General features: G+C 41.1%; 1 protein-coding gene across 3 annotated transcripts; it reads right to left on the bottom strand.

Annotated features, from left to right (window-relative positions):
* Window positions 1-30,423: 30,423 nt before the first annotated feature.
* prdm5 (PR domain containing 5) lies at window positions 30,424-70,537 on the bottom strand. 3 transcript variants are annotated; one of them, XM_040129784.1, is made up of 16 exons: window positions 70,249-70,536; window positions 69,414-69,497; window positions 68,637-68,759; window positions 66,926-67,094; window positions 66,590-66,767; window positions 65,603-65,695; window positions 65,362-65,483; window positions 64,559-64,638; window positions 62,168-62,252; window positions 61,919-62,076; window positions 61,326-61,419; window positions 58,291-58,451; window positions 54,930-55,023; window positions 46,817-46,902; window positions 41,620-41,724; window positions 38,016-39,690 (listed from the first exon to the last, which is right to left on the bottom strand). In XM_040129784.1, exons 1-16 carry the CDS (start codon window positions 70,345-70,347, stop codon window positions 39,526-39,528), a joined length of 1,896 nt encoding a protein of 631 aa, XP_039985718.1. In that variant the 5' UTR covers window positions 70,348-70,536; the 3' UTR covers window positions 38,016-39,525. The 3 variants fall into 3 exon arrangements, with proteins under 3 accessions (XP_039985720.1, XP_039985718.1, XP_039985719.1); XM_040129785.1 differs by lacking the exon at window positions 70,249-70,536 and adding an exon at window positions 69,800-69,963; XM_040129786.1 differs by lacking the exons at window positions 38,016-39,690; window positions 41,620-41,724 and adding an exon at window positions 30,424-30,505 and having other exon boundaries at window positions 70,249-70,537.
* Between the last annotated feature and the right edge of the window lie 1,552 nt (window positions 70,538-72,089).

Raw genomic sequence — 72,089 nt, 5'->3', positions numbered from 1 at the left:
CTCTTACTTTGCATGTGTGTTATAAACAGGCTCAGTTTCATCTACTCACATCTGATGCAGCTGGCTGGAATCAAATAATGGAAAACATATATAAGCCTATGTGCATGCAGGACTGCAACCAGTTCTGTGACATTTATATAGTGTTTTGGGGGATGCGTGTTTGATGGACAATGCCAATCACCCCCCCCCCCCTCCCAGTTTTCTTCCCCATTTCATTATAGGGGACAATAATACTCTGTCAGGCAACCACAAACAACTGGTGCATATAAAATAACAGCAGTTTATTGATTACAAATACATATGGCTGTGGATTGTGTGCACATTACCACAAATTTGAAACTTTTTTCTATATTTACTCTATGATTGTCAGTTTCCATTGGAAGTCTTTCTCCTCATTTTTATTATTCGTTTTATATGTCCATTTTTTTCAAATTATCTGTGACACAGTGTGGCTTATAAACTTGGCTGCGTAGCACAACTGGAATTCTTCGATGACCTCTGCTTGGGCTTTACCCAACGCAGTGGAACCCTGGAACGAAGTTCAAGCTGCAGGTCTGGCACAAAGTGGAAATAAAGGGGTTAATATGATTAAGTTAGTGTCTGAATAGAGACTTCCCTGTTAGAACTCGGAAAGGAGGAGGATTAGATTTGTCATATGCACAGAGGAGCCCTGACTGTGGTTGTGCACACTTCACTGCTCAGGAGGAATCCGTGAAGCGAGTGTCCGTGCTGTTTGGGATGTTCATTGGACAAAGTAATATGAGGGAAGTGTCAGCTGGAGAGGTACTGGGCTCAGTTCCCAGAAATAATGCACTTGTGCAAATTATATCACCAGAATGCTTGTATAAGCGAAAGTAGGCACCAAAGGCAGAAGATGTAATATAATCTGTGTTGGTGTAGTTAGATCCCGGTGTGTGAGGGTCATTAAGTATGCATGTTAACAGAGAATGAGAATGCCATCGCTTTCTCTCTCTCCCTCTCTCTTCCACTGTAGGCCTACTATCATTCCAGTGGCAGTGGAGGGCAATCTTATTAGGTCAGCTGAAAGTGGAAAATTAGCACAATTCCCCCAGGCTGGGATTTATCCCACATCTCTTCCAATTAGCTTCCTGAGCTTCTGGAGATAATTGCAGTGTACAGTGCAGAGACAGGAGCTCCTACAACCTCACTGCGACTGCTGTTACTGTTTCTGCATTCCCGTCTCCATTCCCCAGACAGAGAAAAGGAGAAAGAAAGAAAAAAAAAAAAAAAAAGGGAACTGAGAGAGTAACTATAGGATCAACATCCCATCTCCCCTGGTTAATCCAGATTGGAGGCAGCCCCATCCCTTGAGCCTGGTTCCATTAAGTACTTACATACGCTACCAAGAGTTTGGAGTTGGGAGAAGTTTTGCATGTGTTGTCATTTATAGCGCTATCATCTTTAATAACGGGGAGGGATTAGCACCATTGCCTTTTGATCCTATAATCCGCACTCCTCAAAATCCCAAACTTTATCGGCTTCCCTCTCTGCTGGACCCGCTGATCTGCTGGGAAAGACAGAAATTGACCTCAAATGAAGCGCTGTCCTGTGAAATCTCGACAGGTGACAGCAGTAATTCATAGCACAGAGGAGAACAGTTGGCCTAATGTGGACACGGGAGATGAGCCTGTTGGCTCATATGAGGCTGTTGTCAAGGGAGATTAAAGGACTTCATAAATATGCCCTTCCATTTTGCTGTGCCGTATATCACTGGGCTGCATTAATCAGCACTGCCCATCCATAGCACCATAATTGCATCTGAAGATGAAAGCCGAGAAACTTCATCTTTCCACCTGTACCATACATCGCATCACGGATTTGTCACATGTGATTCATGTCAAATATGGAAACAACACAACATATTTCCTCCTCCCAGCATCCATATATGCAGAAAGATAACAAATAACATTTAATAACTTTACTTACTCATTGGTGTTAGCACATGGAGGAAAATGAGCTTTGGTTGAAACAATATATTGTAGTTAGGAACCACTTTTGCTAAATGAGATTATGTCACATTTGTTATTTGTTGTAGAGCTAAGACTGAAAGTTTTTTCTATTGTTGCTTACAGTGCTTAAAGCAGTTGATACAATAAAATTTATAAAGGAACAGATAACAATTAATGGAGGAACTCACTATATCCATAGTCAGGGGCAGTGTTACAACTGGCTCCCCGTGCTCTCTTCATTAACATGACATGGACTCCCTCCCTTTGCCTCCTCAGGATTGATGTTCCACTTTCATTTATGGCCCTCCTCCCTCCATCACCATGCTTTACATAGAGAGGGAGTAGGTTCATTTCAGCGTATGAGAGCAGCGGCTCGCGATCGCACACTGGAACTAATTAACGAGCTAGGCCTCGGTTTATGTTAAGCAATGTTTGAGAGCGGAGAACGACAGGAACTTAATTACATGGCGCTGGAAAGACAAGAATAGCTGCTAAAGGTTTCAGCGGAAGAGCGTGCGGGGTCGCAGAGGCTCGTCGCTTTGTGAGGCTCACGCTCTCATGTGCTGTCACTGAGTGGATATTAAAGTTGTGTGTCACATTGTTTCTCTCTAAGATTTGAGAGTATCGTATTTCTTGTGGGACATGTGCAGGGTGAAGTACATACGTACAGTAGATTTATCCCCCTCTTTTTTCATCTGCGTTCCGAGGCTGCATGACAAAAGAGGTTCACCATTACAGAGCGGTTGACTCTTGGCTTAGAAAGAACTTGAGGCTTGAATTAGGAAACCTTTGCTGAATTATTGCCAGAAGACCTGAGACATTTGTGTGTACGTGAATATGTGTGTATCTGCCTGTTGGACTGACTTTTCGTGTGCTGACTGTCCTCTCGCACACCCGTCCACTGGGTGTATTTAAGTATGTTTCACGCGCTTGTATCTGGTCTTACTTTGGGTCTATCCAACACTGATAAAGCAACTATGCAATGTAAATGTGTGGGATGTGTAATGTTGGGCAGTAATGCATTATTTTGCTAATCCCAGTACCTATCTGTGAGCGTTTGATGGAGGGTTAATAGCAGTCTGGTCTCTCTGTGTTCATCTTAAGACGGGTACGGTAAGTGTTAGCCTGGCACAGTGGTGGAAGGTGTGGGGAGATGGTTAGTCTGTACAAAAAGAGGAGAAATGTGACTCCTAGTGACTTCGAAGTCATCTTTTTACATGTTATATCTTCGTAGCTGGCTAAATCACCAGGGATTTATTCAGAGTTGAGGGGTGTGTGAAAAGCTTCATGGCTGTCACTGTTAGGCAAGCACTTATGTAGCGCTACCGTATTCGCAGTCACGTGGGGGGTGGGCTTTGTTGGAGTGTGTGTAAACCACTTGTAAGAGTAACATAAGTAGTGTCATGAGTAATGTACCTAATTACTATTGAGAAATTATTGATGCCATTACTTTCGATGAGTTATATGTATTGAGTAAGTGATAACACTTTTTCAAGAACCTTGCCCGTAAACCCCACGGGCTAATGTTAAGCTAGCTGTTGGTGATCAGTAAACACTTACTAACTTAGGCTGGCTGCTTGTTAAACCATAATGTCTTGTTTTCTATTTCTACATGTGTTAAACACAGAAGATGTGATGTGTGGGTATTGAGGTTTTGGAGCTGGTTAAAGGTTCCTTTGATGGAACTATGCTGAGTTATCAAAGTAAAGTTAGGAATAATGTAACAACTTTTACTTTTACTGTTAAAAATAAAGTAAATAGTAAAGTAATGTAATTACTGTGCGTGCGTGTATGTGCGTGTGTGTGTGTGTGTGTGTGTGTGTGTGTGTGTTTGTGTGTGTGCGCTCATGTGTGTTTGGTGCTCCCGGAGCAAGCAGCAGGACCCCCCTTGTGTTACGAGGAATGTCTGTTAACTTAAGACAGAAGAGGTGGACAGGAAGTGAGGACGCGGTGAAGCTTCTAGAAAACATAGCTGCCATAAAATAAAGCGGGCTCTTGAAATACTTCACTGATAGATTTACAGACTTTGGCTGGAGACAAGAGGTTTGGTTTATTTGAGCTTCGCCACAATATATGCAAGTAGAATAATGTTAACTATCGAAAACCACTGTTGATTCATTAAAAAAAAAAAAAAAAAAACACAAACATGAAAGAGATGAGGGTGCAAGAGAGTGAGTGAGACTTTCAGGCCTGTAAAGGAGGCAACAATTAACTGAGGGTCATGTGATGAACTGTGAGCTTGGCTTATACCCCTTTCTTTTATCTTCTTAAAATTTAGCCGCAAACCCCAAATCCTCCACCTTTGAGCTGTATATTAGAAATGTATGGGACTCTGTGCACCTTTGATTCTATGCGTTACTTCTGTTGAAGTAATAAACTGCAACTATTCTTATAAATTCATTGTAAAAGAGCTTCCAGATTTGCTGCTGAACACCTACAGTAAGTGTTTTCTGTTTCCTGAGAATCCTGGAATGCACAGTGTGTTTATAAGCTAAGCTATTATAACTGATTTACAATATGTAAGAGGGAGAAGAAATATTTTGTCAATATTGTCGGTCTTTCAAGCCAAACATAAGGAAAGTAAGACTTACTTTGAGCATAAAACTGCATCATTCTCAGAACACACTGGAGCCTGAGAGTGGATGCTGACAGTTTAATCTACTCATGGAAACATTTTTGTAACTTTAACCCAGTGAATCCAATGCAAAAAAAACATATACTCAGTTTAATTTTGAAGATGTTTATATGGGTGATATACTATACAGTAAAACAGTATGCCATTACTACGGTTTATGTTTAGCAATAAAAGCTAGATCTGTTCGTGGCGAATGTGCAATCAGTTTATGCGAAGGAATGTGGAAAACTCCAGTTGGTCACATGGTCTTGTTAGCCCAAAACAGTTAAGTAGTTTGTTATTTATGATGTTGGATTCCAAGGTTTCACCTGCCATCTGGGTTCAGCTGGAACCCTCAGACCGGACTGGCTAACCTCTGGCCGTGTGTGACAGACAGAAAGGCAAGAACGGCCTCGCCGGTGACGACAGCTTGGTTTCGTGTGAATGCAGGCGGAGGGCATGACTTGGGCGTGCGAGTACCGAAACGAAGAAAAAAAAAAACGTAGCTGAGCTTGTACGAAAAGAGCACTGGGTTTTAGCTTTGGGAAGGGTGGTCAGCTTTTCCTCCTACTTTCCCTCACAATAACCATTCTGGAGAAGTTGCTGCCAAAGCCACAGCTCTTATAGAGGAAACCGTGACCAGCTGTGACGCAGCTGCCTACACTTGACACTCCAGCATAATTGAAGCATTGCATTCAACGTGGTGTCCTGACCTGGACATTCAAGCCTTGATACTCTCTATTCATCTGTGGCCAACATGTTCTCAGCTTGATCATAGTCCCTATCTACTATCTGACACCATTTTGCCTCGGTGTTGCGTCACCATCATGAAACAGTGCGAAGCATTGTTTGGCATTATGTGGTCCATGCCCACTTACAGCTGTCAACAGAAAACCACATGGAATTCCCCGATGCTTTGGAACATGTCGCGTCTGAAAATGGAAAGCTTACAGACATGACTTTTACTCTTCTGCTGGCTACTGTGCGGGTTTGTTGTTGTGTCCTTAATAGTTTGCGGCCCCTCAGTCTACACTGCACAGGATGTGATGCGTATTTTTGTCAACTACTGGTCAGTGACCAACCTAATTACATACTAATCAATCAAGTTTAATGAGTCTGTGCCTTAGCCGGGTGTGGCCCACTCCACCCCTAATCCACTGCATCTGTTTAAGGGTAATTCCACAATCCCACTTATTTAACTTCACACGCCAAACTGTCTTTTGGTATACATCTTTCCCATACAACTTTTCTATCCTACAAGTCCTGTGTTTTGGCAGGGAGCAAATTGAGGGTTTTGATAAGCTTTTGATGGCGGGACAAATCCTGGGGAAACTTAGGAACACAGAACAGGACTACATAATGTATTACTACTGCACTACATTCAGAATCTTTTTTAATTGAGCTTTCGTTCCTCGACTACAAAGCCTAGAGAATGACACATTCTTGCCCAGAGCACATTTAAAAAGTGGATCTCTCCTGTGAACCAGAGGTCCATCCTTCGGTGAAACGCTTCATGAAAAAATATGATATTTTTTATATATTTTTAAGATGTACGTGAAGCATAGCAAGGTATATATCTGAGAATGCAATGAATGCATTAACCTCATAAAACATCTCAGTTTGGGGTCATAAAGAAAGACAAGAAGAAGAACAGAGAGGGGGTTACCTTAATTTCCAGTCATATATCCCCGATCTTTTCCTACATCCTACAAATCTCCATGAGACAACTTCTGCGAAGTTCTCTGTTTCTCTCCCTTTTCTTTCAGCTCCACAGTGCTGGTGTGGTTCTTTCATGACATTTCTGTAATTAAAGCCAAATGGCAGATCCCTCGATTAGCCCCGCATCTGCTTGCATTTAATGCCACACAATCCGAGTGTCGTGTACAGGCGCTCACTGTCACAGCTACCAACGTTATTTGTCACAACAGAGATAAAAGAAACATTTATGGCCAGTAAAGAGAATGCTCATGTTGTTTTACAGGGTTAAGACTTATCTAAAAAAGAAAGAAAGACATATAACATTTCAAAAATAGTGGTCATTAAAGATAATTCTTTCATACCCGCAGAAACCACCTTTCAAATGAATTTCTACAGTGTGACGCTGGTGGAGCCACAAAGTGAAGTGTTAGATTCTAAGACATCCCTATTGGGAACTTTAGAAATGAAACCCTGTCAGACACATACGCACGTATGAGAGCTTAACATTTCCAAAGCTGACACTTGTGGAAAAAATATAGCCCAAGTGTTACCTGATATTCTGCACCCCTGTGTCATAGGTTCCTCCAGATGGGCTTTTTCCCCCCAAAACCTTGTGACCTTTAGACACGCAGCAATGGTGTGTGATCTCGTGAACACCCCCAAAAGTCAGAGCACAAGCTTGTTTTTGTTTTTGGACCCGTTTCCTTGTGTTTTGACTGGGTTGCATGTGCCCCAACTATGGAGTGAGCTCATACTTTTATATAAATGAACTCATGAGTGAAGCTTATTAATGCATAGAAAGCGCCGAGTAACTCAGTTGCACAGGAAGAAATGCTCCACTTCTATACCATGATTGTCTTTTCTCTACTGCTTTTACATCTGCAGAATCACATCTGGTAGTGTGAAACAGCATATGTTCAGCATCGAGGCGGTTGCATAATATCGTAAGAATATTTTTTGCTCTGTTTCTCTCCTTATTTTTTTTTTTCTAAAATCTCCTGGCCTTGTTACATCTAAGAAATACTAGAATACAGGGGTTATAGGATAAAAAAGCACATCACAGGAGGCTGTCTCTCAGAATGAAATACATTTGTTTTCATAAAAAGAGCCGTAATAAAAACTTTTTCCAGCCCCTTAAAACTGTCTCGTGTTTTCAAGACTGTGGGCAGTTATATTCCACTGGGCAAAATTATTTAATTTTTTGGACTCAAGTCTTGATTTTTAATGCCATGAGTGAGATTAAGCCAAGCTGATCGCATTTCTGAAGATCTCGTTTTTTCCCCTGTATTTTGGCCTTTAAATTAAAAAATATGCACTGAAATTAATGTAGTTTTTCACAGGTCTGTTTAAACTGATAATTTCCAAAAGTGAAAACACGTTTTGGTTGTCACCCCATTGTACTGGACATGTAGGGAAACTCGCTGACTTCAAGGCCAGGCCTGCCCTGTATCCTGGAGACAAGAGGCCTAAACACTTCAGCTTGAATTTAGTGCAATCGTTAAACTATTCTGAAGTAATTATGAGCCATTAAATGAAGAGTGGGATTGCCCTGTCGCCGGTGGAGCAAAAAGTCACTCCACATGAAGGTGATTTCAGGAGACACAAGGGCCTGTGTGCCCTGGCTGCAGGCCGACGGGGTTTCCAAGCGGGCGGACCTCACACACACAGTGGAACTGTGAGGGCTAATGACATGAATGTTCACCAAGGCTGCTTAACATTCAAGTATGGGTACATGTAAAAGTGGGTAAGTATACACACATCGACATGATCACACACACACACACACACACACACACACACACACACACACACACACACACACACACACACACACACACACACACACACACACACACACACACACACACACACACACACATAGCTAACCCATCTCTTAGAGGAGCAGTATATCAACTCATCAGAATTTGCGAAGCATGATGACTTAGTTCAGTGTCACATTAAGGGAACTTGCTCATCCTTCAGTCTGAACGAGAGCATTAGGCAGCAGCCCAAACACACAATGCGGGGCTTTTATACTCATCTTGCATTTTAACACTCACACACTCTGAGATTTTATATTACATAGTTTATAATTACTGGTAAGAAAACCTCAGAATAAGAAAACGAGGTTTAGATTTCAAGGAGCGCAAAGATCAACAACTCATAAAAGGAAAAAGGGACAGATGCAAAACAAGACCCAGCCAGAAAAGTTAAAAATACAATTTTATGTTTTTCATGTTAGTGGAGAAATATGACTTGGTGAGGGATCAGTCAGAAGGTTAAAATTACATGATTACAATACAGAGTAAAAACCATGATAATCACAAGAACAGCTACAGCGAGGGCTGGGAAAGAGAAAGCCACCGGGGTAGATGCACTCACAACACCACCACACATCATTCCCATGGTCCTGCTCTTTACCACACACACATTTGCTACATAGAAAAATGCTGTTAGGTGTCAGAGTAAAGCATGCTAGTGAAAAGTAGAGAAGAGCTATAACCAGCATCCCTTCAGTATGACCACATCCTTGTTCATGAAAGCATGATTCCTAAAAAGGGATCCAGTTTGATCTACAGAGAATTATCACCCGGATCTGCAATTCCCCCCAGATCTACGGAGTTTTAAGGTGTTTGTTCAGTTCGGTGTTTTGGTTTTCTGGCCTGCAATGGTATTGTTTTGGTTTTTGTTCATTCTCACTGCTTTCATATAGTCAGCGTTGGCCACAGCAGGCAGTGGAGCATTTAACAGCTAAAATGCCAGATGGGTGGGTAAAGACAAAAAACAAGCTAAAAGAAGAGTGAATATTTGACTTACATTTGTGAGGTGGCCAGAAAAGCCAGTTCATAAATAGGCAAAAGCTCATAATGTCAGATGTGTTTTCATAGCTTATTTCCACTGTTCCCAAGTGGGCAGCTTTAAGGTAAGGTCCTGTTGGTTCATCAAGACATAATCTTACAGAAGGAATGTCACACACATACACACAATGCTGACTGACTGATTGTCAGCATGTTTTAATTCATATTGTTCATTTGAAGTGCAGACTTAAGCCAAGACAGAAAGTAAAAATTCATAACTTGATCCCATCTCATGGCTCATGTAGAGCAGCGGCAGCCCAGGCCTCTCAATTAAAAACGTCAGAGTCGCTCAACCTCAGTGACATCTTATCTGATTTCCCCCTTGCCCCCTGTGTCAGACACTTAGAGGGCTAAGCACTTCACTCATTTGGCTTCATCACTCAGAAATGTCCTATGCTTCTCCCTGTGGAAACAGGGGTCTGCAGTCGGAGCCACTAGTGCGATCAGCATGTCCTGGTGCTGACACGATACTGACCGCAGAGAAGCCGGTCCAGACTACTGGACAGATGTGTTTCATTTGGCTTTATCTGTTGACACATCCTGTCTGCGTTGCATGCGAGGACAGCATTACACAGTGGCACCGAGGGCAGAGGCAGAGACACCAGACTGAAACCTGAACTCAGTGGGGAACGTTTTCCTCTGCAGAGGCGTCTCATACTACAGTTAGCTAACATCACTCCACTCAGTCTGCATGAAGACACAGAAAAAAAAAGTGGCAATTTTGACCCTCCTGCTAGGCCTGTGTTTACTGACCAAGGCATGGTTTTGGTGATTTGCAGCTCAAAAGATAAGCATCTAGGCGTCTACATTAACAGTGAGCTAAATTTTGTGGAAAAGTGAAATTTTAAGCAATATTAACAGCATGACATGGCAATGTCAGTCTGACGGTCAGTGAGTCGTTGCACAGACATTCATGGCCCAATACCATAAATCCTGATGACTTTGGTGATCCCCTGACTTTTTATCCAGTGCCACCATTAGGTTAACATTAGTGGTTTAAAGTTAATTGTCTCAAATGCTATTGGAGGAATTGCTGTGAAATATGGTACCAACATTTATGTTACCCAGATGATGAATCCTAAAGACTGTGGTGACCTCTTCACTTTCCATATAGTGCCATTATTAGGTCATTTTTTTGTCTAATTCTTTGGATTGTGACCAAATGCCTGCAATACTAATGACATTCACATCAGCCTCAGCTGTACTTTGTTTTAGTGCTCATTAGCAAACATTAGCACGCTACCACACTAAACTAAAAGGGTGAACATGAAAAACACTAGTGATGCTAAACAATTACAATTAGCTTATCGTCAGCTTGTTTAGCATCATCACCAGGTGGGTTTCCATGTACCTGTTTTTATGTGCATTTTCAATTTGCACATAAAAAACTTGAGTGGAAGTGCCAAAAATTCTTAAAAAATCTTGAAATATCGCAAAAAAATGCTTGGCTGCAGTGGTGGTGTATCTATAAAAGCAAAGTTAAAAGAAAGTTCAGTGGAAAAAGACTTAGCGAATAAATCATGATGTACATAAAAAATGCGATGTGAATATTCCTCAAATTTTAATACATGAAACAAACATGAATATAATCTTTCCCTCATGTTTTCCAGCATTTCAAGGTTTGAATGTTGCTCTTTTAATCATGTCATCTTGCCCTAATTTTCAGTGGTAAAATGGCTTCTGGAAAACTGGTGCCACTAGCAACTCCTAACATTTGCATAACAATAGTGGATAGAAATGCACATTAATTAGAATTTTCTTTTGCTTATTTTCCTCTAAATTTGGTTAAAATATGCAATACATGTAGATGGAAACCCAGTTATTTTGAGTATGTTAGCATGCTGATGTTAGCATTTAGCCATGAGAGCCATGCTAGCTTGGCTGTAGATTCCTGTTTCGGCTTCAAGGTTATATACTATGTTTCAACAACCGTTCAATAACTAATTTGAGGGTGTAGTTAGGACCTGCTTCACCTTAAGACAGCAGCTATAAAATGTAACCTATACTGTATGTCTAACAAAGTATTGCTTTTGACTTTTCAACCAAAATCACTGTTTCACCATAGCTGTCTAGATGTTTTTTACCCTGAAAAGCTGTAGAATCAATGATAATTGGGAGCAATAGTGTAAAATGTTTGGTTAGAAATCAACTGTCATTATTCATATTTAAATGCAGTAGTTTAGGAGGAAATATCTAAAAACAGTAGTATCTTCTCCCACAGCAAAAATATTGTTTTCATGTTCTTTAATTAACTTCCTTAATTTACATTCTTTTTAAACTCTGCATGATCCTTTGCTCCTCACTGCTTTGTTTTCTACAGAGAAAGGGGCTACCTCGCATATGTATGGAGGTCTTGGCCGAACAAGAGCTGACCTACAGTGCTCTGATGTGGTGTAGGGAAGTGACCCGCCCTCCCACACGCATGCCTCCCCTGCTGGTCACTCATGAATATGGCTCTAATTGAATTCACTGGAGACAAACGAGTGTTAATTGGGAGGATAACGATGACCGCAGCCAACTATTCAGAAGCCAGTCTTCATAAAGGGGGAGGCCTCCTGCCCACCGCAGGCCTGCTCTTCCCAGCAGGAGGGGGTCTGTGGGGGGCTGAGGGGAGGTCGTGGGGGTGGTGGGCTACAGTCCTTTGTGCTGCTTTTCTTTAGGAGGAAGCAATAAAGCAATAAAAAGCCTTGGTAGTTGAGTCCCCTGTGCTCTGACTCCCCCTACGCTCCAGTGTGAAAGAGGGGGCCCTGTGACAGATCAAACCCACTAACAATTAAGCATGTGTGTGTGTGTGTTCGTGTGTGTGTAGTAGTGTTTGCTTTACTTCCGACTGTGCTGAGATTCTTAACATTATCGCATCCCCAGAGCAATACTTCAATATTAAGTAATTTTATAATGCAAATGCAAAGCAGAAATGGCATAAACATTACTCAACATAACAATATTAAATATCATGGATCATCACCATCCAAACACACACACACACGCACACACACACACATGCACAAACACAAACATGAATGTCTGACTGATGACGTCAGCTTTCATTTTATACAGTATTGGAACTGGCCTCCAGGACCCTTGCCATCTGCTTTGGATATTACTGCCATTTCTTTTATTGCAGTCATGCAGTAGTCTGTCAATATTTAAAAAGTATGAAGGCAAATGTCTTTACACCTGCTTGGCCTTTTCATATTTCATATTGCTTTGTTATAAATTCTTCATGAGGTAATATGATCAGAAACACTTAGACACTAAAAAATGTGGAAATAAGTCCTGGCAGCTCTGTTTAATTCCTTTTTAGTATTTATTACTTTGAAAAAGGAAGTCTTTCAGAGACAAACATCTGAAAAGGTCAAGAGTCAAAAAACAGGCAAAATTAAAAAAAAAAAAAAAAAATCACTATCTCAACACCAAGAAAGATTTATTCAAAATACAAAACCATGATGTTTTGGTCTGTCGACATTCAAACTTTTAAGAATGAAACCTTGCAAGTCATTTCATCTGTTTCCACTTTTGTTTGCCTGCTCTCATCTGTTGGCAGCTAGTATTCTACAGTAGATTAACATAAATAACATTACACTAAAATGTGTGACACAAAAAGAACGCAAACAGATTCAGGCAAATGACAAAATGGAGTTTCAAATCCTGCACAAACAGTACTTCTTGCAGAGCACGAGCAGCTCAAGCAAGCTAACATGTCAACTCCTTGTGGTGGAGAGCGTATTCATCGACTTCAACAAAAGCACTGGCTACGGCTATTGGTACTGTAGCCAACTCTGCTGTTATAACGCTATAACAGCAACGCTGATCAAGATGAATGGCTCAACTATTGGTCAAAGAAGTAAGTGATGCATTTTCACTCTGAACACCAGAAAGTTCCTCACATTTGATGGGACAACCAGCTGATAATAGACATGAAGGTTCTGCAGACACTCAGCTCAAGAGACAATTTGACATACAGCAAGTACATCTGACCATGACACCTTCTGGGGCCTTTTATAAATAAAACTATTATTTACTACTACTACTACTGGACAGATTGGTAGAAATCCTAATGGCTTTGGTGATCCCCTGATGTTTCGTCTAGTGCCACCATGAGGCTGACATTTGTAGTTTTGAGTGACAGCTATTGGATCGATTGCCATGAAATTTGGTATAGACATTTATGTCCCCCTCAGGATAAGTTGTAATAACTATGTCGATCCCTGTATTCTTTTTATCTCGTCCTATCAACAGGTCAGAATTTTTATTTTTGCTACTTTGGCGCTTAACCAGTACCTGCAAAACTAATGGCATTTCCATCATCTTCAACTTTACTTTGTGTTTGATGCTAAGTAGCAAATGCTAGCATGCTAACAGCAAAACTAAGAAGGTGAGCATAGTCAACTTTACCTGCTAAACATCAACAGGTTAGCATCGTCACTGTGAGCATGTTAGCGTGCTGATGTGCGCACTTAGCTCCAAGCATAACAGCCTAATAGAGCCGCTAGCATTGCTGTAGTCTTTATTCTTGTTTTAATACATTTATATTGTGAACATTAGAAATAGTATCTTTTATTCTTTGTATAAGTTCTAAATGTCATAGCTAATGATTTGCTGATCCTGGTCAATAAAAATACTAAAATGTTATGTTTTCCACTTCAAGCTCTGACTGTGATAAAACTCAATACAAGTTGTAATGTTAATGTGCTTTGCCTGTTTTCTGTTACTCATGGCAGTAGCATTTTTTGAAGCTGAGGCTTATGTCCAAGTGCACTTGGCTTGAGGTATGGCCATTTGGATCGTCTGCTTCCAGTTGGCTCACTGAAAATAAGTTCTCATCCTTTTCCTCTCCTATGGGAGCACAGCAGCACTCAATCACCACCCCCAGCATGACCCTGGACTGTGGCATGAGTTCAAAGCTACACTCGGCCTCCGTATCACCCAGAAGAATCCATCCAATCACCTCTGTGTCCCACTGCCTCCCTCACTGGCATCTGTCTTCTTTCCATATATCACAGGTGAACATTGGCCATAAAGGGGATTACTCCGCGGGGAGACTGTGCATCCATTTCCACCATTAAACCGGATTCAGGTGCTGCCTCATCTGCTCTCCATAGGCATCCAATGAGTAATGGATACCCCCGTGCCTCACGCTGCCCTTTCTTATCTACTGTACAGCCTGGAGATGCTCACTGACTCACAAAGACAAAAAGACACAGGCACACACTCACTTACTCAAACAGGAGTACTTAGTCTCTTTTAGTTCTCATCTGGAGGCTTTCTGGAGTTTTATACAGGAGAACAATGTTCAAAAGAGGAATTTTGGATCATGACCCTTTACATGACAGATTGGCCTCTGCATTGTAGCATGTCCTTCATACCCTGTCCTCCAGGGACTCACAGAGACTTAATCTGCACTCCAGAAATTTGCCATAAAGGCTTTGTGTTTTGTCACTGCTTCATTTTACTGATTTCTGTTAAGTTTCTTCTTGTTGAGTTAGAATTGTGGCTTATTGCCATTGGTGTCTGTGTGTTGAGTGCCTGTGAGCTCTCAGACACACATTGGATAGGCAATAACGCTTCAGTGGTCTCACAGTGCTAAAAGCCCATGTCACAGGGCTGTGTCTAAACACAGGAATGATTTTCACGACCGAGAGGATGACTTCCACTTTAGTGATGGAAGGAGAGATGAGGGAACTGCTGAGTTGGTGTATAACTAACAGTGAACAGAGAGACAATGGGAAAAGATACAGAAAAGAGCATATTAAACAGTCTTCTCCCAAGCGAAGCCGACTCTGAAAACGGATTATAGTGAAAAAGCTGTGGAGTTAACAGTATTTATGAGGTATTTTCAGTGAAATAATTAAACTAATTAGCATTAAACGCAATTGCCTTCTAAACTAAGCTTTAAATGTTAATTACACTCTTCAAAACATAATCCTAAGAGTCCATTTCTTCTTTCTCTCTCCAGATCATTCAGTCTGTTTTTTCTCTCTTAAATGACTTTCAAATGGGAGTATGTGTTGTCATGTGTATTCCATATCATCATTTTCCCAAGATCTGCATAAAAAAAAGCTATTACTTTGAAGAGTGTTTCCAAAATGGGATGTTAACCATTTCAAAACTAGCACTTAATCCAACATTTACAAGCCCCCCCCTCCCCCAAAAAACATTTCTGTTCCAACATTTTTGAGACCTATCCAAACTGACCGTCCAGTCTGCCTCACTGGTCCAGACTGAAATATCTCAGCAACTATTGATTGCCATAAAATCTTTAACAGATTTTCATGTTCCCCAAAGAATGAAACGTATGGACTTTTGTGATCCTCTGACCTTTCCTCTAACGCCACCAGTAGGTCAAATTTATCAATCATTCTGTGAAAAATTACAACACCTATACGATGTTTGTATAGACTAAGCCCTCTAGATTAAGACCCTTTCTGATGGTAATTTAACATATTTAACACAATAATTCTGAATAAGCACCCTGGTCACTTTTACGTAAAAGTCATAACTGAAGTCATACTGGATCTGACCTACTAACATTTGCATATCAATTTGAACACTGTACAAGTCAGAATGAATTGTTGTTAGATTAACGTAAAGGCTGCAGCAGTACAAGGTTAAAAACTTTATAAAACAGGCAGCAGAATTCACTGTCTAATAACTTAGATGATCAAATTCATGTATTGATAGATTAGCGTGATCAATGACCATCATAAGTGTGTGTGGCTCTGAATTCGACAACCAATTAAGTTTTAAAATCCATGAATTCAGAGAAAAACACGCACTATTTAACTCACTCTCTCTCTCTTCCTCTCTCTTTTGCCTGGCTGTTTCCGTGAGTGCCCTGTCATGTCTGAATGAAACTGTGAAGAATAAGAATGCGAAAGAAAACTACGTCGAAATAACAAAATGCCATCACTTTAACAGATAGATGAAGCCAGCTAAGTCAGATATTCCATGTCTGAAAAGGGCTTTAGTCTTGTTTAATGCTGGAGTATGGTGATTTGCTGTACCAGAAAGAGACATTGTGAACTGCGGTTGTCTTTCATGTGCTTGTAAAAGCAGTTAGATGTTGCAAATCATCACACTGATCGGGCAGTGATAACAGTGTAGGCATGGAAAATGCTATTGGCAATGACATAATTGCCAAAACCTTTGCAAAGACTATAACTTGGTAAAAATGTAATCTACGAAAGGTCTCTCCTCAGTGGGAGAGAACTTGTCATCACTTCACTCCATCCAAACTGTCTAAAACACTTTGAGCACAATTCTCCTGTGTTCAGTCACTGTTGCTGAGAGCTTGATTTCAAGAAATGGAGTTGAAGTAATCCAAAACTCAGGTGAAGTGAAAGACACTTAACGTGATGGCTGGGATGAAATGCAGTCATGAAAGGTTGCCTGTTACATGCATCTGGCTGTCGCATGATGTCATGTCTGTGAGGTTCAACATGGCTGTGGTCCCGGCATGGAAAAAGCCGGGACTTACTGGATATCCTGCCAGCACTGAATCAAGTGCCTTACAACTAAACGTATTCCCACAAAGCATATATAGTGCACAGTGGCATTCTGTGGTGCCCGAAGTTGAAGTGAACTTGTTTGTGTGTGTGGTGACATTGGTTGAAGTGGGGAAACTTTGATGGCAGAGATCTGAGCCCAGGTATAGGGCAGTGAAATAAAACCCTCCCCTGGTGGAGTCCTGCATGGGCCCTGTGTTTGACGTGAAATGTTCAAGAAGTGTTAAATCATTCCTGCAAACTCAATCTATTCCCCCTATCGTCACGGTGGTTCAGTCACGTTTGATCCTGCCACCTCAGAGTCGTACTCTTTGAACGGCTGCTGTTTTTTTCCCCTGTACACTTCTGTATCAGAAGTAAACAGCCGTAACAATTTTACATCTCCTTGTTCTTGGGCACAAAATCTTTGATGACTGAAGTAAGTAGCACCAGAGATTGTCTCTCGGGCATTCTGATTATTCATCAAAGCCCTCCAGCATAACCATAACCTTGCTTGAACAATACACAAGCAGAGTTGAGGCAAAGCGTCCCGTGCGTATTCCATATTAAAGCCTGTCTGAACACCTGAAATAGCAGGCGGCACGCAGAAATGGGAAATTCCCATCTCGTCAGAAAGGAATGGCAATGTGTCCTGAGGGTTGCTGGGTGCACCTCCTAGTGTGTAATTGCTGGATTGAAATAAATAGTTCATTATACTGCTCAGACCCCACACACTGTATCAGTGTCACCACAGAGATGATAAAATGAGACATTTATTGTGAATGACAAATGAAGGAGGTATTTGTAAAATAATTGGTAAACAGACCACACTCATATAGTCTTATCCACCACTCAAAGTGCTTTACACTTGTGCCACATTCACCCATTCACACAGCGCTCTTTTCTATATTTACAGTGCTTTCCACACCCAACCACCCACCCACACAAACACACACACACACACACACACACACACACACACACACACACACACACACACACACACACACACACACACACACACAGATGATACATTTGGGGTTCAGTGTCTTGCCCAAGGACACTTTGATATGCAGACTGGAGGAGCCGGGGATCGAACCACCAACTGTCCAGTTAATGACAACCCGCTCCTGAGCCACAGCCGCCCCGATAAATAACTGCTTACTGTGAAGGCAAGTGGATCTGACTGTATTATATATTCATGAGCGAGCCTTACATTTGTTACTAAGGAGCAGCACTGGTGTCCTGCCGAGTTACAGCGTGTACAAATAATAAAAACTAAATGCACAGTAATTAGATTTTTAACATTTATTTAATTTGTTTTCCTACCATCTACACGGCAGTAAATCAAGTTTGAAATGCTGTGTAATTAAAAATGAGACCCAAAACATTACACCACCAAATAACAAAGTTCAGCTGAAATAAAAACTTTGTTTCTGCCAAGAAATTTGTATATATGCCCCGGAGTTTGTATAGACTCAAAGTTGGATTTATCAAAAAGATTAAAATTATAATTTTATTTATCTGTTTTATTTATCTGTCACCACGTCTGGACAGCTAAAACTCGCTAGACCTCCCCCTTTCTGAAATACATCGAACACAACACTGAGTGTCCAGAAGCTTGCGATGACTCAGCAGTTGTTGAAATAACATATGCGATAAGCGATTTCACTGTTGGCATCACTACTAACATCAGCAAGCTAGGCTAGATAGCTTCCACTTCATGAGCGGAATGCAAATTTAACAGCGTGTGATGGGTGAGGCTGTGTTGATGTGTCTAAATATGAGAAAAGAGAGAAGGGGGAAAAAGGCCAGGCAAAAGGAAGCAGGGAGAAAACTAATACGGTAAGAGGAAAAAATAAGGGAACATTTATGGAAGAAAAAAGAAAGTTACATTTGTGTTTGGAGTAAGATAGTTTGTCGACAATATTAATAATGAATTAATATTACCTCCGGACAAGTTGCCTTTTTTTCTGCATGTTTTACGTGATAAAAGGAGAGAGTAACATAATGTCTCACTCAACAAAGGCACAGTGAAATAACGATATAACAGAAATGCTGCCAAAATCAAATCAAGGTTTTGTTATTAGTACGGCTTATTTACTTCATAAATGCAATACCGTCAAGAGTGAATGGTGACAGGGTGCTTTTTCAGGATGGAGGACAACAAGCCCACCTGTCTTTAACAGCCGCAGAGGCTGTAAGCAGAGGCGTGAGCAGTGCTATGGACACAAACTAGACAAATTAACTTGAAATAGGTACACAGTGTTCTTGCCTTTGACTTTAAGAGCACGTGGAAGTTTAGTTTGCGACGACAGAAGCTGTGTTTGTGTATCTTACTCTGACTGAAGGCCAGACAGCAGGGACACGGGGCACCTTATGACATGTATGAGAGGTGACTGGATGACAGATGCTAACGGCGGGACCTTGTGTAAACACACCCATTGAAGACAGGGTCAATCAACACCCCAGATTAGAGCTCAGGCTATTAGTCAAGTCAGAGATCCTTCATCTCTCCTTCAACAGAACTTCAGCAGAACAGCGCACTAATTGAAGCGCCGGCGGACTGAATTGACCCGCGCACAACAAAGCAATAACTCTGAATTATGACTAGATTATCAGAGACACTGGTGATGTAAAGTTGGAATAACTTTGAGGTAAAAGTTTTAACTGGAAAGGACTCAGCAGAGGGGAGGGCCAAAGGGTAGCCATAGTTTGGGCTGACATGGGCACTAAAGGAAACATCATAGAGTCACCTTAATCAACAGGCCATAACCAAATTTCATGCCAGTCAGGCCATTTTTTTTTTTATATTTGTGGTCACAGTCAAAGAACTTGACAGTCAAACAGATTTATGGATGGACTGGATGATATACTACATGTCCATGCAGATACTAAGGGTCTACTGTTACGCTAGTGGCTCTGTGAGGCTGTGACGTTGCAGTCACGTAATGTTGGCAGAATGGGAACATGAAAATCTCCCATTACTACGACTTGGGAGTGTGTACACATTTTCCCAAGATGCCTTCCACCACTCATCATTTAGCAAAATTAACTAAATTAACTATTTTTTTGCAAATGAAGCTGAATTAGGAGAAATAGCTAAAATTAGCTACTTTTCACTATTTTTATGGTGTTAGGTATTTGTAGCAGGTGTAGCAGGGAAAGCATGTAAGAACAAACCGTGTATAGCTCCTTTTAAATTAGCCGAATCAACAGTATTAATGTTAATATTTGATTATATTTAGATGTAAGTGCCAGTGGGGACGGCTTGCAGCCATTTTTGTCAAAGGTTTGTTGACACTAGTGTATTTCTTTCGCAAAGAGAGAGATACATATTTCGCTGCCACAAATTCCTGATATCCCAAACTCGAAATTACAAGTTGGCGAGTGACGTGAATGCAGTGTTTTTAACTAAGCGACTTTCTCAAGTGCATCGCACTTAGCTTGACATAAACCAAAGTATTGGACAAATCTGCAAATCTGCTTGGCTAAAAAAAGTGACATTGAAAGTGACAGTGTGTCTGCTGCCTATGTTATAAAATCGAGGCAGAGTGATAGTTTGGTTGGTGTCATAAGCATCGGGCCTGCGTGTAGCACATGAGGTCTGACTGACCGACTGTCTTCAGTGAGGTCCACGCTGCCAAATACCAGGTGTCTGTTTAGAAGTGCCAAGAGTTTCCTCTCTAAGGAGCCTGGCACCCATGGAAGAAAGACTGAACGAATGAATGACCATTCATTACCTTTGTAGAGCAGTCATAATTGTCTGTGGTACTAAAAGAAGTCTCCAGTCGCCAGCTTGGAACTGGTGCACCAATTTGTTACTGAATCTGTAGAGAGAGAGAGGAAAAGGGGTGGGGGGCGGTTATGTCATCTGGCCTAGGAGGTGATTCTCTCATCTTGTCACACATCACATCCACTAAAGTTTATAAAACCTGCATGCTTTTGTTTCCCCAGGTAATCCCCCTTTCTGTGAGTGTTACGCTGAATTAAAGCCCTTATTTTTGTTTTAGTAGTTTGGGCTATAAAATCACGCTGATGGTTGTGGAAAGGCTTTGTCTTGCTCGTGTCAAAGCAACGTGACGTTAACATCCTCTGTGATTGTCAGCAGGCCGGGTTTGTTCGTTAGGAAGAGCAAAGCATTCATGCTGGGCTGGCTGCACTGCTTAGCCACTGTGTGGATGATGTCATCACAGCAGCCACGACTACAAGAAGCAAATCTGTGCCCCACATTACAGTAAACTAAGTTAAATGATATCAAAAGGCTGGTGTAATCAGATTTTGCTAGATTACTTTCATTTTCATTGAGGACATTCATAAATAGGACACACAAACACATGCAAAAACAGTACATTAGAGTATCAGGGGCTAAAATCTGAGTCCCAACGGACCTAAAAGTTCTGTTTTACAGAGTTTTAGTTGCACTCTTGTATTTATAAGTCACACTCCAGCGACACTTGTACACAACCTCTCTCTCTGTGGGGGATTTTACTGTGCAACTTGATGATTTGCTAGGGAAGCCAAAGGGGAGATCTTTCGCTTCATCTGAGACATGAAACACTTTGTAAAGGTGACTTAATTGTGGGATCTGAGATGGAAACAGGAATGCATTTGTCTCATTATGTACATTAACTTACAAGTGAAGCCTGTATGGAAAGCTATTTAAAGGATAGGTTCATATTTTTCTAGCCTACCTTCATATAATACTCACATGGCTACTGGAACACTGACAGAGTTATCGGTTAGAGTAATCATTCCTCCTGTCCATACTGGCTGTGATGAGGCACCTTAATGTGACTCCACTGTGAGAGCTGGTGGAAAATAAATCACACAATCCTTATTCTGTGTAAAAATGCAATCTAAAGTTCCGCCGAAGTCAATATGAGGCTTCAGCAGTCTCGCCGAGCGAAATCAAGTGGTAATGTCTTTCAAACTTACAGTCCGTTTAGTACAAAATTCTCCGAACTCTCTGTGACATCATCTTATAATCTTATCTGCTGCAATGTATGCCTATTCAAAAGAGTATAATCATTTGCTTTTCAAATACAATATTGGAGCCTTTGTTGGCCAGACGAAGGGTAAGTGCCTTGCTCAAAAGCACTTCGTGCTGTCTTTGAGGGAGGGGTTAAGAGTTGCTCATTCACTTTCCACAGCCAAGTTTCCACAGCCAGAATTGACTCCTGTGCCAACCTGAAACAGCTCCTAAGTGCAGCCCTGCTGGCATGCCACCATGTACATTCATACACAAACACTGACATTCCTGAGCCTCTGGATGTTCCTCTCTCCCGCTCTATGGATATATGATCCAGTGCTTATTAAACAGAGCTTACTTGTAATTAAGCGTCCCAGATGGGTTTTGCTTGAGGTTCATTTTAAGCCTCTCTCTCTGTCTGTCTCCGTAAAAGTGATGAGTGAAGAGTAATAGGTTTCATAATGTGCCACAGAAAAATGACAGACTGTTGAAAAACGAGAGGCGGCCGTGAGAGCGTGCACTCAACAAAATCAAGTGAACCAAGCTTGTTTGGTTAAACTCTTTGTTCAGTGCTCGGTTAGTATTTTGAAGCACAATCACCAATGTCCTGAACGTACCCCTCCAGTGGCACAGTGATGTGTAGCTCCACCCTGCTTACACAGTACAATAACAGGACTGTCAGTACAATAAAGACTGACAAGGCGAACCTAAAATATTTTGGTTAAGGTTAGAAATACAGGAACTTCTTCCAGTCTGTTTATCCCTGCATCCAAATCAATGTGCACACAGGATCTCGTTGTATTACTTTTATGTAATAACGTCATTCTGCACAGTGTTGTTGTTTAACATTAAACAAAATCTGACAACATGCAACGTGAAGAGCAACAAGGAGCAGCCTGAACATGACGTAGCAAGCAGACATGCACAGCTGCGCAGGGAGGCAGGAGGCCATCTGTCCAGCAGGAGAGCGGTCCAGGATCCTGATGGCTCCCTCTGATGCAAGTGTAGGCCTCCGACACCTCACTGTGGACCTGCGCCGTGCTTTTACAGAAACATCTGGCAGGCGACAGGTCTTATTCTCCACTTTCTTGCCAATTAGTGCTTCTCTGCACTCCCCTATATTCCCATGCAGCATGCATAGACACACACACACACACACACACACACACACACACACACACACACACACACACACACACACACACACACACTCGGAGTTCTCAACCTGGTGGCTTCTGCCAGGTTGGACACACAGGGACACAAAAACATGAAAAGAAACCAATTTAAAAGGGCTAATCCACCCATTTTTAAACATGAAGTTTATTTTTATAGTCTCCAGCTGGACTTGCTTCGAGTGTGTGGAAGCAATCAAGAAACACTGAGAGAGGGACAGAGAGAGAAATTATGTTCACAGATTCAAATGTCACAAAACCTGGAGGATAAACTGCAGAAATGTATAAAGGCCCCATTGAAACGATCAGACTGCTTGGGCAATTGCCCTTAAATGGATGTCGCATTTTGTTTTCATTTGCTAAATAGGAGGTCACTTTGCGAAAATAGAAACATTTGTTTTGTCTGTCTGGGCAACATGCCGATCATTAGCCCTCAAAAGCCACTTCAAAGAGCGCTGGTGTGTTAGTCACTGCGTGGAGAAATACAAGAAAAAGCTCTGAGCGTTTTGTGTCTGTTTGCTTGCATTTGTCAGGCCTCTAAGAATTGTCTCATCACCATGTGTCTGGAATTATCTGGCCTTGCTCTTCGCATTTACATATTTTAATGGTGTTGCTTGTGCAATAACGTTTTTCTTGTACTGCTGTGTTTCCAGCTTCGTGGAGAATCAAGTGGCAGAAAGAGAGATTTTTTTCAAAGATTTGCACAAGAGAGAAGCCAAACTCAACATGTTTTGTCTGCTGTGATGTTATATCCTCATTGTGAGCCAGGATTGTCTGGTAGAGGGTCAGATGGATCTGTTAATCCTTTCCAAGAGGTCACTGTTCCATCCAATACTGGGAACACTGTACATCCCTGAACTGCTACAAAATTAGATTAAAATACAATACAAGAATAATACAAGGATTATATTAGACAAGTCAAGACAGGACAAGTAAATCACGACTGACAGTTAAAGCTCAAGATATCAGAGATCATTTAAACTGATCCTGTTGATGCTGTTTTTTATCTGCTCACCAGATGCTATTGTTAAGTAACGTCACAGTTTCACAGACAGAACCTTATGTTGCTCAGGGCTGAATGTCCGGAGATCCTGATTAAGGTGATTAAGATATTGATGTAATGTACTAAAGTTTAATTGGTCTCTTGCTGACTTTTAAACGTCAAAATGATTCACAGGGGCATCGCACTCCCTAAAAATATGTCTGGCCAAACATACCGACACTCAAGTGATGTTTATCAGATAACAGCTAACAGTTTCATTTTGTGGTTTAAAGAGAAACTTAACTCTCCGTTTTAGATTGAACACGACTTTTCACAAATTCAGAAAATGCATTGGAACCTCCCACCCCCACATTTTCAGATGTTTTGATGCGAAAATATTGCATCTGACCTTCATCCACAATTCCTTGAGATGTTGTTTTAACATCTATACCAGCTGGTCATGTCTCACATTTCAGTCGCTCTTTCTTAATGGATGAAATTGAGAGCAATGACTATGACTTCAGTCGGCACACGGTGTCTCCTCATAGTTTTGGGGCGGGGTGTTCTTGGGGATGTTTCAAAGATTTTTTGGTGGGTTTTCTCTGGAACAAGAAGAAAACTTCTGTTACAATTAGTGCTGTAAAATGGGAGCAGGATCGATAGATAGTGTAATAAAGCGACTGTACATGTAATTTACTATTTCAAAAAAGATTATTTAGTGTTAAGTTACTCTTCAACTAGCTTACAAAAGCAATGTTGATAGCTTATAAAATCTAAAAAAGCTGCTAGCTGCATTGATTTTGTCCTTGATTTTATGGGGGAAAATTTGGGTGCAGGGAGGTTTGTCGTGACTGGACATTTTTTATTACAAGGGGGTCATTGTCATAATGGCACGCGGTGACTCAAACTCTGAATCACTGCATTTACAGCATAATACATCTGCCTGCCAGTAGACTGTTGCCGTCCAAACATCTCTACCAACAGGACCACTGCTGAGGCGTCTGTCGGGCTTCAACCCTGTTTGACCGAGCCAATACCCTTCCTCCGCCCTGAGGATGACTCTCCTCTACCCTTGGCGTTTGACATATTGCTCCACTGATGGATGTTTGCCGTCTGGACAAGGTGGCCGTGTGCTTTCATCAGGCCCTCAGCAGGCAGGCAGATAGGCTGAGGGAGTGGGACGAGCATCCCGAGCCTCCGCGCGGGAGATAAAACAACCGTCCCATGTCACCACGCAGGAGATAAAACAAGGCTCCTCTTCACAGATCATACATCAACATTATACCAGCTGACGCCAGGAAGCAGCAAAGCATGCTGGGTAGATGACACACCTAGAAAGATGGATCTCTCTAATCTGTGGGGTAAACACATAAATTCTCTGGGGATATATTTAAACATGTGCATGGGAATTTGGTTTCAATTTAGCAGAGATGAAACCGAAAGATTTTTTAATCCCACGTTTACATATTTATTTTGAATTTATTTACCAGCATGCAGATATAAAATTAAAACAATGTATGCCTGTGAATATTTTAACCTTGGTGGAGTTCATTACAGTTCGCGTGTGTGTGTGTGTGTGTGTGTGTGTGTGTGTTTGTGCGTGAGAGACAGTGACATGTCACTACCTCATTACCATGCTAGGACTGTAGAGCCTGACAAGTACATATATAGCAGCTTTCCTTGTCACACTCTTCATCTGGGAATCAAAACACATCATCCTCATGTGTTTCCGGAGTGCTGCATGACACCGCAGGGGCATATCGCTTTAAAATCGACTGTATGGGTATTTTTCAGGAGACCTTTAAGGTCAGGCCATTGATTTTCCTTTTTTCAACAGATTCTGTGTCTTTCTATGCATTTTCATGTCTCTCTCTAGAATACCTTAAACACACACACAAATACACGACAGCTCACACACCAACAATTACAGTGAGTGTGATGCAGTTTGATCCTCCACTGAGTGAAGCAGTTTTACTCTTGACATCAGAATCTCATTGTATCACTCCTCGGTTCCTCCTTGTGTTCTCAACCTTTCAAACCCAATTACATGTGACTGTTCTGTTATCCTCACAACATGTTTGAGCCACCTGTCATCCTTCTCGCCACTTAACTAAATGTGGTTTTCATCTCTCTAATATGGTTTGGATTTCGCCTCTGAGCTGAACCCCCTTTTTGTCTTTCCACGACTGTGAGCTTGATTGTGGTGTTCAGATGCTCACTGGCTTGCATGGGGGACTGTTTATTTGGAGAACTGGCACTCACACTGTCTCAACAACCTCCCAGTCAAGTGCACCGCAAGCTTTAATTACTAGAGTTTGAAATGAGGCTCCATTAAAATGAATGACCTTCATTAAAGTGGTATTAAGGGACAGATGCCTTCGCTGGTGGGGTGAACATCCAGCGAGAGGGGGGAGTGGGAGCACTCGACCAGACGCACAAGTGCCTGAATAAACAGCTCAGCAGGTTTTTCTTTCTTTTGCCCTCTTTGAGCAAAGCCCCACTGGACCGCCATCGAGATTACAACCACCTGGCTGTGCGTCCTGCTCGCCCCCTACCCCGAACATTTTAATCATGGATGAAATTCATTTATATGTTGCGATAATTGTGCCTAATTGTTTCTTTGAAGGGGAGTGAGGCTACAGCATCTGGCTGACATATGCCTCGATGCTTGTGAGAGTGACTTTGTGCCCAGCAGGAAACTGCGGGCCTGATCAGCTCTCATTTAGCCAGAGCGGCGTGGTCCCAGCCGTGCTTCGAGGTAATGAAGCCGACCTGGTGACTGAGCTGGATGAGGTACCAAAGCACTCAGCCCTCCTCCACATGTGTTTCGGCCCCACTGAAGGTGTGTCACAGACAGGATCGGCTGGACATGTTCGTCTCTTGAGGAATTCAGCAGCATTGACTTCTCCAGCTGGGCTTCCTCTTTGGTTGTACAGTACAATCCATATGGCCCACAGACCTAGTGATGGTATGCACAAACATACATACTTCACTTTAGTGTATCTGAGCAGAAATGAACCCACAAAGATGCAAACATCCACCAGACACACATTCTAATGGCCCAGTATCCTGTGAGTTATCTTCACTATACACGACTCTGCACCTCACGATTACATACATTGCCAGTATACAAAGTGGTGTACCCTTTATGTGGCGAGGTGGAAACTAAGGGTTTGGAGGTAAAGATGGTGGAACGGTGTATAGCATGTCCAACTTTAAAGCAGGAGACCGGAATTTGCTTTCCAATTAAAGTCATAATCCTCAAGATTTCAGTCCTGTTTGTCAGAAATACAACAGAAGAGCAACCTCTATATCTTTTCACAGTGCAACCAAACATACTCATGTTGTTTTAATAAAGAAGTCAGGCAAAAATAATTCCAACTCCTGTCTGATTTCATGCTGCACATGGCGCAAACAATAGCAGGGCACAGTAAGGAGTAGGTTTCCTTACTTAGGAGTCGGAGGTCACTGGTGCCTCTCCTTGTTCTATTACCCCCTGTAAAATTCAAAACTCATCCACTGATAAGAAATGTCACAATGATGGGTGTGTTGTTTTGTACAGGGATCTTTGAAAAACAATCTAACTTACCACAGTGACAAATACATTCCATTTCCAGTGACTGTTTCGAAATAAAAGCCACCTCGTCGTTCGCCACAAGCTAGAAGCGGTAGGAAATACTGGGTTTGAGTTAACAGTAACTTAATCCAGCTCTGATACAGCTGGAGAAGAGTGAAGAGTGATAAAATTACAGTAACGCGTGATTATTCAATTCAATTCAGTTTCATTTATATAGCGCCAAATCATTACATACATTATCTCAAGGCACTTTAAACTTTATTGTAAGGTCAAGACATTAATATATATATATATATAATATAATATAATATAATAGAGAGAAACCCAACAGTTCCCGCCATAAGCAAACACCTGGCGACAGTGAAGAGGAAAAACTCTTATCTTTTTTCTGTGAATCCCTTGTGCGTATGAAAGCTATTTGAATCAAAAGCGGGAATGGCAGAATCTGCCACTAAAGACGGGATCACACCAAGGGTCAACCTGATATTCTGTCATCCCTGCAAAATAGGGGGGGGCTGGAAGCTTGATGACATGGTGACTATTCGCATAAGACTTGTCGCTGAACTGCTGTAGCTGGTGAGCTAGGCATTAACTCTCTAGCCGGCCCTGCTGAGCTAGCACTAGTTGGAGCTGCTCTCTATTTCCTCGCTGCGGTTCTGTTCAGTTGCCTCTGGCATTTTGTTCCCTCTCTGGCTCTCCGTCCCCTCAAAGGTCACCGCTGTCAAGACAGCTTGCTTTTGGTCAAAGGTGTAAATTCGCATGTCAAAGTTCACCAAAGTGAACTCCACGTGGAAGATTTGCATGGATTACTTTCGCCTGCTCGCAACAAGTCCACTGGAATGAATTGACTTTGCCATTTTAAATCCTGTTGGGATCGGACCTTTACAAAACTATTATATAGAGGTAACATGTATAGGCATAGGGATTTACAGGATGTAAATACATTTAATAGCTAATGCCGATAAAATACTGACAATTAACAGTACCAAAAAAAATAAGGTTTCATTTCATGAAAATCTTAAGGATCCTAACTTAACCATAATCACATTCTTTCCTCAATATGAACCAAATGCTTTTTGTTGCCTACCCCTTATCATGCCATTTTATTTCCCATAGCCACACTTTCCCCAAGCTTAACCATACACATACACACTGGACATTGGCATTGAACACAGTCCGAGCCAATGTTGATGTTCTTTTCTGGCGAGTGGGGCCGGCTCTCAACTTGCACAGACAAGTTTAGAAATGCGCAGATCTTCTGTATGCATATATAGGAGTGTGTGTCTCCTTTCTCACACACACACACTCTAATGTTGGCCACAAAGCATATGTTGTCACTGAAACATAGACAGGATGCTGAGTGCAGTCATTCACGTGCAAACATAACTTTCTCCAAAAGCGTCTGGAGATACAAACACAGGTTGCCATTGAAAAGATGCTTATTTTTCTCGCTCTCGTCTTGACTGATATTCTCATTCACGCTGAGAGCTTGTCAGTCAGTCAACCTCCCCCACCCCTCGACATCCCTCACCTTGTCATTGAGTGTCGTTGATGCTGACATGTCACATCTGGAACCTCTTCCCTACATGTGCTGCATAGACATTTCTTTACTCACTTTCCCTTTCCCAAGAGGCCTGATTGTGAAGCTCCTGTAATGATGTGAAAAAGGAAACTGAGATTTCTACACAACAGCTCTGGGCTAATGAATGCATTCTGGACACATTCCTCCACCTGATGTTGCAGGATCAGTTTCTTCAATAGGCGGAGAATAAAGCGAGATCACAATGGTAGCAATTTGCTGCGTGTCCCGGGGTCTTTAACACCTTGTCTGTTCTGCGGGGTTCCTTGTGTAAGGTCAGAAAAGTGAAACCTAATTTTAAGTTGACAAGGATGAGATGCTTTGTGGCATGTGTGATAGCATTCTAGCATCTACTGTAAGCAAATCATGAAATCTCAACGATGTCTGCTGGACACTTGTAGGTTTGGTAGCCAGCAACCGAGCCCCTTCAAGCCTCTATTTCCTGCGGAAAATCTATGCTAAGTGTGCTGCGGTGCTCTGTTACAGGCGAGGGTGTTTCCTTGGCAGGAAGAGGGAATGAAATAATCATTAATAAGTCTGAAGGGTAGATGATGTCATACACAGTGAATATATGTTGCCGTCAGACCATGCGAGACGTTTTCAGAGAAAGTGACACTTTGGCTATAGTGTTTCACGAGCACAGATATGTAACACAAAGTAACATACACTGCAAAAAACATAGATGTGCACCCACACACCACACACGCTTAAACACACACACGTGTAGCACAGTCTATTGATGAAGGGTAGGACGATCTGCTTCCAGTTAGGTTGCTAACTGTTCCTGTTCGGCGGGTGTACAAAGAGATGGATCCAATTTCAGGACATGCTTTTAATGAAACTCGAACTGAAACACGTTTCTGATTGGAGAACAAAGACGGAGAATCAAAAGCTGTTGCAGAGGTGACCTGAGCTAAACTGGCTCACAGCTCTAAACACCAGCTCTTCACAAAAGGCCAACTCCAAACAAGGCCCCTCTGAGGCATCTCGTTCCAGTAACACTGCTGGACAAATGTAGCCAGACTTTATACCTCTGCTATCTAGAATTACAATTTGTTTTGAAAACTCTATGGCATATGGATAAATTACAATTGAGGTTGCTTATGACTTCCAGAGATGTAAAGGCCAAAAGCTGAGGCTACTGAAGCATGGAAAGCTTTGAAGTTGATAAACTATTTAAAAATCAGTCAAATGAACGGCAATCTCAAACACGTGTTGCCTTCCTTGGCACACACATGAAACATTGTGAATAAAAACGAAATACTTTCTCTGATAAGAAATTGTTTAATCAAAGGGAATATTCCAATTTGAGCATTTTTTAAAACTGGTCTGTAAATTATGAAGTGAAATATTTCTGTTTATGTCCGTTGGCTTAGCCTAGTAAAAAGAGTGGAAACAACAGGAAAATGGCTCCATCCTTTGTACCTCACCTCAGCACACAAGACCACATAGAGCGCACAAATCCCATTCAAATGATCCGCATCCAGGAGGACCGGGAGGAAGGTCCATTACTTTCCTCACAGAGGCTGCTGTGTTTGGTGGTCTGCTGCCCCGAGGTCTCTGAGCTCAGCCTGCACCTGCGGCCGGTCGTGTCCAGGGCTGTAGAAAAGAAAACAAATACAGTAAATAACTGCCCCTCTGCTTAATGGTGCTTAAGAGCGGCCTCGCTCATTTGCCGTAAAGAAAAGAGGGCTTGAAACGACATAGAGCACAATGGCTCCCAGATAGTGCTTTGTCGTGTAAGCGACCTCCAGTTCTGGTGTTGCATGAGTAACCTTGCGATGGTATCACTTTGAAGTGTGTGCTGCGAAAAAAAGGGGGAGATGTGAGAGCAACGACTGTAAAGGCTTGGTGCAGAGGTTAAATATACGGGTTGCCCACATTTGCCGGGAGAAACAAGCGGAAAGTCCTACACAAACATCATTGTGTGCTACTGAGGCACAAAGACTGAGGGTTAGTGCATCAAAGACTCATTCGAGGACATGGAGGTAAACTGTCTCAGACCCAACGCAAGCTGAAACTTGAGAATGTAAATGAGGTCTTTCTAGATTCACTATCTGGTTATTTTCATTTTAATGAAAGAAAAGCAGGTTTTTCTCTTTTTTGTGCAGATATTGTCTGGGAAAATCAATACTACTGCAATGTGCCTGCAGACAAAAACATTATTCTCCGTATAATGTTCTGCTTTGATTTTCGTTCAGGAGCCAGATTACGCCACTTCTTCTCCCTGTTTGGCTTTGTGGTAAGGATTTTATTTATAACAAGGGTGTAATTTATGAGAATCTGAAGGCCCTACTCAATAACCCAGGTCAGACTCACTCATTCTTCAGCATGACAGGGCTGGGCTCCTGGAGTTATGGGATCAAGGCTGATGCCTTACAGAGCACCGCTCGGGGGAACAGGTATCTGCACTCCCTTATTTTATCAGCTCTCCAACAAGTGAACATGAACACGCTCCCCTATAAATCATTTGCTTCTGATGACAGCCCAGAGGCAAAAAGGCAGAGCATTGTCTGATGTCTTACACATGAGCGGTCTTTTTTTTTTTTTTTTTTTTTTCAAAGAAATGTAGCATGACGGACTGAGCTCCTCTTATCCTCTGTGAGAGTGTACTACACCTATAGAGTGTGAGGTCTAATTGATGGCACAGTAGTGATATGATTAGCATCCATGTTAGCTTTCGCATCTGCCTCCACCTTATATTAGGAAAAGGGTCCCTCGTGTCTGAGTATCCTACTCTTTACCCTGGGGTCCCGGGCATGTGGTAATTCAGATTTGATGCTAGAGAAGCTAACGTTTATGTTAGCACCATAAAAGCGTGTAAAATCGATACTAATATAACCTCTGAGATTAAAATGAAACCATGAACCACTCTTGCATCTCCACTAGTATGTATAGAAAAAAAACTTCATATACAACAAGCTAATCATTAGCAGCACTTTAGCCAGCTAACGTCGAATAATAGCATTATGTTTGATACTAGTTTCAATTCAATTCAATTCAGTTTTACTTATATAGCGCCAAATCATAACAGAGGTTATCTCAGGGCGCTTTTCATATAGAGCAGGTCTAGACCGTACTCTTTATTCATTTACAGAGACCCAACATTCCCCCATGAGCAAGCACTTGGAAACAGCGGCATGGAAAAACTCCCTTTCAACAGGTAGAAACCTTGAACAGAACCCGGCTCACAGTACAGGTATAACATAAAGATGTATAACAATAATGAGACTAATAATAAAACTAATAATTATAATAATAGGATGAATAATAATACTAATAAAACTAAGTTTAATAATAGTAATGATAATCATAATAAGTTACTTTGTTACCTGCACACCAAGATGCTGATGTTAGCTAGAGACGTCTTTATAAAAGACTGAAGATAATGTTATAGCCGCTCAGTAATACTTGAACAGTTCAAAAAACAATTACAGACACAAACTGACCGCAAAGAGACTCAAAACATGTTTTTTTTGTTTCAGTCTCGGTTTCTTGCTCTTATGTAGAAGGCTTATGGAGCCTTTTACATGTCTTTGCCCAGGGGCCTGTTGTCTCATAATCCACCTATACAAATAGCACTTTTAACACAGAAGTTACAGTATTGTTACCATTCATTCGTAGCAAAATGAGTTAAACTAACTGTAAAAACAGCAGCCCATTTGGTTTTATACTTTTGTGGCACAGAAGGAAGTGAGGGACCTCATGTCAGGGGACCCTATTCACTTCCTATTTCACAGACCTGGGGTCCCAATACGTGAGACCCCGTTGGACTGTCTCAAATATGCTGACTTGTACAGTATATTAGGCCACATTATAACCACTATATGCGCTATAGCCATGATCGAAAGCCATATGAAGCAATACAGAAGTGACATAGGATGGGCTGTCCTATAAACTACATTTCACAAAATTGTGCGTATGGATGCATGCACATATTGCCTGTGTTTATATAAACTACTGAGAGATTTTGTTGATAAGAGTGCTGAAACCATTTGGGTGTGGGAGTGAACCAGCCTTCTTTTACGCAAGAGGTCCATGACCTTGATTCTCTTTCCACCCCACTGTTTCTGCTAAAGGGAGTGAGGAAGAACGAGTGAACATGCAAACACGCAGGCCGGTTTTTTAGTATATGTATATATCGTGTGGGCTGAGTGGGTTGTGTGTGAGGGGGAGACAGATATGGTCACGGTCAACAAAACAAGAACAACAGATTCATTACATTTGTTTGACCAATAACTTCCTGTTGAAGATAGATGTGTTTTGGCCCAGGCAGCTGTTCGCTCTGACAACAGTCACTCCCCTGGCATGATTCCCCTGTATGGCAGGGGGAAATTATCATTCAGTGCACGTATGTATGTGTGTGTCTGCCTGTGTGTGTGTGTGTGTGGTCTGGGTTAGCAAGTTCAGCGTGGCTAATTCACAAGACTGACAGAAATACTGGTCCCTCACACTTTTCAGAAGGGCCACACTGGAAGCCTTTCTCCATGAAGTTAGCGTCCTTGCGCATGCTTAACGCTTCGTGTAAATGCATGTGTGTGTTCGACTGTTCATTTGACCCGAAACCTAAATCAGCACATGAAAGGTGTGTATCTCAGTGTTGCTTCTCTGGCTGCTCTGACAGGAAACAGACCCTCGCTGTGGTATTTGGTTTCTCCAAACTCACACAGGACTGGATTTCAAACATGGTGCAAAATTCAAAACAGAAATGTAGCATGAGTAGGGACAATAAGGCCAATGTTATGTCACTAGTTTAATTCCACAGATTGCTCATTGCCGTTCCAAATACATAAATTTTGCATGAAATAAAAATAAATAAATGTTTTTGCACATATTGAAATGAGCATTTTCTTTCATCCTAAGCACTGTTTCAGATTTCTTAATGTGTCCTAGTTCTTAAGAACAGTTTAATAATTTCATTTCACTCTGCTTCAGTCTATTCAGGTGTTCTGTGTGTGTGTTTATTTTCTCACAGTGAAACATTTTTTCTTTACCCCTGGTTCTCCAGCCCATCAGGAGTTTGGTGTCACTTGTGTTTGGCCATGTGCGCAACACAGGTCTCCAAAAGTGCCAAGATTATGGGGGCAGAGACAATAACAGCAGAGGGAGGGGGAGGATGAGCTACAGTCTGACCAAAGAGAAAAGAGAGGAATTATGGCGTATCTCTCGTCACATTTGCACAAATGTTTTGGCTAGACCAGTTGAGTCTTCTCTGTCATCACTAATCACCTAACAATATATCCCTGAGCGGCACTTGGAAGGGGAGGAGAGAACCAGAAAGAGTCTGGCTGCAGGAGAGGCCACCTTTTACAGAGCATCTTCCAATGTTCATTAAAAGAATGGGCTGAATTTGGCTTCTGTTAGCTCATCACAGGCATCGTTGTCTTTTTTGGGTCACGCGAACCGTTTGTTGTATGTTTTCTGACAAGTGGAATTTCTGCTTCGACAGCACGTCAACTTGAGCACGTCAGCATGGGATCTTTTACCCCTCGCAGTTCATTTTGTAAGATCACACATAAATGACCAACCTCGTTTGACATGTGTTATCTGCTCTGTTGCTACAATAAAAAGAGAAAGAGACATCCAACCACTATGTATGAAGTGAGGACAGCGCTGTAGTTCCTAATAAGATTGAGGAGTGATGGCACACAGCAACAATGTGCTGACAGAACCTACCAACACTAAAGCTCCCGAGGTGGACCGACAAACTGACTGATGTCTTTAACCCTCCAGGCTTTCAGAATGAGCCTCTATGTGCTGTAACTCACTGCAGGATCTTTCATCTCCCGTATTTCTTCAAAGTTAGAAAAAGTCAACATTCTTGTTTGTTGGAATTAGCAGCTATACTTGGCACAGGCTGAGCCGTTCTTACAGTGTATAACCTCCCTAAGAGGACAAAATGGGGAAAAGGAGACAATTCTCCATCATTCTTCTGTAGCGTTTCCTGGCCAGCTTTCAGCCTCTGTATATTGTCTTGTTCTCGTCTTTCTCACGAGTCTGTGTCCAAGGCACCATTGTGCTCTAGTCCAAATGTAGTTCCATTTCCTGCAGGCACTTTAAACATAAACAGTCGGTGTATGCTGCTTCCCCATCAATATACTTCTACTCTGATTTTACACGGTCTTTCCAAAAACAAAATTTGACGTAGAATGACAAGATGTGCTCCCAAAAAGTGAAACAATTTTAAGTTTGAGTCATCATAAACTTATTCAAATCAGCATTAACTGATTTTTTTTGGCCACTGAGCTGCAGTGGAAATTGCCGTTAACGTAGCACTGATGTATAAATACCTTAAAAAGTTAATTTAGCAAATTAATAACAAACAGCTGCCTAGTTAGAGATATAGAAGACACGTAGCAACATTACCATTCATTTGGAGTCGCGTTTCTGGCCACCTTGTAAATGTACTGCAAGTTCAATAGTCACTCTCTTTTAGCTCTGTTTTTGGTCTTTAATAAATCCTGTGGGATAAACGCTCCACTATGTTCACTAGCTAGTCACTAACTGTGTCTGTCTGCTGTTTGGTGCTGGGGACGTTACATTCAGTGTTTTTAAGAGCTGTTTTGCTGGAGTGAGCTGCCCGCTACATCTGGAAACAACACTGATAAGAACAGTAAGACTGAACCAAAACAGTCAACTTGTGAGCTGTAAAACCAAAACAATGATCTTAAAGATGCTAAACCACTCCATACAAGTGAAGGGAACTGCTGAGTTGGATGATAATTCTCTGTGGATCTGTCACTATGAGCGACTCTTTTCACAGTAAAAACAGTTTTTTTACTCATTAACATAAACATACTGATCATTGCAGCTTTAAAAATATATTCTGATATTCTAGCCAATTCCAGAGTTTTTATGTTCACTCACCTAAATCATAGTCCGGAAACAACGCTGATGAGAGTGAAGCAAAAGAGTACAGTTATGGGCCATAAGAGAAAAACAATGAGCTTAAGGATGGTAAAAACCCTCTATAGAGCTGAGAACTGCAGTCAGGTAAAAACTCATTGTGGGTTCATAACTACAAGCGATTCTTTTCACATGACACATAGTCATTTGTTCTGTTGTTAATATAAAAATTTGGATTATAGCAGCTTTAAAAATAAAATTCTGAAATTCTGTATTGTATGACTGGCAGCATATCCTCAATTTAGTGCTCGATAGATAATTCTTGAATAATCTATTGTCTTTCTGAGGTGATTGTATATAAATTAAGTTTGGGGCTGTGTGTAGGGTGGGGGTTGGGAGTTGCTGTGTGCAGTTTAATTTAATGATAGTTCCTCTCCTAATTTCCTCCTAATGAAATAATCCCTGTCTACCTGACCTGATACACCGGTCTCTTGCCTGGAGTGGTGTCTGAAGATTAAATTAGAACCATCTTGTCAGTCGGCAAGCAAGACAGAAATATTGTGAGAATGGTGTGCGTGTATGTGTGTGTGTGTGCTTTCTTGAGATGGGAAACTTCGGCTCAAGCCCCGTGGCTCAAGCATTTGACCTTTTGCTGGTTTTCAGTGTCAAGGATTTTAGGTACTCAAGTTCCACAGTCTGTTTCCATGGAAATGTGGCTTTAAGGGAATGTCCATCACTGCTGAAAGGGTGACCCAGAGTACCCAAACACACCCTGCCCAATCGTATTAAAATTCTTCTGGATGGCACTACTCTCTGGGCACACACGTTCCACATTACTCTGGTCAAGGGAACTGGAAGGAAAGGCTACCTGTTGCTACGGCAACATCAGCCAAACACAGGGGTCAGAAAAGCGTGTCCGTGTCATTCCTAACGTGACAGCGGTTTGCCATAAACCCTGGGCCAGGGTGGTAATAATACTCCTGCACAGTGGGCGGGGCTGGCGTTCGGCTCTGTGGATGCTGGTCGGGGCCCAGTCTGGCCACACTCACAAATGGGGAGGCAACACAGGAAACTGGGGCTTCCAGTAAAAACATGTAATTAGAAACACATTGACTAGGAGCTTTGGCATGATACACCCAGTAGGAAGGGAGAGACGCATGCAGGCAGGGATGCACGCGGGGGGAAAAAAAAAATGGATTGAAGTGGGGGACAAGATCACTGGGTCACCGGGAAAGTCCCATGATAAAATCAAATGTTATGAGGCAAAAAAAAATGGAAAACCAGAAACATGGACGATGACAGGCAAGGCACATCGTTACAGACTTAAGAGAGAAGAGCGATAGTCAACAGCAGGGATATCGCAGCATCCACTCTGACCTGTCAGCTGGGTTAGGACGGTAAAGACATGTGGCAGACAATAATTGTCCACTGTTGGAAATCCGTACGGCTACTACTGTTTACAAGATGCAATATATATATATGCCACTGTATTTGAGATTGCGTCAGTGTGGCCTGGAGGCCTCGCCACTAAAGAGCAGGCGGCGGACAGCACGAGCTCAGCGGGCAGCGTGGGCCTCAGCGGGGCCGGGTAGCTCGGCTGGGGCCCACGCCCTGCACGGCCATGCAATGTACCAAACGCCAGAAGGAGAGCGGGTTAACCCGGCCACATGTGAACTAAGAGTCATCACTTACCATGCTTCTAGGGAAGCCTGACAATGGCTGACAGGAGTGCGGAGTCATCGTGCAGTTTTTGATTTTTGTACGCTAAGAGCCACAAAGCTGAAATGTAATCTAATATAAATACCAGTAATTGGTTAATTGTTAAACAAACAGCACACACTAAAAGATGTGAAGATAGACATACTGTAATAGTTATGTGTTTTCAGGAAGCCAAAGCAGCACATGGTAAGATTTATCCAGTTTGAGCAGCAGCCTGCTTGACAAACTTCACAGAACGATGATGAGGACAACTCGCAGCTCTCCCACTTCACTCCACCCCTCGTGAGATTCTCACAGAGTTGAATCCTGAGACACCATAGGGCCTCTCCAGGGGACGGACGTGAGAAAGAGTCTCCGCATCCACAGAGAGAAACCATCAGAGCCACTCTTTAGTGTGTGGCTTTACAGATCAGGCGAGTGGTGACTGTGGCCTTAGGAAAAAAAAACCTTAATTAGCCCTCACTCCCAGCACACTGCCAACCAAAGAATAGGGGTTAGACGAACAACAAGCAGTGAACACTTTTAATCAACTCTCAAAGCGTTTCCTTGTACCCCCCCTCCTCCAACGTCAACAGTTCACAAACACATAATTAGAACGAGTGGAGGAAATGGATGTTTGGTAGGTGATGAGGTTTTATACATTTCAAAATACAAAAGTGTGAAGTGACAATTCACAGTCTGCAGATGCAGAATAAACATCTGGAAAACTGGGCATTAATCAAGGCGGCAGTAAATGAGGAAGCAAATTAATTTGGATTGAAAACAGGAAAGAATTGCACTTCTACTGAAATACATGAAATATACTGTATTGAACTATCACGAATAAAGAAAAATGTAAACACACACTGTTAGGCCCAATAACCCTGGGCCATTCATATGAAAACACTCATCAATTCAACACAAAAATCAACAAACAGTACTTTGGATTTTCTTTTTTGTCCCTAATCTGGGACATAGGAACAGTAACAAGCATTAAGCACCACTGGTCTTCACACAACCGGTCACGGGAAAGGAAGGAATAGTTTAACCCAATAATCTTGAGATACTGATATAGGTCCAACACTTATCCACTAAATCATACCTAAAAACAGAAAACAGGTCTTATAGACAAAACCTTCAAATTGCACAGAAAATCTGAAATGGGGGTCTTTTGAAATGTCTTTCTAGGGAACTCCTTTCTTGTGTGACATCGTTTAGTTCAGCTATTCCATGGTGCGACAGACATCATGCATCCATAACTTTTTAAGGGAAAAGGAGCATGAACGATTGAGGACGGTATGCTTATACTTTCTAGCTATTATGTAAATAAAAATCTTTCTTTATCTTTAGATTTCAGATTACTGTTTTCAGAGGTCCACCTCTCCATCTCCTGTTTAACTATCCTTTCTAAACACTTCAAACAGGTGATATTTGAAATCTTAAATTGAACAACATGTTTTCAAAGTATGTCACAGAATCTAAACAGTAAACATGTTTGAACACAAAACAACAGCTGTAAAATGTAAGAACTGTAAGCATGTAGAAAGTGTACAGGTAAAACTGAAAAAGTGCGCTAAAAGATCTTTGGATGCAGGTTTTTTTGTTTGTTTTTTTTTTTTTTACTTGGCAACGGGCCACAGTTTTACAGTAAGGTTTTCAGTAAATATTACAGTTAAAAGAGGTCAGGTTGTAACAGTATGAACAATAACACTAGTTAGAAGTCAGAAAGGCTGGAAGTGAAATGTCAGACATTTCATTTGCCCTGTGAGCAAACACAGCGGCTCTGGAGGCAGATCAAACGTATTTGGAATTTTGTTTGTTCAAATTCCAAAACAGTATCTAAACAACATGACAAAAAAAATTACCGCTGTACAGTCTATGTTTCAATTTCAAAATACTCTCCCTGATGTTTTCCATAATCTGCATGTATGTATCTTTAATAACAACATTACTGCTATCTAGCCATCTGTGTATACAGTATGTAAAGGCCATACTGGCTGCATGAAGCATGAGACTGAACTTTATCTGAGGAATCAGATATCAGATACTTTCAGTCAGTGCTTCCATAATTGCCTCTAGCTCTCTGTTTCCCCGTGGACATTCTCCATGTGTACTTTGAGGTAGTCGTTCCTGGTGAACTTCTTATGGCACAGCTGGCACTCTGCCATGGGCCGGTTGGGGTTGTGTGTCAGCTTATGTCTGCTGAGCATCTTCTTCAAGCTGAATGACAGGTCACACACCTACAAAACACAGGAGTTCAACAGCCACATTTAACGCAAGTGAACACACTTTATTTATTCAACCTTTGATTTTGTTTACCAAATTCCTCTGCTCACTGTAGAGTTTAGTCTTATCACAGGCACTGCCAGAGACACATAGAATGATTTGTAAATCACATACTTGGCGACAGAAATCCCTTTTTTTCCCACCAGTAGAGAGAGGGAATGCGTGCAACTTAACATCCATCATAAATGAGCCATTTTACACTGTACAAATGACTCCATCGTCCTCTATCAATCATGATAATCCGCTACTGGCTGGCGTTCAGCTGTAGTTTTACATAATTCTTCAAGAATCACAGCATGTCTCCTCCTCACTCCATCTGTGAAGAACTTCAGTGCTATGAATTACATTAAGAAAATCACACAGACAGTTTACATCTGTGGGCACAAAATCGAAGCTATGAATGAAAGCAGCAGGACCACCATATAACACCGTATCAATAGTTTATCAGATAACTCGGACACTGGTATTGATGTGCTATCACGTTCTAGCTTTACTAGCCAAGTGGAATTAAACATAGCTAAGACAATTTACAAATCTGATCCCCTGTTTGTAAATTATTTTGAATTTTTTAAAGTGAAACAGTAACAGGGACTCATGAGAGTGGGGCTTCCATGTTTCATCGTAACCCAGATGTTACTGGATGGGTCTACAACCTTTTTAATACTGTTATGACAGACGCTGCTTATAGAGGCCCTCTAGCTTGTCTGGAAAACGTTCCTGGAACTGTGCGATCCTTTTGTCTGACTGAAAATCCACCCCAAAATACAATCCACATGTTATTTCTATTTTCTTTAATAGTTTAGCGTAGAATTATTTACATGAAAACGTCTCTTCCCAAGCTGAGGAAAAAGAATCCAGATGAATGTGGGATGTCGCTTGGAGACACTTTCTGGTGATGCTTCACTGACAGTGAACGGGATACTGATTCTGTGGTCTTAAACAAAAACTACAGATGATTCTCCGGGGATATGGGCATACTTCCTAGTTTAGAACTCAAGGCAACACAAAACAGATAGAGGCTTATTAGGGTGTTGAAGCTCAAACAAAAATCTGAGAATCCAGACTTGGATGACGGATTTATGGTATTAAAATATATTTATATTCTCAGGTTACAACTAATGACTAATGACTTAACAAGGGTTTTCAAAGTCTGACACTGTGCCTCCACTATCACTGGATTACTTTGATACTGAAGGATACTTAAAAATATGGCAAGTTCTGGAGTTATAAGGATTTCCATGAGGATTTATGAACATTGATTCACAATGGACATCAGAAATAATGATATGGTCGGAAAGCGTAAGTCACACTGAACATAAAATATGTATACCACATCTATGTGTTAAGATTTGACTTTGTAGTAGCTGGTGGTAACTGATCCTTAGGCTTTACATTTATCAATCACATTAAAAAGTTCTGGGGTTTGGATAGAATTTCATAGGATTTTGAATTTAAGATATTCCCAAGATACAGTTGTGGCTTTCTTAAATAAATAAATAAATAAATAGAGTAAATTGCCCTATGTTTCCAATTTTCACAAATGCCTATAAAACAAGGCAAAGAGTTTGTTCAAAACATGGACAACATCTTCTGTCGCGTGTTCCCTTCCCAGTCTCTGAGAATAATTATTACTCCCACAGTATTATAAACAGAGGGTAATTTCTTCCTGTGATCCTCTCAATGTGTTTACGTGAGATCAGCCCACTCAGCCCCTCCAGAGAACCAAGATCACTATCTGCCTCTTACTGAGCAGCCCCCCTTACTCTTCCCCACATCTGGCCTGATGCCAGAGCGCCATCACATATACACACAGACAAATACAAGCAAGAATCAAGGGAAGACAGGTTGGTGTCGAGGTACAGTAGAGGCGGGTAGATACTTACATCACATTGGAAAGGTTTCTCTCCAGTGTGGGTCCTCATGTGCTCATCCAGCCCTCTTTTCTGGCTGAAGGCTTTGTTACACTCGCTGCATTTATACGGTTTCTCCTGCAGCGACACACACACACACACACACACACACACACACACACACACACACACACACACACACACACACACACACACACACTGAACTTAAAGAGGGTATTTCATCTCTCAGTGTGTAGCAGAACAATACATAAAACAATACTTCCCCAGTTTGGTCACATATGGACAAAACCTGGAGGAAAAAATTGTAACGATCCACATATGTGCACGCACATACACAAGTAAAAACAAACAGACACGCACACCACAGTGGAAAACACAAGAAGATGTGGAAATATGCCTGTAACACACACACACACATTCATTTTCACACACTGATACCCTTTCCCTTCCCAGCCTGGTGTTCTCTCCCTGTGAGTTTATGAAGATATGAAATGAAAGATTGTACAGCCCCTGCAGTAAGGAGGAAATGACCAGCGTCGGGGCCATCAAAAACACATGGATTCCTCAAAAGAGTAAGGAAAACACTGCACAGAAAATCCCTTTGAACATGTATCAGTGCGCTGGCACTCTGGGGCTGTAGAATATCAATCCTCTGTCTCCACACCTCATCAGTGTACCAAAGAACATTTCCTCTGTGCCTTTTGGAGGCCTGCCTCACTGTCAGTCAAACCAGATATCTCGCTGTGTCTTTTTTTTTTAACAAAAACTCCAAGTATGTGTGTGTGTGTTTGTGTGTGTACATGTGTTGAACAGTGGGTGTGTCCAACAGTAAGAGGGGGAAAAAGTGGTGACACCTAAAAGACTTGAGAAATAAGAAGCATGAAGATAGCAGGGAGCTGGTTCCCAGTGTCACTCTTTGCGAAGCTGTTTTTGACAAGTCTGGCTGATAGCAAAGGCTCTACCCATTTAAAGCTTAGTTGTCATGGGAACAGGGTGAATGCAGGAAGTAAGGGTCCTGGGAAAGGCGCTATCATGTGGGCGGGGCAAGGAGTGCCCGGTGACACAGGATACAAAAGGAGGTAAAGATCAGGTTCACTGCATGTGCGCGTGTGAGCGGGTACATGTGTGTGAGAAGCTTTAAGTAGGCCATGCAACTGTTTGTGTGAGTGTGACAAAATTAAGGGGGAACAATGGATATAAAGCAGTGTGTGTGTGTGTGTATGTGTGTGTGTGTGTGTGCTTATGTGTGTGAGAAACACTCTGTGATGATCGGTGTAATGCAAATTTAAACTTAAATCTTCTGCTTTGATGTGGATCATCTCTTTTTCCATCAGGGTAGAATGACTCTTGTATGACAAAGAAAAAAGAAAACTATGAGGGGTCTGAGTTAAAAGGTCAGGAAACACATGGATGGACTTAGGTGATGTGGTGAACCCAGAATGCATCACTTTGACCCCGGTAACATTGAACATCTGTACCTGGTGACCTTCACTCTTCAGCAGCTGTTCACACTCTGACCTTTGACCTGAATGCTCCTCTGAATCTGACCACTCTCTGCAAAGGGCAGATCTATAGATGCAAAGATGGAGTTTTGTTTACTTATTCCAAAAAAGCCTCATGTCTCATGTGTCATGTTAAATACATGGGTATTTGTAAAGCAGCATGCCAACAGGAAGACACTGTGCCCTATTAGGCTTCGGGGTGCAGTTAGAAATCATTGAACTCATACTAGGTCACAAGATTTCGCCATGCTAAGAACAGTGTTGCTCCACCAGTTTGGTCCTGATTGAAATATCTCAAAAAATATTGAATGGATTGCTTTGAAATTTGGTTCTGACAATCACGGTTCCCAGAGGATGAATCCTAATGACTTTGATGGTCCACTTTTTTTCCTTGTGTGCCACCATGAGGTTGTGGTATTTGTGTTTTCTTTAGTGAAATGTCTCTACTGAATCTAGAGACTCTATTGAATGGATTTCCACGAAATTCGGTTGAGATATTCATGTTCCCCTCATGATAAACTGTTGCCCCTACTTTTCATCCAGCACCATCATCAGATCAAAACTGTAATTTGTCCATTACTTGGGTTTATGACCAAATACCTGCAAAGCTAATGACATTCCCAGCAGCCTGAGCTGTACTTTGTTATTAGTGCTAGTTAGCAAAAGTAAGCACGCTAAAACACTGAATTAAGAAGGAGAATATGGTAAACACTATAACTGCTAAACATCAGCATGTTAGCATTGTAATTTTTGCTAACAATGCCACAATAGATATATAGATGAGAAAATTACACAAAATATACACAAAATGACAATGATAAGTAAGTGTCCTAAATCTCTAATTACTGCTCACTATTAAGTAGACTACTGAGGGTCTGTTGTGTAGGGAGTAGTGAAGGAGTGAATGAGGGAGGGATGTCTGACACAGCCTTAGTCTCGATCATATATAGTGCAAATTATACAAAGAGGGCAAACAAAACTACAAACTCACTGCAAATAAGGTTTGTCAAATTTTGTTCAAAAATTTGAGGTATAGAATTTGGAAAAAAGTTAAATATTCAATATGTTCCTGCACCAGTCCAAATTCTAAATTCACAGTGTGTAAGTGCAACAGGCTGTGCTTGTACTTGACTTGAGGATGTTCTTAAACTCCACCAACACACTAATCTGGTATTTTATTCCTTGGTGGCCTCAGAAAACTTGGCTTTTGTTGTTCTCTTCACTAACTAAAGTGCTGAATGGATAATTGGATGGATATGCCACCATAGATGTAAAAATTGTGGATAAAGGTGAGGGTGTTAGCTGCCTTGTGATAATGCTAATGTGTTACAGTAGCATTACCACAGCAACAAATCTGAGTCTCCTGCTGGCTTTTCGCCTGAATTTGGCCACAGAAGCACTGTAATGTATGAATGGAACAACACCAGTTCTATAAAGTGGTTTAGGATGAGTAGTTACATGAGCTGTGTTTGAATTAATTCCAACAAATGTACACGGTAATTCTTTTAAACTTTTTAGTTTAAGTGTCCCAGTCCAAAAACATTTAACAGACTTCTCGCCCAGGAGCAAAAGATGGAACCTTTGACATCAAGTGTAATTATACGAAATATGTACATTCACACCCATTTACAGCAGAGATCACAACAATATTTAAAAAAAACCCGCTGTGGTAGTCAAAGTATCAGCTTTTCACATCTCCATCAAACGTATTCCATTTCATTCGTCTGGGATGTGGTTTGTGGTAAAAACACAAACTCCAAACGCATCCATCTCAAACCGTCTGTACATTAACAGTGAGCTGCAGCCAAATGACATTTGTTTTGCTCAACAATGACTTCATCTCGCCCTGGTGTTTGTAACTGTTCAGCCAATATATCAGAGCGCTGTGAGCAAAGGCAGATCTAAGGACATTAGGCACAAAACATCAGTCAGTTTAATCAGCAGCTCACTAAAAAATTATACCTGTCTGTTTCTACTGAGAGACGTCAACCTCGGCAAGATACCTCCATTATCAACACACTGTAACAGCAGAGCTCTGTGCTCTGGACAGCATTAAGAGAGGACAAATCTTTGAAAGTAACAGTGCTGACAGGCCCTGACTGTCACAGTCATAGCTGTAGAAATTGATGATGGAAATCTATGATGAAACAGATATTAAGTCTCATTTATCAAAAGTGACACTAACCCACGTCCAGATGCTCACAAAGAGCTCATGGAAAGTGTCGCTTTGGTGGAGAACTTCAGTGGGTCGAGAAGTGACGCACGGAAATGAGCGGTGTCCCAGCCCAGGAAATGACATCACGACATCCAGTGAGAAACTTACCTTGTCCTTTCTCCACCCTGAGCTCTGACTGACTTTGCATTTACATGTTCAAGCCATGAAAGCTCTGTTTCCTCTGTCTGCATCTGGGTGTCTGCTTTAGCACACAGTCAAATGCTGGCTATGGAGTCAGCTCTTCTCACTTTATGAAAAAATAAAACTGGGGCTTTGAGTAGCCAACGCAGTGCGAGTTAAGTGTATCTAATTTTATCTTCTGCCTGTATCTACACTTTCTCTGTGTTTTGTGTCAGTAGGTATTACTAGATGATTTACCGTATGAAAGAACCTGCAAGTGTGGTACTTACCTCATAATTAAATGGGCAGGGAGTGTCACAAATGTTAGACACAGAGGAGATAAGACTTTTTTCACTTGGCGAGATGCGTAAGAATTTCTTTATGCATACTCTGCAGTTTAGACAAAGGCTAAACAGAAAACCTGAAGCGAAGCGCTCCAGATTGAATGATAAAGTTGGTGGGACACGTGGGACTGAGCCTGTATTTTGTATGAATGTTCATAATATCTATAAAGAAGACATCACCGTATGCTGCTTTCACATATTCGATTAACACGGGCAAACGCAGAGAAAATCTAGAAAATTTAAAGAGAACATGTCTGCAATTAAGTAAATTAATCAAACAGAACCAAATACAACCGAAGATTTGATTCCGTAACAACATGTTTTCGAATTTCATACAGAAGGATCAGGCAGTGCTCATTTTGTTTGGTGGAATGTGGTAAAATACTAAAAGCAGTGTAATTAGTGTTAACAGGCCTTCTTCATAGCAGACATTTTGATTTGTCATAGTAGGAAAAGCACAGGTGTTACTAATAACATGAAGGGTGACAGTGAGCCAGCATCCACAATACCAGGACCCTGAAACTGAAGCAGCTACATGGAATTTGACTATCATCAATTTTACACCTGTGTTTTTCCTACTGTGAAATGTCAAAATGTCTGCTGTGACAAAAAACCCTATGGTGCATTTGGTGATGCTTTGCCAGTGCTTTCATTACTTCAGTAAATATATAATAATGCCACCATGGCATTATTATACTGTAAATGATAGAATTTATCCATAACTAAAGAAAAACAGATAAACTTAAAGGTTACTGTGTAGTAAAAATATGCTTGACTACAGCCACATCTACAACCCAGCAAATGGCTGATCGCAGTGTGCTGGAAATACATGGCTGTGATTGGTCCAACAGTTTACCAGTGATTAGAAAGAACTGGTTTTGATGCACCAGAGCAAACGCTTTCTATGATATGATACCATAAACAATACAATAAACACTAAGTACAATAAACTGTAAAAAATATTATTGTGTATAGCATTACTACACTAAGACTTTACTAACAAGATAATAAAAATGGTTAAAACTTACACGAGTGTGTGTGCGGATGTGCATCTTCAGGCCATCATTCTTGCTGAATGCTTTGTCACAGTAAGGGCACTGGTACGGACGCTCACCTAGGAAACAAAAACATTAGTCTACACAAGAACAAATCGCTGACATACATTATAAATGGTACCATACAGGTTCAAACAAGTTTCACCTCCATATTCTATTTAACGGGAGGACAACCTCAGGAAGACGGGAAGATTTTCGGTTGTTCGTGTGTTGCGAAAGTGTATGTGTATGTCACGCACACACACACACGCACGCGCACGCACACACACACGCACACACATTGACAGATACAAAAATGTTCTCCAACATGAACATTTTAAAGGAAGACCTTCACTGTCAGGTAGAATACAAAAGAACTGGACTTTAATGCATCTTGGCTATGCTGAAAAGTGTTATGTTCTGCCTCACAGATCTGGTGGGTGTGCTGCTGCTGTACCTCTGTCCTGTCCCTTTCTGTAAAACGCTCTTTCTGACCTGCTCTGAGGCCGATTTGACCTGGCCACTGGTAGACCTGGTATCGTTCACTCAGAGCCAGTCATTTCCGATGCACACTGACTTTCCACTGCACAGCAAAGCTTGTGTTAGCTACAATTCATGACCCGATATCTGAGCTACAACTGGCCAACAGTTTAGGAACACATCAGAGGCAACGCGGCTTATCCCGGTTGGATCAAAAGCGGTCAAGCCAAACTCCTACAGATCCTATCTGAGCAAACACCACTGATGACAAAGAGAAAGTGACAGGCTGTCAGTCAACCAGTCCACTGACACATGGATCTGTTTACTGGGCCAGATCCACGGTCCAGATAGGAGCACCACAGTTGATTACTTATCTATAGAAGAGATATGAGGTAACCTACGCATATAACCGCACTGAAATTAAAGATTCAGACAGGAAAATACTGTATGAAATGGTAAAGAAGAAATGCTGGGTTCAATAATTGTATAATTTATTTCATAGCTGTACCATTAATATGGAAACGAGTGCAAAGTGAATACGTTTCCTGTCCAGAAAACTAAAAATAGAGCAGGGAATCAAATGATATTAGGTATCACTCTGATAAAAATTCAGAAGAGAGTGATACCTAATATCATGCCTGCAAATGCACACAGTACAATTTCATTAAACGCTACAAAAAATAGATGCCTACAGCTAGATATTTGTGTCTATTCCTTCAGTACGACGATCTAATTTTTTTATCTGCTTCATAGTAACATAATCTCTCTTTAGTGACTAGTTGTTGAACAGGCAAGCAAGCAATTTTATTGATGGGGGAGATGTTTTCCCCCTTTAAGTAATAAGGTTAATTAGCTGTGTTTCCTTGGGATTCAAAATGCAAAGATGCTTATTAAATCAGAAAATCCATCTAGGGAATATATGAGAAGAGTAATATTATAACACTGCTATGAACATGACTGTGTTGGAGGAATATTTCTCCTCTGTTTCTTACAGTAAGTCTAAGTATGGTTGAACAGCCAAGATGTGAGGGCTTGATTGAGGTCATAAGTAAATATTCAATAGCCATTTTTTATATTTGATTGAAAGTTTCATTGCAAAAACAAATGATCAAGGGCATTGCTGTTCTGTAGCAGATATACACGTCAGGGTCTAAACCCACCATAAACCCCCCACAAGAGGGCTTCAGAGGAGCGCTGAGCAACTCAATCCCTTAGCGAGGCAAGGTAATAAAATGTGTAACCTCACGTTGGTGTAGAAAGGGTTAATGTGACATATGTGGTCTGATTACACATACTGAAACGTGCATGAGGGCAGCTCGGCATTCTGTCCCAAAACCTTCTGCGCAGTTTCAGCCTCTAGGAGGCCTTTTGTTGACAAACAGGAAAATCAGAATCCCAGATGTGTTTTGAGAAAGAGGAGATCAAGTCCTATGTCTTCTGTAGCATGTGTGGTATCAGGTTAAGGCCCAGTGCTAGCCTTGGGGAGACCTGGAGAAGGCATTAGTGTGCTAATAGCACTGGAGCACAGTGTGCCAACGTACTTCTGGGGCTTGGATCACATCCCTCGCAGGGGCTGGCTATTGTCAGTTAATACACAGCACGGACAACCACACCCTGCTAACACGGAGGCTCACAATAAGTGCACACCAATTCACCTACTTAACCTATACACACTCTGGTTCTGGACATGTGTGCCTCACCTGAGAGTGCGAACAGAGAAAATGATGGTATTCAATGATCTAAAAGAGGTCATACATAAATATAGTAACTTATAGTTCCCACTCAAAACTGCTTTTGTGCAACAGTCATTGCTTTTCCACTGGTTCAACCTGCTCAGAATAAAACAAGAGCAACTCAATCCCTTAGCGAGACAGGAAATAAACAAACGCTACTTAGAAACCTAAGTAGTAACAGTCTTGCAACACTGGTCTCTGCTATTCGTGCGAGAGGCTTAGTGTCTGTTCTGCTGAGTGTTACTGTAACTAGAAACCCTCCACTTATTCTCCAGATTGAGCCAGATTGTTTGGGGATTATGAGGGGTGGCTGCAGCACTGAGCCAGGGCTTTATGTGTGTGTGGAGATGGTAACTGATTTAGCATGTGCTGAAACAGTACACCATTTCTTTGACCCCGGGTGTCTCCCCCGCCCCCTGCTGTGGCCCTCACACTCCTTGTCTGCTAATCGATCCGTTTGGCACCCCTTGTGTGTTGTATATGTGTGCTTACGGCGTGTGTCTGGTTAGCAGATGGTCGGCTTTGTCGTTTTGCCTGCCGCACAGTGTTCCTGTTATGGAGAACGCTTTGTAGCTTCGGGGCTCCGGTCTGAAAGACATTAGTGAAGTCCGTCAAAAATTAATTCCTGGCTTCCTCCAGTTCAGCCAGACACTGGCCCTCCACTCTCTGCCCTGTGCCACATGCCGTCAGGGGCCACAGAGGTAATGTGATATCGGTGTGTGGGAGATGATAAGGGATTGCCTTTGATGAGCCGTAGGAACGCCCAACAACTTTTACACTTGACCTTTCCATTATGGCCAGGGTCTCAGTAGATTTCTCCACTTCCTCAAACAATTCTCTTAAACTCACCCATGTGAAGGTACCTGTATCAGACAAGTCCATGCGCGAGCCGTACCACACATGCAGCAGATCTGAACCTGACACGTGTCTCAAAACACAATCCTCAATCCAAATGAAGCATCTACACCACACCCAAAAAGAGTTAATGCTGCGATAAAGAGGCATTATTCATCACAGGGAGTGACAATAATTCAGTACAAGGTGATTTTACTTAACAAGATTGTAACCATGACCACAGTCAAGACAAACAAAATAATCTGTACATAAATAGGTTCAGTGATTCTGAGTTCTACCAGATGTCCATTTGAGGGCAGTTGTTCTGTTGTGAAATCACTCAAAGCTACATGTGTAGCTTTTAAAAAAAAATCAAGATATGGCTTTGTATAATTACCATAACAAATGACACCATGATCGAGACTATTATTATCCTTTGTCCTGCGAGTGTGTGTTTGAAAAATTAAGACGGCACTTTCAAGAACAAGTGTTTTGTTTCTCTTTTCCTTTACCGAAGGTAAAAAGTATTGAATATGATGACCCCAATATCAATTGCTGTCTCACTGAAAAACCCATATTTCCACAAAGATTAGTGCCAGAGAACACACTTATAGCAATTCTATGTAAAGTATAAACCAAAAATGCACCTTGACTGTAGGTTTCCCAGCTAGGTCACTGAATGAAGTGATTAAGTTATTAAGTTAGATTATACTGTACACTTCAAATTTATGCAGCAATGATGTACTAATGTTAAAATGCTTCACGTTGGACACAGCTGTAACACAAGCCTCCATCTCTGAGGAAAAACAGACACTGGGTTTTGGCCTGTATGTAAATTATCTTCTGTATATATAACCTGACAGTAACAGAATATAGGGTTTTAATATGGTGGTTACCCAGTGGCCTTGGTCAGTGAGACCCTTCGCTTGTTGTAATCCAGTTGTGCTACCCTCAGGGAAGGGGGGTGTTTGTTTAGATAATATAATACACATTCCAAGCTGAATGAATTTTAATGTTGACTCAGCTTTTATTCAGTAATTTCTTTATATCATCTGTATCATTTTTAAAGTCATCATAAATATAGAAACCCCAAAGACAATTTACTTCTATGAATGTGTTGGTAATAAAGCATGTAGTAGCAAAAAAAAAAAAAGAACCGGGGCTTCTTGATTTGTCATTATGGGTGTTAGGCTTGATCTATTGTGCGTTCTCTGACCAGTATATTAAAGGGGCACTCCACCAATTTTAAACATGAACACAAACAGTATCATGCTTTCTGTGACTTTGTATTGAGCTTTGTAAAGTATGAAAAAAAAATGGCGTTTGAAAGAGATGGGAGGGTAACGAAAGACACTAGTGACATGCATTTCCATCTATCTGTTTCTATGCACATTTTTTAATTTGTGCATTAAAAAACAGAGTGGAAACCAAGGGGAAAAAGGAATACAAATTATAAATTTGGTGTACTGATAAAAGAATAGTTTGATAAAGTGTAATGTAAACAAACTTAGTAAATAAACTTCAAAGTCCATTGAACCTTCTGCTCCACTGGAGAGAATAAATATAGCGGCAGATGAAAACAGATCTGTTTGGACCACTAAGGAAAAACGTAAACATACATTTTTTTACGTCATTTTCATTAGTTTGAGGTTTGACCTGCGCTCTTTTTGTTGCAACCTCTGCTGTAATAATTTAATAGCACTCAAGTGTAAAATTGGCACCACCAGCTGTTTATCTCAATTTGGCAATCTTCTAATATTTGCATAATACTAGTGGATGGAAACACACATCATTTTGAATTTTTTTTTGGCTGAATTTCGAGAAATTTGTTTAAATTTCTCGAAATGGTTGTGGTTTGTCTTTTGGGGACTTGATTTATACTCAAGACTAAAGTTAGGTTATCTCAGCCTCTGGTGCTTCAAATTTGACTAGTTTTTTTCAATATGTCTCTTGTAAGTCCACCAACTTTATGGATGTACTATACTAAATTGCTGAAGTCGCCCCTTTAAAGTCACTATGAGTACATTTTTATAGTATATTCAAATTATTCCGATTTTTTTTTGTAGTAAGATGAGTCATTCCAATTTAAAATCGGTGCTGTCTATGTGATGCTTTCAACGCATTTATATCAGTTTCCCCCAGTTAAATTCAACACATAATGGCTTGAATATATCTCGTCTCAGACAGCTGTTGCTACTTTTTTGTTTTATTCTGTCTCATGTTTCTGCTTTTTAAATGCATAGCTTTTCTTTGTTGGTTACGAGGATGATTATGAACAACTAATTTAAATTCATGGCAAATGTTCGATTGTTGACTACTACTACTACTATTACTACTACTGTGCAAACACACTGGAGACCCACTGCCCTGTCTGCATTTGGAAGAGGTCTAAGTGTTGAAGCTTGAGTCATAATATAACATAACCCCTAAACCAGCATCAAGGGTTAAAATGCCATGCCAATTTGTTGTAGCGTAGCTCATGGGCTTCCACTTATTATCATGCCCAAACATGACATGTCCTATGATGTCAGTATAACAGTGAGGCACTGGGTTCTGTCAACATTTCCCTTGGCACAAATAATTCTCATGACCCCACTCCGGTTATTTACCACATAATGGCACACATGGTGGGAAAATCTGCTCTCATTGAGTTCTGATGTGGAGAAGGACACATTTGCTCCATCGTGGCGCCAAAAGGAACAATTCAGAAAATGATAGAAACATCCATCATGACTACTGAGCTCCAAAATGTCTTCAGCATTCTCGTCCAAGTTTTTGACAGCTCACATTTTATGGGTCATCAGTGAACTCATAAAGGCTGCTCTCTGAGGCACTACAACTAATTTGTTTGAGTGCAACATGATGTTCTAACTAAATTAAACTCAAACTAAATCCAAGCCAAATATACAGTACATGTCTTGCCAGAACTTAATACTTTCAGGTTGATGTTTTCAAATTTCTCTTTAATCTATTTCACACTTTGCCCATTTCTCTCATAACGCCCTACAGTGTTTGATGGTAAAATGATAGGGGAAGGAAATCTCCAAGGAATCCTTACAAAGTCCTCCGTGTTTAGCAGGTAAATAATCAATGCTGACTTGTTCCTGTGCAGCAGGAAGACAAACAAGATCAAGCTTTCCTGTTTGGGATCTACAGACGCTGTCGATTTAAAGGTCTTTAACTCAGCTGTCAATTACAGAAAAACTAGCCGTGTTTTACTCACATTAACAAGGTTGTTTTATGATTTACACATTTCACATTTATCAGACAGTTCTAAATATCCACAGATGAGTTACATGAGCTGTGTATGCCCTCAAAATTACTCTTAACTATTTGAGAACAGGATGAGTCTTGTCAGGATTGTCGCCCAGAGAACGACTGTTCACCAAAGCTTATTTTTTCCCCTCACACAAAAACACAACAAACAAAAAAAAAAAACCCAGTCTATAGAATGAGGGGACAGATTTACAGCCAGTCAGGGTCAAGGGTCATCCGGCTGGATGCTTTCTTGGAGTGGTCTTTTCTCTCTTTGCTCCTTTCTTTCTTTGAGGTGTCTCCTCGGCTCCCACCCCTCCCCCAGCATTCCTCTCTTTTGTTTATTCTATATAAATACAATCAGACGGGGCCGCGGCCCACACTGGTATACATACTCTCTTTCTGTTGGTTTGCCATTCACACATACACATGTATGAAAAAACACACATACACAGGTCGTTCACACAAAGATACACAGGACACTGTTGACAAAGTTTGGTAGGCTTGTCAATGGACCATCGTCCTGCCAAAACTATAATGTCACACATTTTGACACACTAATCTACAACTGGAGGGAGAGTTTTAGAGGCTACAAATATGACTTCAGCTGAATTTTTTTTATTTGATGGATGCAGAGAAATCCAAAGGTAAAAAAAAACTGTGGGGCACTAATGAAGCTGACTAAGGCATGATTAGGTGAAGGATTTTTTCATAAAGATGACCATTTATGCAGGCTGGTAATGATACCATGGCTCCACCTGAATTAAATGGGAAGATCAGAAAACATTCAATTTTCAACGAATGTTCTCAACTTAAAAGACCATCACCAGGTAGGGAGAAAGCCAGGAGCAGTCAGAGAGGCAGAGAGAAAGAAACAATGAACAAGTTTTGAGGCCAAGAAGCGTGTGTGTGGCCATGCCAGGGCTCTGCACCATTCTGTTGGTAAGGAAACGCACAGGAATGTGTAGCTTTCTAGTTTAAGGCAGTTTAATGAACATTCAGGGCTCCATTTTTGTGGCTGTGCAAAGACTGGCACAAGCAGTGCTACAACATGTTGGAATTTTCTTACATTAAAATGTGCTTTGTCAATTCGTTTGGGATAAGATGATGTAAAGGTGGTAGGAGAGGTGAAGTGAGATGGGACTTAAGAAGATGGGGTTGTGCTGAGAAGAGATGCTTAAGGTCCAGGTTTGTTTCTGATGCAACATCACTCTGCTGATAAACCTTTAAAGGAACGCTTAAACATTTGTGACGTGTTAATTAGTGAGCTTCAGAGGTGCCGGTGGACAGATTTTGTTACTTCTGAACAGACCCAGGCTAGCTGTTTCCCCCTGTTTCCGGTCTTTATGCTATGGAAAGCTAACCAGCTACTGGCTGTAGCTTGATATTTAAGAACAGACATCAGAGTGGTATTGAGGCCCTCATCTAACTCTTGGCAAGCAAGCAAATAATCATAATTACCAAAATGTTGAACTATTTCTTTAACAAGAGCTAATAAAATGGACAAGCATAACAACTGCGTGTTAACATTGAAAAATGTAATTTAAATTAAACATAAACATTAAACACACCAATATGCATTTCAATCCACATTAAAAATACAAGTTTAATCTGATTTTTGCAAGAATCTCAATTACACAGTTTATACTAATCTGAAGATTCACGTAAAATTGTTACAAGTGTTTTTCAACGCTCTGTGGACGTGTTGACATGATACTCCACATCTTTAGCTCTACTAGGTGATGTTAATAGCAGCTGATGGAAGGTCGACTTAACAAAGCATTGAAGTACAGCCGACCACTGACCTGTATGGCTGCGGATGTGGACCCTTAGCGTGCCGTTGCTGGCAAACTTTTGTCCGCAGTATGGGCAGATCTTCTCCTTCTCCCCTGTGTGTGTCTGGGTAAGAGAAATGATAAAATGGACATGTGGTTGATGTTAAGAAAAACATTTGTAACATTCATCCTCAGATCCTTCCTACATTACAAAATAAAATGTGATCAACAGTTATAGCTGGAATTCAATGTCAGGACATGTACTCATCAAATACTCATCAGAAACTTTATCAAAAATAGAAAATTAGGGTTTATCATACTCTCTCTTCAAACAACCAGTCATAGAAACATGATGAATTTTGGTCTGATTTTGGTCCTTTTTTTGTTCAGTAAAAGCAACTCCAGAATCTACATTCCAGTTTAAATGCCCTCTTTAGTACATTTTCTTAACTGCAATCTATGGTTGGGTAAAGAATAAAACAGATTTCATCCCCCCATAATGCACCACAAACTAGTGGTAGACTCAGTAAATGGAGATGCACATGTTCTCTTGACAGTGGATCCACTGAGCTGCCCCGAAGGCAGGATCAAAGAACACAGACGATGCTAGTTCGCCAGTGTCCAAATCCCCGGGGAGTAAAGGCCGGGGTGCACGTATGCATACATCTCCTCATCCCCCGCCTCCCAACAGTCCACAGTGTAGAGCTCTGGATTACACAAGCAAACAGGGAAGAAGAGCATGTGGGAAGAGTGTACTACCCCCCCCCCGCGTTCCTCTCCTTCCCTCTCTCCTTGTTGAAAGGTACGCTCTGAATTCCACCCCATGGCCTGTTGTAAATTCCCAAAAATAATCTTGACTATAAAAGGCTCAAACTCAGAGCGACAGTTTCAACACAAGTACAACAATTCAGGAACACCTCCTCACTGGGCCCCCATCCTTCCCTCCATCACCCCACTGCGTCCCTCTGACACCTTGGGTGTTTCGTTACAAAGGCTCCATCCACACTCACACGCACATGCTCACACAGACACACACACACACACACACACACACACACACACACACACACACGCACACACGCACACACGCACATTAACAAAGACATGCTTACAAACTCACAGACAATCATACACAAACAAAGCCACATATATTAACATGTGTGTCCCAGACGGGGCAGTGTTTCATTAGTTGTTTGTACAACAGAGATCATTGGTATTCTATCTTCATGAACAGATAGCCAGGGGGAACGCTATCTATTTCACATGGGAACATCTCGTTCCAAATCATAAGTGCGGAATTTTTGGGAGTTGTATGTAATTATCTAAAGTTTTATATTTAAATGAATAAACACAGTGTATGTCTGTAACTCGTTAAAACCAACCCTGTAATTTTCATTCATTGTGAATTCTTCTAGCCCAACACTGACAGAGGTGAGACTAGCTTGTACAATGCGCAAAACATACAATGCATGCACATACATGCTGACACACACACACACACACCCTCTCATACAACACAAATCCAGGTTCACTGAGGAGAAAGCATTTGCTGTAACACAAGAGTGGTCCATGAATAACTCAGGCCTGTTCTACCAGAAATGTGCAGCATTACTGTTCATTTATACAAGCAACTGCTGTAGTGACGCATATCCACATACAGTGTGACTCAGGACAAGGGAAACAAACAGAAGTAAAGACCCATTCTGTTTTGGCTTGAGCAGGAAAGTAGGAAAGATGATGATTCTATGGCAGCAAAACTGTATATATAGCAAGTCATTAGGCGTCATCTTCAACCTTGAAATCCTGTTCCCCGTAAAACTTATTACAAATCCTGGTTCAGGAGAGATAACTGCATTTGCCACAAAATATGTCAGATAGTTCTTTCCATCAGGTTCAGGCTCAGTGGCTGCATCTGTACGTGCCTGGAGAAGAGCCACCTGGTAATTCAAAAGAGGAGCTGAAACAATTAAGTGATTAAGCAAGTAGTCAATCAACAAAAAAATAGTCGGCAACTATTTTGATAATCGATTAATTGCTTAGGTCATTTTTTAAGCAAAAATGCCAAACATTCTCAAAATGCGAGATTTTGGTGCCTTTCTTTGTCAAATGTCATTCTAAATTAAATATCTTTGTGTTTTGGACTTTTTCTTGGATAAAACAAACAAGTTGAAAATGTCATCTTGGTGTTTTTTCACTATTTTTCAGACAATTATTCTGTTTCAAAGACTGAAAAACTAATCGGCACATTATTCAATAATGAAAATAATCATTTTGGTCATTTTCAAAAGCATTATTATTTAGTTAGAATAATAATAATGGAGGTAAGTTCATACTGGATCAGTTTGGCTTTCATGATGTTAAAACGTTTACACCACTTATTTTTGATTTTCATCATATGTGCAAATTCAGACGTGGTGCACTGAGCTGCTGTTAGACTTTGATACTATCAAAAAGTGTCTGTGACAACTATTTGTGATGATTTGGGGAGCGAAGTTTGCACAGACAAACAGTTGCACGGTATCACAGTGTACATTAAATAAGACCTCAACAATAGTATGGCCAAAAGCAGGGTTAGTCTGCACATGTAAACACAGCCAGCAAGTTGTCGTCTCCTCGGCAACCTGACTTTGATCAAGGCCAGATCTCTCAGCGGCCTCCAGACCCCATAAGCAGTGACACAGTTCAACATGCCTGTCTTCAGCCCTACTGTTCTGAGACAATCTCCAAGACATTTTCTTTTGCCCTGTGCCAAGAAGCTGTTTGGTTTCAATCTTGATCCATAACCACACCGGACGTTGTCAGATTTAGGGCTCATAATCTGCAGCAAGATCTGTTTGGGGCTTTGAAACCCTGCGGAGCTAATGGACTAACTGCCATTTCTAATCAACATTGGAATTGATTTCCAAGCCTTCAAGTGCAGCAACGGTCAAGAAGGATGTCTCCGCCAGGTTTGACGGTCCAAAATATTAGCTACATCACTTTCATGAGACAGGAATAAGACTGGATATGGAACAATGGAAACATTTTTGTAAAGTAGATGGTTGGGCTGTCATTTCCTCCCTTTTAAATTTAGTTTGATAGCAGAAGATTGATGATGGAAAATACTGCAATTAAGTGGAATGCTCTCGTTGCTCTAGCTTTTAACTCAAAATGCAGAGGAAGAATATTCTTAGTAAGTATCAGAAGCTGCATGAGGAATTCCACCATAATTTTGTCAATCAAGGTAATTTTCAAGGTTTTATAAGTTGTTTTCTTGCTGTTATGTCTGCATTTCAAATGAATACAACAACAATTTGGCTCTAATTCATTTTCAGGACAAAACGACAGTCCTAGCAGACACACAATCTCTGCCTATGATTGAGGTCGTCTGGCCTGAGTTCTTTTCATTCACCTTCTTGTGGCTCTTGAGGACTGACGGAGTGACAAAGGCCTTCTCACACAGGTCGCACTTGTACTTCTTATGGCCGTCATGCACCACCTGGATGTGGACGTTGAGCGTGTCCTTCCTCTTGAAGGTGGCGTCGCACTGGTCACACTTGAATGTCCTCTCACCTGTAGCAAGGGTAGAGGTCTGTTTGTAAGAGCCATTTCCAGTTTCCCAATTGTTGTGCCTCTAAACACACAGTCATCATGCACAGCAAGAGGGGACCCAATTTCACCAGGGCAATTGTGTGGGCAGAAAAACTACAAAGAGGGGTGTTTCATGGCACCATACAACTCCAAACAAAACAGTCTTTAGAAAGGTCTGGTACACAAAAGTCTTCTTTTATCATGCATCTGTAGCTGAAGACATCCCTGGGGAAACAGTAGCACAAACTTAGGTTTACCGTGCAAAAAAACATGCCCTCCTTTATTAATCATTCCAATCATTCCAAAGCACTAAAACACCAGACAGACAGTACTCAGACAGTAAGTTGGGGCACAATCTCAGCTGTTCACAGAGTGAAGCCTGATGTTTTCCTTCACGCCTCTGCTCCCTGCCTCCTTACAACAGCCTCTATTGTTGAAGAGGTTGTTTCCATTATATGGAGATCATTCCATTTCCACAGAGTATTTTGGAGAGACTGCATGTGTGTCTGGCAGGACCAAGTGGTTACAAGCTTGTGCTCGTTCTCCTGTTACCAAGGCTGATGGTCGGCTCAATAAAACGAAACAGCAGTGAAAGCCAAGGTCCACTGTGTTATAGTCAAATCGAAACATTCACTTGATGATAATTAATGTAAACGACACCCTAACATAAAGATTACATTGTTACTTGGAACAGGGCTTCAGTCTGGTATGAAACCATGCAGTAGCTTACACGGGCACAGAGACACTATTTCATACATTCACACACACAGGATTATTCAATACTTCTTAAAACAACTACAAGTCCCCAACTGACATTTGACCTTACATAAATGTGCTGTGCATGGTTTAGTGAGTACCATGCAAGAACCATGCATATCAACAGATTAGTTCTTACGTGGTACATACGAGAGATTTCAGACAACTTGTTGCATTCACTAAGTTTCTAGTATCTCAAATTTCTTTAGTTCAACTGTGGTCCAGGCATGTCGTACGAGTCATGTACAGAAAGGAGAAAACACTTGTAAGAATTATAATGCCTTAATCTGAATGAATTAAAAGTTTAAATACATTACCTTTGAGTATTTATGACTAAAATTAAAATAAAAAACGAAACTAAAACTTACGCAATTCTGATCACCATAATAAAAGTTTTTCTTTATTTCTGTCGAGTTATGATGGCGCTCTGATGATACGTAATAGGCAGCTGTATTAATAATTTGTACCTCATTGTTTCCTCTAATAAAACTACTGACACTGTTAAATATGTTTTCTTCATGGTGTGAAACTCTTCTTTTTACTCTTGGGTAACATTTTTGTGAATGAAACTCCACAAACAGAGCAGAACAGGTAGCCTTACATAGCTATTCAGAGTTGTCAACTATGCTGATGATCATATCTCACAAACAGGCATTCATCAGGTCAAAACGAGTTTGGCTAATCTGACTTGGATCACATACAAACAAACCACAAATAATGAAGTAAGAGAGATTTAGGATAAAAATTCTAAAATGTTCTTGCATGAGGCCCACTGAGTTTTGATTTGATTTCACCTGAAAATGCCACGACAGCTGTGCTTCATTTTCTCACTGCGGGACAATCACTAGAGAGCTATCGCGCTGCCCTAACATTAACTCACAAAGACAGACGCATTTATTCAATGGCATGTCTATTTTCTCACCTGCAGTACAGTGAAATCTCATACTTGATCCTTCCGCCCCATACACTGTCTAGAACTTGAGACATAATACAAGTCCTGGGATTATATAGCCTGCCTCCTGAGACAGCGATAGGAAATGCCTTGAGCTGTACACTCTCTTTGTAATCGGGCTCAATTCGAGGACCAGTGCTGTATCCAGCTGAGGTTCGACTGCAGCTCAACTGTCCAAGGAGAAAGTTTCTAACAGATTAGAGCACCCAGGACGACCAGAAAACCTGTGCACTTTCTGTAGTCTCCTTGGGAGATGTTTGATAGAGTTACAATGTCTAGTGTTAATGGAAATATTATCCACGGGGGTTTCCCAGGGTTCATTTAAATATAGCACTTTACCTAAAAATGATCATATTTGTTTTGGTATCGTTTGGTACAACATAAGTAGAAAAAATAACATTAACTTTGGGTAGGGCCGCAACTAACAATTATTTTCATTGTCAATTATCATCTGTTGATTATCTTGTCAATAAACTGATTAATCATTTAGCCAATGAAAACAGACAAGACCACCATAGTTTCCCAGAGCTCAAACTATATAATAAGTGTAAGTATAAAATATTTTGTTTTGTCTAACCAACAGTCCAAAACCAAAGATATTTAATTCAAAATCATTTAAAGTAACGAATCTTCACATCAGAGAAGCTGGAACCAGAGAAATAATTCGCTTTTTTGTTTCAAAAACGACTTAAAGCGTAACCACCTTCAACTTTTTCATCTTACAGATGAACAAGTTGAATTCATGACCAACTACACGCACCCTCACTCAGCTCGGTACACTCAAGGAGTTTTGCAGCTACAGCCGTTCTTTGCCCGGTATGACCAGTAGCTTATGGGGGCTAGTGTTAGCTAATCTTAGAAGACTTTAGGTAAATATTGCCGTATAATGCACATTACTAGGTCACTTTGCTGACTTTATGAATCTTTTCCACTTGTGTTACTGTTACATGAGTTTAGCATTTAGCGTTACTGTCACTTGTAGCTACAGTGGCCACTAATTAGTCAATTATCAAAACAGCTGCCAATTCATTTCCGGTCAATGTACTACTAGGGCAAATGATTAATCATTGCAGTTTTACTTGTGGGTATATATATTCATTGTGGGCACATTCACAAGAACACACAAGTGGACTGGCACTCATACTTACTATTGTGGATGAGAAGATGACGCTGGAGAGAGAAGGGGGTGCGGAACAGCGCTTTGCATTCCTCACACTGGAAGGGCCTTTCCTCAGAGTGGGTCTGCAGAGGGAGCAGAGCAGCATCAGTGTTTCTGTAACGTGTAAGGAGAGCTGCCCCCTGCCTCACCATGGATGTTGATGAGGCTACTTAAATTGATGTGAGAGGATCATGGGTAAGGCTCCGTAGCCAATTTGGTTTGTTGACTTGATGAGGACAAGTAGCTCTAGGGGGCTTTAAGTTCAAAGTGCTTCTGTTTTTCTGCTCCCCCTCCATCCTTCCAAGACCTATCTATCTGAGTGACACCTCAATCCCAAAAGTAAACATGGGGAAGCTCAGGGGTGGAGGGGGCCAAAGACCCCACAGATAACTGCCACCAACAAGACCTTGATTTATTACAGCCTAACTAATAATTCTAGCTTTGAAGTGTCTCTGTCTCTAAATATCTCTTCTCAGCAAACACCAATCAGCTGGATATAATGGTATAAAGAAAATAATTACCACACCCGTGAAAGCCTAATTATCGATCAGTTAGCTAAACAGTGGATTATTATGTGATCACCTTCTTATGATTCTTGTAGACGTTGCGGTGAGCAAACTCCTTCCCACACAGCTTACATTTGTATGGTTTATCCTCGCTGTGGATGATCTTATGAGCCGTCACCTGATCCAGGCGCTTGAACGAACGACTGCAGATCTCACAGGTATATGGACGCTTCTCTAACCGACAAAAGATTTAGAGATGCATGTGGGTAAACAGAGATGATGCATTAGGTCAAGGAGTGATGTTTTTTATGCAGCATTTTCGTACCTGAGTGCGTGATCATATGACGTTTCAGCTGATTTGTAGAAATGAACTTCTTATCGCATGCGTGGCAGTCAAATATTTCATGTACCTACAACAAAAGAGCAAACAAGAGTGCATTTAAGTTTTGGTCTTGCTGATATGTCTGTGAAGATTCTCAGGTCTTGCCGATAATTTCAAGAATTTAGGGTGAAGTGCCTGTAAAAGGATTACCGTCTACGATGGTCAACCGAAACTAAATCTTGTCCGTTTTCATTAGACTCATCTCTACAGACAGAAAAGCAACTCAAGTGTTGAAAAGTTTCAATCCTTTTTCTGCCTTAGAGCATAACTTAAATGCTTTAGAGCATAACTTGAATAATTGCAAATTCAGTCGCTCCCCGGCGTACAGCTACAATAGCATATGCTAATACAAAGCAGCTTCTCCTGTCACAGCTGCTACTGCAAAAGCTTGTTCAGCTAAATTATGATAATGGCAGTTTTAAGCTGCTTTGGAACTAAAGTGTCATTATGAAAAGTTTGATTGCTCTTTGGCAAGAATAATACTTCATTTCCCAATGTCTTTGACTGAAGCTATAAGAATACACCAGATATTTTTCGCTAGAAATTTGCCATGTTTATAATGACACTTTCTTTAAGTAGGACTCGATTCTTCAAAAAGTAATGTAATGCTGGCCTAAATTTATGGAAACATATTTTGACTTTGTGATCTCCTATTTTATAAAAGATAATAATTCAGACAATAGTGCGAGATTAGAAAACATTTCTGCAAGAGCCACATAATAGCAAAACTGGCACATAGACACATAAGGAGGCCACGCAGGAATATTACATATTTCTATTTTAAAACACCCTGGAGATCTTAAACTTGAGAACTGTAGAACTATGTCAACTTCCAGGTGACTTTAAATGTTGAACAGTTTGCAAGTGGCTTGATGATAAATAAGCTGACGGGGAAGCATTAATGCCTGTTGATTAATCTGGATGATAGATGTTGAGAGGAGAAAATGAAATGTCATAATAACCAGCTGGGATAATGAATGAAGAATATAAGTTAATGAATGACAATCAATAAGACAAGCTGTTTGAAAGAACCTGTGCACTAATCCAATGCCCGACAGCATCCCAAGTGCTGTCCTGACCTGGAGCAAAAAACAGCTGAAGGTGAACTGATGAACAGCAAGTGTTTACACTGGATATGATCGAGGCAGAACAAGTGAAGTATTCGATTCATAATCAGAAAAAAAACCCAAGCCTTGATAGAGGCAGAGATGAGAGACATTCTTTTTTTCTTGAACCTCATGACACCTTGGATTTGTGTTATCTTAATGTCTACACAAACAACCCTCAAACTTGTCAAATTAAAGTGATAGAGCAGCTTCAGACTTTTCTACAACAGTCTCAGCCAAATGAGCACATCCGCTCAGTCAATGCTGAACAACTCTGCAAAGCCGTTTGAGCCGTGTGGGGATCGCAGCAAAACAGAAAACACATGCTTGAATTTGTCCATCATTAGGGCTTCAACAGAAGTGAATGGGAGAGCTGTAAAATCCTGCACAACTGTTGTGCAGTGTTTTGGCATCTGATAAGCATTTAAACCCATTCTGTTACTCCAACTGGACCTCTTGATTGTATTTCATCATCTCACTGGTGCCTTAAACAACACACCCTCCACCAACGCCCCCCCTTGTTTTTCGGTCTGAATCCCCACTTATGCATGCTAGTTATGTCAATAATAATTATTAATTAATACAATAGCACATAATTGCAATGAAAATTCATCTTTAAACAGAGCACACATTAGCCTACTTCGTGTGCAACAAAGGAGTTTAACTTGGAAAGAACTACCCCCTCATCGATGTCTACAACAGCAAATGTAAAACCTTTCAATTAATTGAACCTAGGTTGATACTGGCAATACACAGTTCCAAATTTTTACATATGTATGAAAATGTTTTAGAATAGTATTTAAACAGCCCCAATTCAAACCCGTAATTCATCAGTAAGAGGGAGAATCCTGAAACCAAGGCTAAAACCTTATTGTCTGCCAACAGAGCCTCTTAAATTTCACAAGGCCTGTGGGATGAGCTAGTGAAAAAGAGGCCAACCCTCTTCTCTGTGTCACCCAGAATAAATTTGTAACAACTTGATTATAAAGACACCCTCATGTGGAGAGGGAATAGTTGAACAAAGTGAACTCAGAGGGATTAAGGGGTTAGTGCAGGTTATAGAAACAGTGGCGTGTGATGGGTTCCACTGTACAGCAATACTGACACATCACTGTAAAAAGGGATCATGCAAAACTACCTAAACTTAGTAAATCCTCTCAGATCCAATGCAAAGTATCTGAGTGTGATAATTTGAGCTGCACAGTAGATGTTCATTGTATAGTCTCACCTTTCTATGTTCTTGTAGATTCAGAGAGGAGGAGCATTTTCTGTTGCATATGGTGCATGTGAGTTTCCGTCGTGCACTGCCTATAAAAGAAAAGGGACTAGATGAAAATTACCAAGCCTAAACTACAGGACTGATATCAAAAGTGGGCAATCATGACAACAATTTCATGTCAGTCATTAAACAGCAACAGAAAGATATCAAAAGTTTCACTGGACAAAGATCTCTCCTCATCATAGGCCCAGTGAACCCACCATCGAAGCATTTTGGTACCCTTCCCTTAGCCCCATCTGAATCATATGACCCACATCTGTCGCGTCTGACCCACTTCCCCCCTCGCCCACACACACACACGCACACACACACACACACACCGCTTGTCCTAACCACATTGGTAAAAACATAAAGGCCCAGATCCTGACTCCATCAGCCCCTGAGATGAATGTCTTAATCGCCGGTTGATATTTGATTCCCGTGTAAGGCTCCGCAGATCCCCGCTGCCCTACATCCCATCATAAATAGCTATGGAAGTCCAATTATCTGAAAGAATGAGCAGCCCCAGAACACACAGGTCAGCAATTATGGAGCGCAAGTAATTAGAGATGTGTCTCAATATTGCAGAGATTTTAACTGATCGAGGTCAAGTACTGTTACTGCAGCTGCTTGAGTGCTGAGGCTGCTAATGGACAATTAACTTCATTGGATGCCATTTTGCAAAAATGAGAGAGCAATACATGTGAATATTTGGAGAGAAAGAGGGAAGGAAAATCACAGAGAGACATATAGGGAGAGGCTCAGATCTCAACCTGTGTGAACATTTCCTTTATGCTTCTTCAGCGCGTCCTTGCTCTTGAATCTTTTACCACAGCTCTCTGCTTTACAGATGAATCTGGCATCTCCTTTACAGGCTTCCTTATGCTGTTCAAAACTGTACATGAAGGATACAGAAGAATGAGGAGGAAAGGGGTTTTGAGTCACGTGGTGTTTTTAAATGGTAAAAAACTGTGTGTCTTGGAAACACTGTAACTGTATACAGGTTATCAGTACCTGGATTCTGAGCTGAATGTGTTGTGGCACAAGGAGCATTGGTGAGCTTTAGAGTCGCCTGATGGATCCAGTGACTCAGAACAATGCAAAACACTGAGGAGGGATTCAAAATGAAAACAAATTAGGCCCAAAGTAGGAAAATGAAACACATCAGGTTGATGGCTTGTCAGTATTAAAGTTGGGAAGTTAAAAATAAACTGTCAAGAGCAGAAATAGAGTATAAATTCATTTGAATGAGAGGAGAAGATCGATAACCCCTCTCATATCTGTCCAGTAAATATGAAGGTACATCCAACAGCTGGTTAGCTTAGCTTAGCATAAAAACTGGAAACAGGGACAAACAGTTAGCCAAGCTCTGTCCTAAGGTAACATAAGCTGCCTAACAGCACCTCTAAAGCTCACTAATTAACATGTTAAATCTTGTTTGTTCGTCCAGAAACTGAAGTGACAATGATGATTTGCGGTTTAAGGGGAGGTTATGTGTTGGACTACTTCTTGGCCGGGCACAGTGCTTTTTTTGAATCATGGTGAGGACAAGGCACCAGGAAAAATTAAAAAAAACAAGATATAACATGTTTATTAGTTAGAGGTGCTAGTAGACACAGAGTTAGGCTGTTTCCCCGTCATTATGTTAAGCTAAGCTAACTGGCTGCTGCCTCCTGCTTCGCAATGACTGATTATAAGTTTGGTATCAATCTTCTCAGCAAGAAAGGGAATAAGTGTATTTCCCAAAATGTCGAACTGTAACTAATTTCTTTTCATTCTGAATTAATAAATGCATTTGTTTTGTATCGAAAGCAAATGACTAGCCTTAAAAACAACTTTTTTTTTTCTTAACTCATAATCTAAGCACGAAATTTGCACTGAATTGATTTACTACTTTTTCAGGCTTCTTAATGACCTGCAGACTCCCTGCTTTTAGAAAGAAAAATGAAAGTAAGATAAAACAGCTCTAGAGCCAGTTAAGTGATGGAAAAGTAAACCCACTGGCGCTGCAGAGCCTGTTTGATGGGGAACTTCTTGCCACAGTTTCTGCATTTGAACTCCTTCTCCTCTGTGCTGGGCCTCTGGTGCAGACTCTGGAGGTGGGCGGCCAGGATCTCCTCACTGGGAAAACTGCTCTCACAAAGCAAGCAGGGGTGGTCCTCCTTCTTTATTACTAGCTCTGTAGAAATGTGGCACACACACAATGAGCATGTCAATCACATAGCAGAGATCTAAGAGGTAAGTATAATCCCTGTGTTTTTTATGTGTCTATCATGAATTAATATCTATAATTGTGATTACATAACATACAAACGAGGAAATATAATTTCACTGTACCCATCTCAACAAGATGCTTGGCGTCTTTACTGTTTTCGTCCTCATCTTTGATGATCTCCTCCTCTTCTTCCTCCTCCTCTTCCTCCATATCACTGTCCAGGTAGCCTATTAGGAGCTCTGTGTCTGTCTCGATGTCATCCACAGCCAGGTAAAAGATGTTTTCTCCATCCTAAGAGATAACAACATGGCTATTGTTGAGCAACCACACGATACTAACGATTGAACACTGGCAGAACTGCACGTAACAAATTTGAGAAGAATATAGCTAATGAGAAAAGAATTCTTGCTAATATCCAGCCATAACCATTTATGGTAATGCACAGTGAGTAAGTATTAAGACTGGCTGAAAGTTGAACTCATTACACCCAGACAACAGTCTGTTAAGGCCTGATTGAGGCCACAGGTCAAAAGCTCAAACCCTTAAAAATGTTGTCATTAACTTCCCTGCCCTTAAAGGGCATGCTAATAAAATCAAAGTGTCATTTTGTTTTAATTATGGGATTCTAAATATACATAAATAATGATTATAAAGAGGAAAGCTACACAATAAATGTCACTGTTGATGAAACACAGAGCTTTAACACACATGGATGACCTTTAAACGACCATTCACTTTGGGCATTTGTGTATTAATGGAGGGAACTTCGCCCTAAGACCTGAAATGTTCATCTTCTCTTCATTCCACTTCTATTTTTCTTCCACCGTGAGAGAACAATCTTTTTTTTATCTTTCACACAGGAGTGCAAAAGGTGAAATTTCGCAGATCCAGTGCAGTAAGTTTGTGTTCACAGGTGTGTGTGAGAATGTGTCTTTGTATGCTTTAAGAGGTTGTGTTTTGAAAACTCTTCAGATTTTTCTGGTATTCATAGCCCTGGCTGCTGTTGTTGATGCATTGATGATTTGTCAATATAATAACTTCTAAAGAGTCTTTTGGAAATAACAAATTGACAAAAAGAATCTAGAGGCTGCAATTCCTTGAGGATTAACAAAAAAAATCAGAATAAATGTATGTTTCCTAAATGTACTGAGATAAATACACAGACAAGAAAGAAATTTGCTTCTCTCTTTGTCCATTTTTACATGCAATTTATACAAATTTACAAAATTGTTCACACACCTGGCTACAAATAGACATGAAGCCAAAGTGATATGTTTTGCAATGTGATTTGACAACGTCCATCCTTTGGCATGGAAGCTCAGCAAGTGGATATTCTTTTCACCTTCTACCTATTTTCGTTATATAAGTAAAGAATTCCTTCAGTTCAATTTGTATGTTTGCACATTTGTTTTATCCATGTTATATCCGCCAAGGTCAATCTCTCACCACTTTTTAGCATATCATAACATATTTCATATTCATATCATCTGTAAAACTTAACTCATGTGGTCATCTGGGATGTCTTAAAGAACAAACACTGAATAATAATGACTTCGCTGACCTGCATTACTGTAAAAAAGTTACTTTTCAGATCTCGCTTTGAAGATTTTCCAGATTTCATCATCTGTTCAGTTTAAAATGGAAAGAATTTAACTAAATTCTAGCATATTCTACGTACTCTATATAAGTAAAAAAATACTTCTCTTGGAGGACTCTTTATAGCCAAATTAAAAAAAAAAATGATTAGCCAGCAGACGTGTATTGCCTGTTAAATGTATCATTCTGTCTTTTATGCAAGTGCAGGGATTCATTGTCCACTCAGAGGAAATATACCTGTATGGCAGCCAAGTTCTTCTGCTCTTGTGAAGGCGCCTGATGGACAAACCGTAGCCAGTTGGCATAGCGTGGGTTACTCGCATCCAGAATATACAGCACATCTCCTTTACTGCCACGGACCTGGGGGGAGGGGGGAGAAAAAACAAAACAAAACATGCATAAGTAGTCAGAAGTGAACATTTGATTTTTCTTCTCTTCTTGTTTCGTTCAAAGTTTGTCTTCTCTACATCAAAGTGTGTTTGCATATGAACGCCTGACCATGTGCACAAGTCTGTCACTCACAATGCGGCAGCTACAGATAACTACATCACAGCGTTCGTTTTAGGGGTTACCATCAATGTCTTCCCCGCAGCAGGAGATTAGAGTCATTTTAAATCAGCCAGCGTGGTTAATTGATCTGCACCCTAATTCATTGTTCTCTTTATCACAGAAAAATGGAGAACGTATTTGGACACAAATGCGAGCAGCTGCGTCTTTCACAGCTGTCCTGTGGTAAAGGATGTGTTTTGCGCTGCAATACGAGCTGCAAGTTGACTACTTACTCTGTTAATAAACATACAGCTTTTATGTGTGAGCGGTTAGTGTTATGAGGAGAATGATTTATGCACGTCATCACATCTAAAAAAGAACACCAAAAACCATTAAGTCCCATTCCGCCCAAAAAACCCAAACAAACTTGTCTTAAACTAATTTTAACCATTTGCACCTTTAAAACCTGAAACCGCTACATGTGTGCAGTACTGTAGGAACAAGGCAGGACGTGTGTGCATTCACCTCCCACATCAGCCTGGTGTCCGAGCTTTCATCCAGCTCGCTAGGCAGCTTTTTCTCACCTGCAAAGGGGCCAAACTTTTCTCCCTTTAAAAAACAAGCAGAGGGATCACTTGTCAAAACATGATGCCACTGTAAAACACACTAGCAGCCAAAATGAACAAGTATTAAAACATTAGACACCCCAGTGGAAAGTCCAGACCATGGTCTGTGCACTGTGGATAAATGTTGGAAGGCTAGTGGGCGGGCCTGCTCTTTTAATGTGACATGTGAATACATCCCTCAGTGCAGGGCATTTTTCCTTTTGACTCTCCAGAGGTGGCAAAAATCCAGGGGTGGGGGAGGATGGTCAAAAGGATGTGTGCATGTTCATCCTCAACATGTTTTACCAGAGTGCCACAGATTTACGTGACAATATCCTCCTGGATGTGCATATATCCCATTCATCTCCTGGCACATTTCACGGCTGCGCACGACGTCGCCGTTGATCGGACGGCGCTGGGGAAAATGTCTTCGGTTTTTTTTGCAAAATGTCGCGCAGAGTCGAGGGGGCTTGAAGCTGGACGTAGCCGTCGTTGTGCCGTGTGTGGTCACGAGACAGGCGCGCGACCCTTCCTCGAATACGCAGCTCAGCAGTGAGCGAGAGAGGCGACTGGAGTTACTGTAGCTACGTGGCACTTCACGTCAGAGGCGCCTTGGGCTGAGACTGAGTCTTTGACAGCGACTACGAGGAGCAAGGCGAACACAAAACGCGTCCACGGCGCTTAGAAATGTTGAAAAAAACTAGCAGAAAACGTGTAAACCCGGTAAGAAAGTTGCCCAGCCAGAAACAACAAACCTTTTTCACTCGCCTCGCCGTGTAAAGCCCGATTCCATCCTGGACCTTTGACGATTTCAAAGAAAATCTGTCTGGCACGTACATACCCAACATTGTCATGTCTCGGAAATGTTTCCTTCAATGACAATCAGTTGGCTGCCAGATATGTCAGCGGAAGTGGACAGGCATTGTCAGTTTGAATTGGGAGCAGATAGTTTTCTTCGCGGAGCGGTCCAGGTTGAACTTCTGTTGCTCCTGCTGCAGCAAAGCGAAGCGGCGTCCTGATTGGTCCGAAGTTTGTAACCGGACGCTACCTTTTCTGTCGTACTACGCTCCAGCCTGCGTCTCATTCCGGCTGCGCTGCCAGCCCTGCACGGCGCGAAAGGCGACGCCGTGATGATAGGTGTGCTTCAGCGGTAGCCGTCAAACACGTAGTTTCGCCCCTACAGTCTGTTCTGCGCCAACACTGCATCTTAATAACTTGGTAACTAACATAAGGCAGGGTCCCCAGAATTGCTAACTTCCACTTAAACACACACTTGTCCCGAAAATCCGACAGGGCTGAGTTGCTGGATTTGGTTTTGTGGGTGGCCGGGGTGCAGTGAGGTCTTTATATTCATCAGTGCATCAATGACTGATTGCTTTTTACAAAAGGGTGAAAATATGGGAATTCAACATTGTATGGACACCTGACCACCCACTTAAAGATTCCTAAGAGCAACTCATGCAAGTAACAGAACGAAGCAGATAAATACTCCGAATATTTTGGAAAGTCATTCCCACTGGCGTACATCATATGAGAAAAAGAATGTTGAAGTTGACTTTTTGGAAGCTCAAATGCACTTCTTGTTAGTGATTATGTTTGAAAATGAATGTGCCAGTTTGATTGCGAAAACAGACCGATTAAAACTTAAAAGCCCTTCCACAGTAAACTGTTGCAGAAGCTACATTACGTACGCTACACTGAGAATACATACGTTTCACATTGATCTGAAAAACATCCGCCGTCGCCTTCCTCATTCACCATTAACATCCAAAACCTCACAACATTGTGTGTTTTGGCTAAAACTTATCTGTTCTATGATTCAGAAACCACGTTGTACCAGCAAGCAGTAGACTGGTGGTCTGACTGACCCTTTTAGCTTTAAACAGTCCGCGCAGCAGGCCAGAAACCACAATTTACCAACAATCAAGGGCTGCTGGAACAGATGATTCTTCTGGCTTGAAGCCGGCTGCTCCACAAGCATCTGAACCAAACCCTTCAGGCCGAAACTTAAATCAAGGCAGACTTATATGTAAATAAAAACAAACCAGAAAGTAGATGGTGCACAGCTACCATTCCCAGTAATCGTGCTTGGTACCATGTTCATTATATGATTTAACACGTTGGCATGGCTGATACCTAAACGTAGACAAAGCTCCAAAGGAAATAGAGGTCACTATTTCATAATCTCAGACCCCTCAAAACTATGTTTAATATAACTTCATAAAGAGCAGTGCTGTATCTATTTAATTCATATCTAGTTTGCTTTACAAATGTTTAAAATTCACAGCGTGTCCAGATTACATTTCAGTTCTTTTTTCTGAATTGTTAGATTTTTGGGGGTTAATATTCCACGGGAACAACTTTATTGTATGCGTATAATGTGTGTTACAAGTGGACAGAGCAAATATAATATGAAATTATTGGTGACATTGCCATATTAGTTCTGTTTCTTAATCCACAACAATTACTTTTCCCAGTAGAACAAGTACTACTGTCTTATAATTTAAAATGGACTGAGTAAAAGCTACACATCCCAAACTGGATTGATTTGAAAGGGAAAACATGAATCTGGCTTTACTTTGAAGTCTCCAAAGTA

This window comes from Xiphias gladius, chromosome 6 (assembly GCF_016859285.1).
Source record: "Xiphias gladius isolate SHS-SW01 ecotype Sanya breed wild chromosome 6, ASM1685928v1, whole genome shotgun sequence".
NCBI lineage: Eukaryota > Metazoa > Chordata > Actinopteri > Istiophoriformes > Xiphiidae > Xiphias > Xiphias gladius.
Note: the sequence above shows the minus strand (reverse complement) of the source record. Positions and strands in the feature narration are given on the sequence as shown.

Bases quoted from the DNA above. Each gene is read 5' to 3' on its own strand.
- prdm5 (XM_040129784.1), bottom strand. From the start codon at position 70,347: ATGACAATGTTGGGTATGTACGTGCCAGACAGATTTTCTTTGAAATCG. The intron at 61,420-61,918 runs GTGATCACATAA...CTCCCTCTGCAG, and splicing joins TCTACAAGAATCATAAGAAG to ACCCACTCTGAGGAAAGGCC. The intron at 58,452-61,325 runs GTAAGTATGAGT...CCCTTGCTACAG, and splicing joins TCATCTTCTCATCCACAATA to GTGAGAGGACATTCAAGTGT.